Source organism: Rutidosis leptorrhynchoides, chromosome 3 (assembly GCF_046630445.1).
Source record: "Rutidosis leptorrhynchoides isolate AG116_Rl617_1_P2 chromosome 3, CSIRO_AGI_Rlap_v1, whole genome shotgun sequence".
In the NCBI taxonomy this organism is placed as follows: Eukaryota; Viridiplantae; Streptophyta; class Magnoliopsida; order Asterales; family Asteraceae; genus Rutidosis; species Rutidosis leptorrhynchoides.
Genome location: NC_092335.1, coordinates 55,497,214 through 55,569,302, shown reverse-complemented (window position 1 = coordinate 55,569,302; position 72,089 = coordinate 55,497,214). Strand labels below are relative to the sequence as shown.

The following is a 72,089-nucleotide window of genomic DNA, read 5'->3' as shown; positions in this document are numbered from 1 at the left end:
CACGTGCTCTTATGGTACTTTTGCTTACAAACGCATGCCATTTGGACTTTGCAACGCCCCTGCAACCTTTCAAAGGTGCATGATGGCAATTTTTCACGACATGATAGAAGAATGCATGGAAGTTTTCATGGATGACTTTTTAGTCTTCGGTAATACATTTGAATCATGTTTGGTTAATCTTGAACGAATGCTTATTAGATGCGAACAATCAAATCTAGTTCTTAATTGGGAGAAATGCCATTTCATGGTTAAAGAAGGCATCGTTCTTGGACATAAAATCTCAAAGGAAGGAATTGAAGTGGATAGAACTAAAGTAGATGTAATTGTTAAACTTCCACATCCCACCAATGTTAGAGGAGTTAGGAGTTTTCTAGGGCATGCCGGTTTTTACCGACGCTTCATAAAAGATTTTTCTAAAATTGCCACTCCTATGAATAAACTCCTAGAAAAGGATGCTCCATTCATCTTTTCAGATGAATGCATTAAATCTTTTAATATTCTTAAAGAGAAACTCACTAATGCGCCGATCATGATAACACCAAATTGGAATCTACCGTTTGAGCTAATGTGCGATGCAAGTGATTTTGCAATGGGAGCCGTTTTAGGACAAAGGATTGAAAAACGATTTCAACCTATATATTATGCTAGTAAGACGTTACAAGGAGCACAAACGAATTACACAACTACTGAAAAAGAACTCCTTGCTATTGTCTTTGCTTTTGACAAATTTCGTTCATATCTCGTTCTAGCAAAAACGGTGGTCTATACCGACCATTCTGCTCTTAGATACCTATTTTTGAAACAAGATGCTAAACCAAGATTAATTCGTTGGATCTTACTCTTACAAGAGTTCGATATTGAAATCCGAGATAAAAAGGGAGCAGAAAATCTCGCCGCTGATCATCTTTCTCGTCTTCAAAATCCCGAATTAGAAGTTCTAAATGAATCGGCCATACAAGACAACTTTCCTGATGAATATCTATTGAAGATAGATTATAATTAAATTCCATGGTTTGCAGACTATGCAAACTACTTAGTATGTGGATTCGTTGAAAAAGGATTGTCGTACCAAAAACGAAAGAAATTCTTCAGTGATATAAAACACTATTTCTGGGAAGATCCACATCTGTTTAAAAGTTGTCCAGATAGAATAATACGCCGATGTGTATTCGGAGATGAAGCCAATCAAATCTTAAACCATTGTCACACAGGACCAACAGGAGGGCATTATGGGCCTCAACTAACAGCAAGAAAAGTTTATGATGCTGGATTCTATTGGCCTACAATTTACAAAGACACACACCTACTTTGCAAATCCTGTGATGCTTGTCAAAGGGCCGGAAAAATAAGTCAATGTGATGAAATGCCACAAAATGTCATTCAAGTATGTGAAGTATTTGACGTTTGGGGTATTGACTTTATGGGTCCATTTTCAAAATCTCATAATAATCTATATATTTTCGTAGCCATTGATTATTTATCTAAATGGGCGAAAGCGCAAGCTCTCCCAACTAACGATGCACGAGTTATAGTCAACTTTTTAAAACGTCTTTTTGCAAGGTTTGGAACACCGAAAGCTTTAATAAGTGATCGGGGTACTCATTTCTGTAATAATCAACTTGAGAAAGTTCTTAAAAGATATGGAGTAACTCATAAAATCTCCACCGCATATCATCCACAAACAAGTAGACAAGTTGAAAATACCAACCGAGCTTTAAAACGTATTCTAGAGAAAACCGTAGGATCAAATCCGAAGGAATGGTCCATAAAATTGGAGGATGCACTCTGGGCTTTTAGAACAGCCTACAAAACTCCAATTGGAACCACACCTTTTAGACTCGTTTACGGAAAAGCATGTCATCTTCCAGTAGAAATTGAACACAAAGCATTTTGGGCTTTGAAGACATGTAATCTTGATTTACATGAAGCTGGACGTCTACGGTTAAGTCAATTAAATGAATTAGAAGAATTAAGACATGAAGCATACGAAAATTCGTTAATCTATAAGGACAGAACGAAGAAATGGCATGATAAAAGAATCAGAAGTTCAAAAGAATTTAAAGAAGGAGACAGAGTTCTTCTTTTCAATGCACGATTCAAGCTATTTCCTGGAAAATTGAAATCAAGATGGTCTGGACCATTCATAGTCAAAAGAGTTTTCCCGTACGGAACAGTAGAATTGATAAATTCAAATGGGATTGAATTTAAAGTTAATGGTCACAGAGTTAAACACTACATAGATAGTCCGATGGAAGTCAACAACGAAGTTAATCACAATTTTAATACCACGGCTAACTAAGTGTGGGGAGAATCAAGTCTTTAAAGGATAATATGTATTTCTATTAGAGTTAGATTTTCTGTTTTCGTGTAGTTCTCGAAAATGAAACCCGAATGGTCTTTCCCTAGTAGACCCTAAAGAACTAGTCTTCTCCCCCCATTCTGAATTTTATTTTTTTTTAGGTTTTACGAAATGAAGACTTCCTGTGAACTAAACAATGGTCTAATGCTACACGCTTTGATTACTAAATGAAATAATGACACACTTCCGAGTGAACTGGTATCAGTAATCAGAGAAAAATTGGACGGAGTAAGAAAAGAATCCAGATGCGAAGATAATAAGTTACAATTTGGTAAAGGAAAATCAAAATCCGCAGCGAAAAGAAGAGCACGACACCTTGAAAAATGTCACAAATGCGAAAAATGGTCACACGAAGGTAAATGTTCAAATAATCAAACCTATTCAAATACCGAATTTGTTACTTTATGCAGAGATGGACCGTTTATATGTTTAGAAGAAAAAACATTAAATGCTCGAGGTTACGCCTATGTAGCCATGGAAAACCAATTAGTCCGACTATCTTATGGGTGGGCTAGAGCATATCACTAAGAAATATATTTCACAGGTAAGTTTGTACAGTTTTCATTTTTATTTTTATTTATATTTATATTTTTATTTTTAACCTTTTGATAATAAACGATAATTTGTTCGCTATAAAGTATTAAATTGGTATTCGATGAAATTAGGTCTTGCGACCGAAATTATTGATATCATACAAAAATTTATTACATCACTGCGAAATTTAATGTTTATTCTTAAGGTATAAATATCTTTAGTCAATCAACCCAAAATATTTCAAAAATTCATCATGAGTTAAATTAGGTCATGGAACCGAAATTACTTTACCGAAAAGAGGGGCGCATATTTTTGATAATATTTGATTGATTAAAGTGGGATAAAAGCCAAAAAAAAAATTTTATTTTATTTTTACCATATTTTAAAATTAATATATAAAAATTAAAATAATATTGTAAACTTTTTAAATTAATATATTTAAAATTGTAAATATTTGAAAAATTGATATTTTTAATATAATTTTGTATGTATAAAAACAAAAATATAATATAAGTTTGGTGTGAATTTATAATATGAATTTTTAATTAAGTTTGGTGTGAATTTTTAATTTTATGCATATTAAATTTAAGTTTGGTGTGAATTTAAAAACAAAAATTTACTTTATTTCGCTAAGTTAAAAATATGATTTTTAAAATTCGTCGTGAGTTGAAGACTAGGTCGTTGAACCGAAATTGCTTTACCCGAGGGAGGGACGAGAACTTTTATTATCATTATTTTTAATCTTATTGAATTAAAGTATGCCAAAAATATTAAAAAACCCAAAAATCTTTGCTTTTAAAACCGCGCTTTAAATTGACAAATTTTAAAATTTTGTCGAGGGACGGACTAGGACATCGTTCCGAAACGACCTCGTCCTAAATAACAAGGGAAACAAAATTTTAAAATTAATTAATTAATTGTTTTATAAGTAAAGTTTTTTATATTAAAAACAAAAGGGACTCTGCGAGTCGCGGAGTTTGTAATGGGTAAAAACCGCAAGTCGCGGAGAATCAAAAATCCAGAAAAAAATAAAAAGGACGAACAGATCAGACAGTCCCCAACACCCACAAAACTGCGAAAAACACACACAAAAACACTCTCAAATTCGTAATTTTTGGCCGTTTTTCATCAAATCTTTCACAAAATCATGTTGAGAAGGATGCTATCAAGGAATTACTCAAAGAAAACGACTGAAAGGGGTGAATCTTCATCCCAAGCTCGCATTGCTCCTCCTGAGAATGCGGAACAACAGGATGTTGATAACTATTACAAACAAGATATACCTCATCCAGTTATGACATTTTCAGATATGCACGTGGAAGATTTGCACCCGAACTTGAGATTAGACAGACGTTGGATAGATTATTCAAAATACCAAAGGAGCTTGCACACTCTTCATTCTAAAGCTATTGAAGTACCTAGGGTAATAGAATGGGAACCGTTAGAAGCCGTAGGATTGGCCGAACAGATTAGAGAATTACTTACACAGAGGTATGGTAATTCTACTTTTAACGATTGGGTACGATTATTCAACATGTGTAGACCTGTATATAAAGTATGGTGTGAAGAATTATTGTGTAGTATAGAAATAAATGATCGGGTAGCTAGTTTAACCGATCGAACTTTTATTAGATTTTTGTTAGGAGGTTCGATGCGCCACATGTCTCTACTAGACATGGCTCAGGCTTTACGTATATATACGCCTGAGGAGCTAGCATCTGCCGATTGTCAAGGGTTGATATTAAATGGTAGGAAGATTGATGAAAATTTTGATACGCATGGTGTATGGAGTCAAATGACTAGCCATCACCGATTTAAAGGGGGAAATTACTCTTATCTTAATATTGATAGAGCTGAATTAAGAGTAATCCATAGGTTTCTAGCGAACTCGATTACACAGCGAGGTAAAAATAAGGAAAAGGTAAATGAGCAAGATTTATTTTACCACATGTGTATTCGAGACCCACAAAGCGCTGTAAGTATACCTTATTGTGTGGGTTATTATTTATCAGCTATGGTTAGGCGGATGAGACCACACAGTATAATAGGAGGTGGTATATTTATTACATTAACTGCTGAGTATCTCGATGTGGATATAAGTCGGGGGGGATTATTAATCGAAGATCCAGAACCCCACGATACAATTGGTTTAAATGTATATCATGGTGCTAAGGTTTTGAAGAGGCGAAATAACGCCGCAGTACAATATAATGGAAGACATCCATAGGTTGAGAGAAATCAACAGCAAGGTAATGTGGGAGGGGGAAATGAAATGACAGAAATGCAAAGGTTTATAGCTTCACAAGAATATGAAAATGCTAGACATCGAGCATTTGAAGATTGGCAAGTTCATCAAAACCACATCATAGCTCATTGCCAACATATAGGTAGAAACTATATTCCTACTCCAAAGCCCGTATTTCCTCCCTGGTCTATAGAGATCCAACCACCGTATCCTACTTATAACCCAGCTGAAGCATTCTATAACACATACGGTTATGCATGGAACCCCTACTGGTATCAGTATCAACCCTAGTTTATTTAGTTTTATTTATTTTATTTTTGTAATGTTACTACATTTAACACTTATGTGGATATTGTAATAGTTTTTATAATTTTCTAACTTTTATTATTAGATTTTAATAATTTTTGAATGTGGGGTAATATACCAAACTTCAAAAATATGTATATATGTTTGCAGTTTATCTTATGTACACAACAGGGTAAAACAACGCATTTTCAAAGACTGGCATTAAGTTCAGCAAAAGCAACTAATTTTGACGACAAGATACAAAATATATGTGAAATAACAACAAGACGGAATGAACAAATGATGTGCACCATTTATCATTCAACAAACAAACGGCAATATGTTTGGAAACTTTGGTAAAATTTAATCATTTTTCTACGCTAATCACCCTCAAAAATTTAAATTGTTACTGATTTCTTGCAAATGAGGGCATTGCAAGATCTTAAGTGTGGGAAGGGGTTAAATTCTTTCGGATTTTAAAAATTTTTTTTATTTAAACACTTGGTTACCATTAAAAATACTAGTAACGCAGTAGTTGTATTAGAATCTAGTGCTCTCTGATAACAAAGAACAGCCCTAGTCTTATATACTGACTACCCAATTCTAGTAAAAATTTTCAAAATTTTCAATTAAATGAACTCAAAATCATGTTTATACATATTTATGAACGATAAAACTAGGTGTTAACACCGAAATTATTGTTACCTCGGAAAGAACATAAATTGAGAAACAAACCAAAATGTTAGAATTCATTTAAAATGGAATAGAGGACAATAAAAAGGCAAATAAAAGAAAATAAAAGCCAAGTGTGGGAAATTTACCAAGTTATTTTAAACATATGTCACATATTTTTGTACAAATAATTGAAAATACTTTTGTTTTAGACGATAATTAACTGTTTTACCCAATGAGAGAAAAGAAGGGATGGATCTACACGATGAATCAATTCCATCATTAAAAGAAAGTAAAGTCTTCCGAAAAAGAAACGCGCTTCTTGATTTAGGTCATGAAGTTGTCGTCCAGACCAGCTGTAGGTTGACGAAAAACTTAGAAAAGTCATCACTAAAATCAGCAGGAAATCCACAGACCTCAGCATCAAACAGGGTCGCCAAGTGGTCAGACTTATCCTAACCATGAGAGGATCTGTCTTGTAAAATGGGGAGGACGCCGTGCAAATTAACTTGATAAGACTAATGAAATGGATCCCCAGAAAGGATAATCTCCTTAAAGATCAAAAATCAGCTTTTAAGACTGATATTACTCAATCCTAGAGATTGACCTTAAAGATTGAGAATTACAAACTCATGGAATTCAATGATATCTAAACTCGAGCTTGAACGAGAAAATATTTTGGTCAAAATTACAAACCGATTTGTTTTCTAAAAACCCATTTTCAATGCGTTCATTACCTTTGAACGTAAAATCCTAGGAATTCACCTGGAATTCATTAGGTCACCTGAACCAAATCTGGTGTCAACAGTAAGAACGGTGGTTGCATAGTATGGTCAAAGACAGGACCTTGTGCCAGACCAAAAAATTATAAGGGTGAGCTTTACTATTGCTCCTACAAAGGATAGTAATTGCGTCCGACACTTTATAGACCATAATTAAAAGTATGTCAGGGGACATTGCCTTAACAGTTGCTTGTTCAACGCTTTCCTTTACAACCGGACGGTAGTTTATCGAAAAGTAATATACGGAGCAAGTATACTGGACGTGTTGCTTTCCTAATACAAGGTTAGCAAGTGGGTGACACAAAACCATAAGTTTTGAGCTAAAATTTTCAAATCTGAAACCCACCAAACCCACAAAAAGAATTTGCAAACACCGGTGAAGGGTTATTCCAGAAAACTTATCTAGGGTAAAAACTAGATTTAATTTTCAAAAGATCAAATGTTTTCATAAAGATCCAATTTCCTTAATGGATTTAAATTTTTATAGTCATGTGGGACTGTAAACCACATCGTTATTACCATTGTTTATACCGCCGTAAAGAAATCACTGATGTACAAAGTGTGAAGAATAAAGAAGTGATTCTAGTGTATTTCAAGACTATATTGCTTGAGGACAAGCAACGCTCAAGTGTGGGAATATTTGATAATGCTAAAAACGAACATATATTTCATAGCATTATCCCTCAAGAAAGACAAGCTTTTAGTTGCAATTGTTCTATTTACAAGTGATATTCGTTTAAATAATAAAAGGTGAAGACAAAAGACAGATTCGACGAATTGAAGACGCAAACGACCAAAAAGCTCAAAAGTACAAAATACAATCAAAGAGGTTCCAATTATTGATAAGAAACGTCTCGAAATTACAAGAGTACAAGATTCAAAACGCAAAGTACAAGATATTAAATTGTACGCAAGGACGTTCGAAAATCCGGAACCGGGACCAGAGTCAACTCTCAACGCTCGACGCAACGGACTAAAAATTACAAGTTAACTATGTATATAAATATAATATAATATATAATTAATTATATAAATTATATATATATTATATTTATATATTAAAACCATCGGCAAGAAAGGTTCCAAAATGAGATGAGCTGTAGAAACAAACTCCGCGAGTTGCGGAGTTTGAAGGCCAAAAAGGCCGCGACTCGCGGAGCCTCCCTGGACAAAAATGCCTATAAAAGCCAGCACAATTCGACGTTTTAAATATCCATATATATCAATCTCTCTATCATATACGTAAATATATATATATAATTTATATTTTAATTTTAATTTTAATTTTAATTAATAATAATAAGGGTATGTTAGCGAATGTTGTAAGGGTGTAAGTCGAAATTCTGTCCGTGTAACGCTACGCTATTTTTAATCATTCTAAGTTATGTTCAACCTTTTTACATTAATGTCTCGTAGCTAAGTTATTATTATGCTTATTTAATCCGAAGTAATCATGATGTTGGGCTAATTACTAAAATTGGGTAATTGGGTTTTGTACCATAATTGGGGTTTGGACAAAAGAACGACACTTGTGGAAATTAGACTATGGGCTATTAATGGGCTTTATATTTGTTTAACTAAATGATAGTTGTCAATTTTAATATAAAGATTTACAATTGGACGTCCCTATAAATAACCATATACACTCGATCGGACACGATGGTCGGGGTATTTATATGTACGAATAATCGTTCATTTAACCGGACACGGGAATGGATTAATAGCCACTAGAATTATTAAAACAGGGGTGAAATTATGTACAAGGACACTTGGCATAATTGATAACAAAGTATTAAAACCTTGGGTTACACGCAGTCGATATCCCGGTGTAATTATTAAACAAAGTATTAAAATATTGTTACAGTTTAAGTCCCCAATTAGTTGGAATATTTGACTTCAGGTATAAGGATAATTTGACGAGGACACTCGCACTTTATATTTATGACTGATGGACTGTTATGGACAAAAACCAGACGGGCATATTGAATAATCCAGGACAAAGGACAATTAACCCATGGGCATAAAACTAAAATCAACACGTCAAACATCATGATTACGGAAGTTTAAATAAGCATAATTCTTTTATTTCATATTTAATTTCCTTTATTTTATATTTAATTGCACTTTAATTATCGCACTTTTATTTATTGTTATTGTATTTAATTGCACTTTTAATTATCGTACTTTTTAACTATCGCAAGTTTATTTTATCGCAATTTTATTTATCGCAATTTCATTATCGTTATTTACTTTACGCTTTAAATTAAGTCTTTTATTTATTTTACATTAGGTTTTAACTGCGACTAAGTTTTAAAATCGACAAACCGGTCATTAAACGGTAAAAAACCCCCTTTATAATAATAATATTACTTATATATATATATTTGTATTTTTATAAAATAAAACTAATATATCGTTAAGCTTTGTTTAAAAGATTCCCTGTAGAACGAACCGGACATACTAAAAACTACACTACTGTACGATTAGGTACACTGCCTATAAGTGTTTTTAGCAAGGTTTAAGTATATCCATTCTATAAATAAATAAATATCTTGTGTAAAATTGTATCGTATTTAATAGTTTTTCCTAGTAAAATATAAGCTATTTCATATACACCTCGCATAACAATCAAGAACTCTGTAGTTAAGCGTGCTCAGGCGAGAGCACTACCAGGATGGGTGACCTCCTGGGAAAGTGCTCGTCGTGTGTGATTGCCAAAAAAAATCCGTGCGCCTACGGGCAAAGCGGACAATATCATGCTACGGGGAACGTTTACCTGGGATGTTACAGATGGTATCAGAGACAGGCCCCGGACCAAACGTACACAGCGAGGACGCTGTGTCCCATTAGGGGGAGGATTGTGATAATGCTAAAAACGAACATATATTTCATAGCATTATTCCTCAAGAAAGACAAGCTTTTAGTTGCAATTGTTCTATTTACAAGTGATATTCGTTTGTATAATAAAAGGTGAAGACAAAAGACAGATTCGACGAATTTTAGACGCAAACGACCAAAAAGCTCAAAAGTACAAAAGACAATCAAAAAGGTTCCAATTATTGATAAGAAACGTCTCGAAATTACAAAAGTACAAGATTCAAAACGCAAAGTACAAGATATTAAATTGTACGCGAGGACGTTCGAAAATCCGGAACCGGGACCAGAGTCAACTCTTAACGCTCGACGCAACGGACTAAAAATTACAAGTTAACTATGTATATAAATATAATATAATATATAATTAATTATATTAATTATATATATATTATATTTATAAATAAAAAACCGTCGGCAGAGAAAAACTCCAAGGACTGAGCTGTAAAAGTAACCTCCGCGACTCGCGGAGTTTGAAGAGGTTTTCACCGCGAGTCGCGGAGCCCTAAAATTGAAAACTGCCTATAAAGTCAACCGAATTCTGATCAAAATCATCATCTTTTTCTTCCTCATTCATACGTAAAATTTATATTTATATTTATAATTTATATTTTAATTTTAATTATAATTCTAATAATAAGGGTATGTTAGCGAATATTGTAAGGGTGTAAGTCGAAATTCTGTCCGTGTAACGCTACGCTATTTTTAATCATTGTAAGTTATGTTCAACCTTTTTATATTAATGTCTCGTAGCTAAGTTATTATTATGCTTATTTAAAACGAAGTAATCATGATGTTGGGCTAATTACTAAAATTGGGTAATTGGGCTTTGTACCATAATTGGGGTTTGGACAAAAGAACGACACTTGTGGAAATTAGACTATGGGCTATTAATGGGCTTTATATTTATTTAACTAAATGAAAGTTTGTTAATGTTAATATAAAGATTTACAATTGGGCGTCCCTATAAATTACCATATACACTCGATCGGACACGATGGGCGGGGTATTTATATGTACGAATAATCGTTCATTTAACCGGACACGGGAATGGATTAATAGCCACTAGAATAATTAAAACAGGGGTGAAATTACATTCAAGGGAAATTGGTGTAATTGTTAACAAAGTAGTAAAACCTTGGTTTACACGCAGTCGATAACCTGGTGTATTCATTAAACAAAGTATTAAAACCTTGTTACAATTCGAATCCCCAATTAGTTGGAATATTTAACTTCGGGTATAAGAATAATTTGATGAGGACACTCGCACTTTATATTTATGACTGATGGACTGTTATGGACAAAAACCAGACGGACATATTAAATAATCCAGGACAAAGGACAATTAACCCATGAGCATAAAACTAAAATCAACACGTCAAACATCATGATTACGGAAGTTTAAATAAGCATAATTCTTTTATTTCATATTTAATTTCCTTTATTTTATATTTAATTGCACTTCTAATTATCGCACTTTTATTTATTGTTGTTTAATCGCACTTTTAATTATCGCACTTTTATTATTCGCAATTTCATTATCGTTATTTACTTTAAGTTTTAATTTAAGTCTTTTATTTATTTAATATTTTACATTAGGTTTTAACTGCGACTAAAGTTTTAAAATCGACAAACCGGTCATTAAACGGTAAAAACCCCCCTTTATAATAATAATATTACTTATATATATGTTTGTATTTTTATAAAAGTAAACTAATATAGCGTTGAGCTTTGTTTAAAGATTTCCCTGTGGAACAAACCGGACTTACTAAAAACTACACTACTGTACGATTAGGTACACTACCTATAAGTGTTGTAGCAATGTTTAAGTATATCCATTCTATAAATAAATAAATATCTTGTGTAAAATTGTATCGTATTTAATAGTGTTTTCTGCTAAAATTAATAACTATTTTATATACACCTCGCATAACATCAAGTAATTTTGGCGCCGCTGCCGGGGACTATCTTAAAAGCCGGAAGCGCAACGCTAATATAAAAAAAAAAAAAGAAGATTTTTTGTTTACTTTTATTAAAATTCGTTTTGTAAAAATACGTTTTAAATATTCGAAAAATATAAAAAGAAAAACAAAAATATAAGTATTTTTAAGATTTTGTTAAATATTTAAGTTTTATAAGTTTCTTTATTTTTAGTTTAGTTTATAAAAATATAAGTTTTATTAAATATCTTTTATTTATAAAAAAAAAACAGAAAACAGAAAATAAAATAAAAAAAAATAAATAAAGAAAAACGCGTTGAAATTATAAGCTGTCATCTGAATTTTTGAACCCCGCGACTCGCGGGGTTTTCTTTATAAATTACCGCGACTCGCGGAGCTTCTCTGACACGCGAACAAGAAGCCCTAATTCAGCATTAATTACGGTAATTATTAATTAATTATTATTAAACCCTAATTATGTATTATTATTATAATTAGTTTTATTTTTACTTTTACTTTTTATTTAATTTATGTATTTAGTATTAATTACTTTTAATTAAATTGTAAAATTAGTAGTTTTATTAAATAAATAATATAAAAATAATATTTTTATAAAAATTGTACTTTTTACAACTTTTTATATATTTTTATATTTTGTCCCTTTTTAATCATTGTAGCGTAATATTTGTATTTTTAGCTCATAATTAATTTTAAACTTAGTTTTTGCTATAGTGATTTTTACTCCTAGATTTTTAGGCTTTGCCGTAGAATTCCTTAAGTGCTTTTTCTTTAGACTAAGATTTAGGTGCTTTAGAATTTTGCGACGCCTTTTTAAGTTTTAGTTTCTTTTTAAGTTATTTCCATTTGGTATTTAGTTTTTCTTGTAAGCTTTAATATTTTTAGACACCTTTTTACTATGTATCAATTATCATTCCAATTAGTAATTTCAATTTGCGATTATAATTTTAAGTTAGTTGTAGTAATAAGGTTATGTTAGTTAAGTATTTTTAAGTTTTGATAAGTTTCTTTTATTTTTTTCGTCACTTTTTTTTCCAACCATTTTTTTTCTTTTTCAACCTTTTTCCGACGAACTCTTTTTCTTTCTTATTTCTCGCTATTCTAGTTTCAGGACATAGATTTTTATTCTACTTCTTATCTAAATTTCTTAAAACTACGAAAATTTATTTTAAGTGGTTAAATTGATAGACATCAAAATTTTCTGGTTCGTAGTAATAGTTGGATTTGTACGTGGACCGGGTTATTGGAGCCAAACAGTCCTCAATTATATTGAGACCAAACGAATCCTGCCCCTCTGCTGCATCTTTTGGCTATTCGAAACGTGGGCAAAATCAGAAAAGTCTATTGATTGGATAACTTATTATAATTTTTCTTTCCTTTTAAAAACTAATAGGATATTCAGTGAATGCACCGAGCAAGACGTTCATCACCTTTTTTACGTTCACCACCTGTAACTAGATCAAGACATTTAGCAAATATAACCGCCGTTGATTTTTCTTTAGAATCGTCATCCAGTCGACCAAGTACTTCAGTTCAAATTTCCGATAATCCATTTTTTGAACCCAACCTCACAATTGAGAATCCGGAGAATATTCAGGAACGGTTCGTAGATCCTGAACCACTAAACTTTCCTCCGGAACCACCAATCATTCAAACAGAGATTGTTGAGGAACGAACCATTAAATCAGAATCATCTAGTGATACCGATTCAACAAATTCAATTATGGAGAATCTGGAACCTTTAAGTATGGAAGACCGAATGAGAGCTAAACGCACTGGCCAAGGTCACGCAATTACTCATCCAGACATTAATGCGCCAGATTATGAAATCAAAGGACAAATTCTACACATGGTGACTAATCAATGCCAATTTAGTGGTGCGCCGAAGGAAGATCCAAATGAACATCTACGTACCTTTAATAGGATCTGCACACTATTTAAAATCCGAGAAGTGGAGGATGAACAGATATATCTCATGTTATTTCCCTGGACTTTAAAGGGAGAAGCCAAAGATTGGTTGGAATCGTTACCTGAAGGGGCGATTGATACATGGGATGTTTTAATTGACAAATTTCTTAAACAATTCTTTCCTGCATCTAAAGCCGTAAGACTTCAAGCAGAAATTGTTACGTTCACACAGAAACCAAATGAAACTCTATATGAGGCGTGGACAAGATATGGAAAGTTATTAAGAGGATGTCCGCAACATGGTTTAGACACCTGTCAAATAGTACAAATATTCTACCAAGGATGCGACATCACTACAAGGAAAGATATAGATATAGCAGCTGGTGGTTCTATTATGAAGAAAACCGAAACTGATGCTTACAAAATTATTGATAATACTGCTTCCCACTCACATGAGTGGCACCAAGAAAAAGATATCATTAGATCATCTAAAGCAGCTAGAGCCGATTCTAGCCATGACTTAGATTCCATTTCCGCAAAGATAGATGCTGTAGAGAGACGAATGGAAAAGATGACTAAGGATATTCACTCAATACGAATTAGTTGTGAGCAGTGTGGAGGACCACATTTGACAAAAGATTGTCTCAGTATTGAATTAACAATGGAACAAAGAGAGAATATTTCATACATAAACCAAAGGCCTGGAAATAATTATCAGAATAATTATCAACCGCCAAGACCAATTTACAATCAAAACCAGAATTATAACCGAAATATTCCATACAACAACCAACAAAGTCCTAGCAATCAACAAGTATCCAATAATACTTACAACCAGCAAAGACCGAATTTTCAAAACAAACCACCACAACAAACCGATGATAAAAAGCCGAATTTAGAAGATATGATGACGAAGCTAGTTGAAACTCAAACACAGTTTTTCACATCTCAAAAACAAACCAATGAACAAAATGCTCAAGCATTTAGAAATCAACAAGCTTCTATTCAAAATCTGGAACAAGAAGTAAGTAACCTAGCAAGGTTAATAGGTGAAAGAAAACCGGGAAGTCTACCTAGTGATACAAACGCTAACCCCCGGAATGAAACAGCTAAAGCCATTACCACAAGAAGTGGTACAACACTTAAACCACCTGAAATACCTGTAACTTCTGATGAAACTATTCCTACTCCACAAGAACCACAACCTGATCAAGATAAGGAAAAAGAACCGGTAGTTGAAAAGGTTAATGAAGATAACACAGTTAAGGATAAACCTTATGTTAAACCATACCAACCACCACTTCCTTACCCGAGTAAAATGAAGAAAGAAAAACTTGAAGCCGAGCAATCCAAATTCTTGGATATGTTTAAACAGATAAATGTAAATCTTCCTTTCATTGATGTGATTTCAGGAATGCCAAGATATGCTAAATTCTTGAAAGATCTAATCTCAAATAGAAAGAAAATGGAAGAACTCTCGGCTGTTACTATGAATGCTAATTGTTCAGCAGTGCTGTTGAATAAGATACCAGAAAAACTATCTGATCCAGGAAGTTTCACAATTCCATGTTTTCTGGGTAGTCTTAGTTCAATAGAAGCATTGGCAGACTTAGGTGCTAGTATAAATCTAATGCCGTATTCACTATACGCTAAACTAGACCTTGGAGAATTAAAACCAACCAGAATAAGCATACAACTAGCCGATAGATCAATAAAATATCCTAGAGGGATAATGGAGAACATGCTAGTTAAAGTTGGTACTTTAGTATTTCCAGTAGATTTTGTTGTTTTGGACATGGAAGAAGATTCTCAAGTTCCTCTCATATTAGGAAGACCATTCTTAAACACGGCTAAAGCAATGATAGACGTGTTCGGTAAGAAACTGACCCTAAGTATAGAGGATGAGAGTGTTACCTTTTCAGTTGATAGAGCAATGCAACAACCACAATCTGCAGATGATACATGTTATTATATTCAAACTATAGATGCACATGCAGAATTATTAGAAGAATTTCCAGAATTACAAGGAACAGGAGAATGTTCTTTAGGAGAAGGTAATGAACCAATTGATGAAGCTGAAATGTTAGCTACACTTATAGCTAATGGATATGAACCAACAACAGAAGAAATTCAAATGCTAAAAGAAGAAGACAGATATCGATATAAATCATCGATAGAAGAACCTCCGAAATTAGAGTTAAAGCCACTTCCAAACCATTTAGAATACGCTTATTTACATGGTGAATCTGAATTACCTGTAATAATATCGTCTTCTCTTACTGAAAATGAGAAATCACAACTCATTTCTGTGTTGAAAGCTCATAAACCAGCCATTGCATGGAAGATTCATGATATTAAAGGAATAAGTCCTTCGTATTGCACACATAAAATCCTTATGGAAGAAGGTCATAAAACGTATGTGCAACGCCAACGAAGACTAAATCCTAATATGCAAGATGTAGTAAAGAAAGAGATTATTAAACTGCTAGATGCAGGTTTGATATATCCAATCTCTGATAGTCCATGGGTAAGCCCAGTTCAATGCGTACCTAAGAAGGGTGGCATGACTGTCATTACAAATGAGAAAAATGAGCTTATTCCTACTAGGACTGTAACAGGATGGCGTGTATGTATTGATTATAGAAAATTAAATGACGCCACCAGAAAAGATCACTTTCCCTTACCTTTCATAGATCAAATGTTGGAAAGATTAGCCAAAAATAGTTACTATTGTTTTCTAGATGGATTTTTCGGATATTTTCAAATTCCAATAGCACCCGAAGATCAAGAGAAAACCACATTCACGTGCCCTTATGGTACTTTTGCTTACAAACGCATGCCATTTGGACTTTGTAACGCCCCTGCAACCTTTCAAAGGTGTATGATGGTGATTTTTCACGACATGATAGAAGAATGCATGGAAGTATTCTTGGATGACTTTTCAGTCTTCGGTGATACATTTAAATCATGTCTAGTTAATCTGGAACGAATGCTAATTAGATGCGAAAAATCAAATCTAGTACTTAATTGGGAGAAATGCCATTTCATGGTTAAAGAAGGCATCGTTCTTGGACATAAAATTTCAAAAGAAGGAATTGAAGTGGATAGAGCTAAAGTAGATGTAATTGCTAAACTTCCACATCCCACCAATGTTAGAGGAGTTAGGAGTTTTCTAGGGCATGCCGGTTTTTACCGACGTTTTATAAAAGATTTTTCTAAAATTGCCACTCCTATGAATAAACTCCTAGAAAAGGATGCTCCATTCATCTTTTCAGATGAGTGTATCAAATCTTTTAATATTCTTAAAGAAAAACTCACTAATGCACCGATCATGATAACACCAAATTGGAATCTACCATTTGAACTAATGTGCGATGCAAGTGATTTTGCAATGGGAGCCGTTTTAGGACAAAGGATTGAAAAACGATTTCAACCTATATATTATGCTAGTAAGACATTACAAGGAGCACAAACGAACTATACAACTACTGAAAAAGAACACCTTGCTATTGTCTTTGCTTTTGACAAATTTCGATCATATCTTGTTCTAGCAAAAACGGTGGTCTATACCGACCATTCTGCTCTTAGATACCTATTTTCAAAACAAGATGCTAAACCAAGATTAATCCGTTGGATCTTACTCTTACAAGAGTTTGATATTGAAATCCGAGATAAAAGAGGAGCAGAAAATCTCGCCGCTGATCATCTTTCTCGTCTTGAAAATCCCGAATTAGAAGTTCTAAATGAATCAGCCATACAAGACAACTTTCCTGATGAATATCTATTGAAGATAGATTATAAAGAAATCCCATGGTTTGCAGACTATGCAAACTACTTAGTTTGTGGATTCCTTGAAAAAGGATTATCGTACCAAAGACGAAAGAAATTCTTCAGTGATATAAAACACTATTTCTGGGAAGATCCACATCTGTTTAAAAGTTGTCCCGATGGAATAATACGCCGATGTGTATTTGGAGATGAAGCTAGTAAAATTTTAAACCATTGTCACACAGGACCAACAGGAGGGCATTATGGGCCTCAACTAACAGCAAGAAAAGTTTATGAAGCTGGATTCTATTGGCTTACAATTTACAAAGACGCACACCTTCTTTGCAAATCCTGTGATGCATGTCAAAGGGCCGGAAAAATAAGTCAACGTGATGAAATGCCACAAAATGTCATCCAAGTATGTGAAGTATTTGACATTTGGGGTATTGACTTTATGGGTCCATTTCCAAAATCTCATAATAATCTATATATACTCGTAGCCATTGATTATGTATCTAAATGGGCGGAAGCACAAGCTCTCCCAACTAACGATGCACGAGTTGTAGTCAACTTTTTAAAATGTCTTTTTGCAAGGTTTGGAACACCGAAAGCTTTAATAAGTGATCGGGGTACTCATTTCTGTAATAATCAACTTGAGAAAGTTCTTAAAAGATATGGAGTAACTCATAAAATCTCCACCGCATATCATCCACAAACAAGTGGACAAGTTGAAAATACCAACCGAGCTTTAAAACGTATTCTAGAGAAAACTGTAGGATCAAATCCGAAGGAATGGTCCATTAAATTGGAGGATGCACTCTGGGCTTTTAGAACAGTCTACAAAACTCCAATTGGAACCACACCTTTTAGACTTGTTTATGGAAAAGCATGTCATCTTCCAGTAGAAATTGAACACAAAGCATTTTGGGCTTTGAAGACATGTAATCTTGATTTACATGAAGCCGGACGTCTACGATTAAGTCAACTAAATGAATTAGAAGAATTAAGACATGAAGCATACGAAAATTCGTTAATCTATAAAGAAAGAACGAAGAAATGGCATGATAAAAGAATCAGAAGTTCAAAAGAATTTAAAGAAGGAGACAGAGTTCTTCTTTTCAATTCACGATTCAAGCTATTTCCTGGAAAATTGAAATCAAGATGGTCTGGACCATTCATAGTCAAAAGAGTTTTCCCATACGGAATGATAGAATTAATAAATTCAAATGGGTTTGAATTTAAAGTTAATGGTCACAGAGTTAAACATTACATACATGGTCCGATGGAAGTCGACAACGAAGTTAATCACAATTTCGACACCACGGCTAACTAAGTGTGGGGAGAATCAAGTCTTTAAAGGATAATATGTATTTATGTTAGAGTTAGATTGTCTGTTTTCGTGTAGTTCTCGAAAATGGAACCCGAATGGTCTTTCCCTAGCAGACCCTAAAGAACTAGTCTTCTCCCCCCATTCTGAATTTTTATTTTTTTTAGGTTTTTACAAAATGAAGACTGCCTGTGAACTAAACCATGGTCTAATGCTACACGCTTTGATCACTAAACGTAATAATGACATACTACCGAGTGAGATAGTATCAGTAATCAGAGAAAGAATGGACGGAGTTAGAAAAGAATCCAGATGCGAAGATAAAAAGTTACAATTTGGTAAAGGAAAATCAAAATCCGCAGCGAAAAGAAGAGCACGACACCTAGAAAGATGTCACAAATGCGGAAAATGGTCACATGGAGGTAAATGTTCAAATAATCAAACCTATTCAAATACCGAATTTGTTACTTTATGCAGAGACGGACCGTTCATATGTTTAGAAGAAAAGACACTGAATGCTCGAGGTTACGCCTATGTAGCCATGGAAAATCAATTAAACCGACTATCTTATGAATGGGATAGATCATATAACTAAGAAATCTATTCCACAGGTATGTCTGTACAGTTTTTATTTTTATTTTTATTTTTAACCTTTTGATAATAAATGCTAATTTGTTCGCTAAAAAATATTAAATTGATATTGAATAAAATTAGGTTTGGCGACCGAAATTATTGATATCATTCAAAAATTTATTACATCACTGCGAAATTTAACGTTTATTATAAGGTATAAATATCTTTAAACAATCAACCCAAAATATTTCAAAAATTCGTCATGAGTTAAATTAGGTCTTGGAACCGAAATTACTTTACCGAAAAGAGGGGCGCATATTTTTGATAATATTTGATTGATTAAAGTGGGATAAAAAGACAAAAAGATTTTTAAATTTATTTTTACCATGTTTTTAAAATTAATATTTAAATCTTAAATTAATATTGTAAACTTTGTAAAAACAATATATTTAAAATATTTGAAAAATTAATATAAGTTTGATATGAATTTATGAATTTTTAAATTAAGTTTGGTGTGAATTTTTAAAATATAAATTTTTAATTTTATGCATTTCAAATTTTAAGTTTGGTGTGAATTTTTAATTTTTAAAATATAAAATTTTAATTTTATGCATTTTAAATTTTGAGTTTGGTGTGAATTTTTAATATTAATTTTGAATTTTATATTTAAGTTGTGTGAATTTAAAAACAAAAATTTACTTTATCTCATTAAGTTAAGAATATGATTTTTAAAATTCGTCGTAAGTTGAAGACTAGGTCTTTGAACCGAAATTGCTTTACCCAAGGGAGGGACGAGAACTTTTATTATCATTATTTTTAATCTTATTAATTTAAAGTATGCCAAAAACATTAAAAAAACCCAAAAATCTTAGCTTTTAAAACAATCGCTACAAAAAGACAAATTTTAAAATTTTGTCGAGAGACGGACTAGGACATCGATCCGAAACGACCTCGTCCTAAATAACAAGGGAAACAAAATTTTAAAATTAATTTCTTAATTGTTTTCAAAAGTTAAAAAAAAAAAAAAAAAAAACTCCGCTAGTCGCGGAGTTTGAAGTGCATTTCGCCGCGACTCGCGGAGGGGCCGGATTACAGAAAAAAAATAAAAAGAGCTGCACGATCAGTTTCAGTCCCCAACCCAAAAACTCAAAAACTGCTGCGAAAATAGACCCGAAAATCCCGAAAAACACCCCCAAAAATCCCAATTTTTAACCGTTAATCACCAAATTTTTTGCTAAAATCATGTTGAGAAGGATGCTATCTAAGAATTACTCAAGAAAAACGGTAAATTTCTACACCTAAACACCATTTAATTCGAAATTTGATGTTCTTGAGCAATTTTTTCCCCAATTTGATTTTGATGCTTTTTAGTGTAATTAGACTAAAATTGTTTATGTATTATGCTTGTATAACCTAGATTGATGCTGTTTAACATGATTAGAAGCCTTAAACTTCAAATTTTGAGTAATCTAGGGTTTGTGTTCTTGAGCAAATTTGGGGCTTTTTGATATAAACAGGTTATGGCCGATTTTTGTCATGAATTGTTGCTAAATTAAGTAGTGTAACATGTTTAGGTAGTTAAATAATCCAAACTTTGAGCCTAAACATGATTTTGAGAATTAAAGTGGACTTTTTCAAGTCTAAAATTCATGAACTTGATTTTTGAAAGATAATGCCATTTGAGACTTGTTTAATTGCTAGTAATGATTATTTTGACATGTTATTTGAGTTGAATGCTTATGAACTTGGCGAACATTTTCGTATATGCTTATTTGAAAAAGTGTAGATTTGATAAAAATGTGAAAATAAGCTTAAGTTTGATTTAAATTGATAATGTCATTGTAATTATTTTGATTGATGATTTTGCTGACACTAATGCATATTTGGATGCACAAAAATTGTGTTTGATGTGTTTTGCAGAATGAAAGGGGTGAATCTTCATCCCAAGCCCGCAATGCTCCTGCTGAGAATTTGGAACAACAGGAGGTGGATAACTACTACAAGCAGGATGTACCTCATCCAGTCATGACCTTTTCCGATATGCACTTGGAAGAGTTGCACCCGAACCTGAGATTTGACAGACTTTGGATAGATTATCCAAAATATCAAAGGGGTTTGCATACTCTTCATTCTAAGGTTGTTGAGGTACCAAGGGTCATAGAATGGGGACCCTTAGAAGCTGTAGAATTGGCCGGGCCAATTAGGGAATTACTTGTACAGAGGTATGGTAATTCTTCTTTTAATGACTGGATATGTTTATTCACCATACGTAGACCTGTATATAAAGTATGGTGTGAAGAATTGTTATGTAGTATAGAGTTGAATGATCGGGTAGCTAGTTTAACCGATCGTTCTTTTATTAGATTTTTGTTAGGCGGTTCGATGCGCCACATGTCTTTACTGGACATGGCTCAGGCTTTACGTATATATACGCCTGAGGAGTTAGCGTCTGCCGATTGTAGAGGATTGATACTAAACGGTAGAAAGATAGATGAGAATTTTGATACACACGGTGTGTGGAGTCAAATGACAAGCCATCACCGTTTCAAAGGGGGAAATTACTCTTATTTGGATATAGATAGAGCCGAATTAAGAGTGATACATAGGTTTTTAGCTAATTCGATTACACAAAGGGGTAAAAACAAGGAAAAAGTAAATGAACAGGATTTGTTTTACCATATGTGTATTCGAGACCCACAAAGCGCTGTAAGTATACCATATTGTGTGGGTTATTATTTATCAGCTATGGTTCGGGGGATGCGACCACATAGCATAATAGGAGGTGGTATTTTTATTACTTTGATTGGTGAATATCTCGGTGTGGATATAAGTCGGGGGGGATTATTACTAGAAGAGCCGGAACCCCGCGATACTATAGGTTTAAATGTATACCATGGTGCGAAAGTTTTGAAGAGGCGAAATAACGCCGCAGTACGATACCATGGTAGACATCCACAGGTGGAGAGAAACCAGCAGCAAGGTAATGTAGGAGGGGGGAATGAGATGCAAGAAATGCATAGGTTTATAGCTTCTCAGGAATACGAAAATGCTAGACAGAGAGCATTTGAAGATTGGCATGTTCATCAGAACCAAATCATAGCTCATTGCCAACATATAGGTAGAAACTATATTCCTACACCGAAACCCATCTTCCCTCCTTGGTCTATAGAGATGCAGCCACCATATCATACGTATGACCCTGCCGAAGCATTCTATACCACTTATGGTTATGCCTGGAACCCCTATTGGTACCAATATCATCCTTAGTATACTTTTTATTTTTTATTTATTTATTTATTTTGTAATTTGTAATTATTGATAAATTTAATACTGTTGTTAATATTGTAATCATTTTTTATAATTATCTAACTTTTATTCTTAGATTTTAATAATTTTTGAATGTGGGGTAATATACCAAACTTCAAAAATATGTATATATGTTTGCAGTTTATCTTATGTACACAACAGGGTAAAACAACGCATTTTCAAAGACTGGCATTAAGTTCAGCAAAAGCAACTAATTTTGACGACAAGATGCAAAATATATGTGAAATAACAACAAGACGGAATGAACAAATGATGTGCACCATTTATCATTCAGCAAACAAACGCCAATATATTTGGAAACTTTGGTAAAATTTAATCATTTTCACACAAATCACCCTCAATAATTTAAATTGTTACTGATTTCTTGCAAATGAGGGCATTGCAAGATCTTAAGTGTGGGAAGGGGTTAAATTCTTTCGGATTTTAAAATTTTTATATTAAACACTTGGTTACCATTAAAAATACTAGTAAAGCAGTAGTTGTATTAGAATCTAGTGCTCTCTGATAAAAAAAAGAACAGCCCTAGTCTTATATACTGACTACCCAATTCTAGTAAAATTTTTCAAAATTTTCAATTAAATGAATTCAAAATCATGTTTATACATATTTATGAACGATAAAACTAGGTTTTAACACCGAAATTATTGTTACCTCGGAAAGGACATAAATTAAGAAACAAACTAAAATGTTAAAATTCATTTAAAATGGAATAGAGGACGATAAAAAGGAAAATAAAAGCCAAGTGTGGGAAAATTTACCAAGTTATTTTAAACATATGTCACATATATCTGTAACAAATAACTGAAAATACTTTTGCTTTGGACTAAACTAAACTGTTTTACCCGATGAAAGAAAAGAAGAGATGGATCTACACGATGAATCAATTCCATCATTAAAAGGAAGTAAAGTCTTCCGAAAAAGACACGCGCTTCTTGATTTAGGTCATGAAGTTGTCGTCCAGACCACCTGTAGGTTGACGAAAAATCTAGAAAAGTCATCACTAAAATCAGCAGGAAATCCACGGACCTCAGCATTAAACAGGGTCGCCAAGTGGTCAGATTTATCCTAACCATGAGAAGGATTTATCTCGTACAATGGGGGGGCACCATGCAAATTAGCTGGATAAGACTAATGAATCAGATCCCCAGAAAGGATAATCTCCTTAAAGATTAAAAATCAGCTTTTAAGACTGATATTACTCAATCCTAGAGATTGACCTTAAAGATTGAGAATTACAAACTCATGGAATTCGATGATATCTAAACTCGAGCTTAAACGAGAAAATATTTTGATCAAAATTATAAACCGATTTGTTTTCTGAAAACCCTATTTTCAATGCGTTCATTACCATTGAACGTAAAATCCTAGGAATTCACCTGGAATTCATTAGGTCACCTGAACTAAATCGGGTGTCAACCGTAAGAACGGTGGTTGCATAGCATGGTCAAAGACAGGACCTTGTGCCAGGCCGAAAAATTATAAGGGTGAGCTTTACTATTGCTCCTACCAAGGATAGTAATTGCGTCCGACACGTTATAGACCATAATCAAAAGCATGTCACGGGACATTGCCTTAACAGTTGCTTGTTCAACGCTTTCCTTTCAACCGGACGGTAGTTTACCGAAAGGTAATATACGGGACAAGTAAACTGGACGTGTTGCTTTCCAAATACAAGGTTAGCAAGTGGGTGACACAAAACCGCAAGTTTTGAGCTAAAATTTTCAAATCTGAAACCCACCAAACCCACAAAAATATTTTGCAAACACCGGTAAAGGGTTATTCCGGAAAACTTATCTAGGGTAAAAACTAGATTTTAAAAAATCAAATGTTTTCATAAAGATCCAATTTCCTTAATGGATCTAAATTTTTATAGTCATGTGGGACTGTAAACCATATCGTTACTACCATTGTTTATACCGCCGTATAGAAATCACTGATGTACAAAGTGTGAAGAATAAAGAAGTGATTCTAGTATTTCAAGACAATATTGCTTGAGGACAAGCAACGCTCAAGTGTGGGAATATTTGATAATGCTAAAAACGAACATATATTTCATAGCATTATTCCTCAAGAAAGACAAGCTTTTAGTTGCAATTGTTCTATTTACAAGTGATATTCGTTTGTATAATAAAAGGTGAAGACAAAAGACAGATTCGACGAATTTTAGACGCAAACGACCAAAAAGCTCAAAAGTACAAAAGACAATCAAAAAGGTTCCAATTATTGATAAGAAACGTCTCGAAATTACAAAAGTACAAGATTCAAAACGCAAAGTACAAGATATTAAATTGTACACGAGGACGTTCGAAAATCCGGAACCGGGACCAGAGTCAACTCTTAACGCTCGACGCAACGGACTAAAAATTACAAGTTAACTATGTATATAAATATAATATAATATATAATTAATTATATTAATTATATATATATTATATTTATAAATAAAAAACCGTCGGCAGAGAAAAACTCCAAGGACTGAGCTGTAAAAGTAACCTCCGCGACTCGCGGAGTTTGAAGAGGTTTTCACCGCGAGTCGCGGAGCCCCAAAATTGAAAACTGCCTATAAAGCCAACCGAATTCTGATCAAAATCATCATCTTTTTCTTCCTCATTCATACGTAAAATTTATATTTATATTTATAATTTATATTTTAATTTTAATTATAATTCTAATAATAAGGGTATGTTAGCGAATATTGTAAGGGTGTAAGTCGAAATTCTGTCCGTGTAACGCTACGCTATTTTTAATCATTGTAAGTTATGTTCAACCTTTTTATATTAATGTCTCGTAGCTAAGTTATTATTATGCTTATTTAAAACGAAGTAATCATGATGTTGGGCTAATTACTAAAATTGGGTAATTGGGCTTTGTACCATAATTGGGGTTTGGACAAAAGAACGACACTTGTGGAAATTAGACTATGGGCTATTAATGGGCTTTATATTTGTTTAACTAAATGAAAGTTTGTTAATATTAATATAAAGATTTACAATTGGGCGTCCCTATAAATTACCATATACACTCGATCGGACATGATGGGCGGGGTATTTATATGTACGAATAATCGTTCATTTAACCGGACACGGGAATGGATTAATAGCCACTAGAATAATTAAAACAGGGGTGAAATTACATTCAAGGGTAATTGGTGTAATTGTTAACAAAGTAGTAAAACCTTGGTTTACACGCAGTCGATAACCTGGTGTATTCATTAAACAAAGTATTAAAACCTTGTTACAATTCGAATTCCCAATTAGTTGGAATATTTAACTTCGGGTATAAGAATAATTTGATGAGGACACTCGCACTTTATATTTATGACTGATGGACTGTTATGGACAAAAACCAGACAGACATATTAAATAATCCAGGACAAAGGACAATTAACCCATGGGCATAAAACTAAAATCAACACGTCAAACATCATGATTACGGAAGTTTAAATAAGCATAATTCTTTTATTTCATATTTAATTTCCTTTATTTTATATTTAATTGCACTTCTAATTATCGTACTTTTATTTATTGTTGTTTAATCGCACTTTTAATTATCGTACTTTTTAATTATCGCAAGTTTATCGCACTTTTATTATTCGCAATTTCATTATCGTTATTTACTTTAAGTTTTAATTTAAGTCTTTTATTTATTTAATATTTTACATTAGGTTTTAACTGCGACTAAAGTTTTAAAATCGACAAACCGGTCATTAAACGGTAAAAACCCCCCTTTATAATAATAATATTACTTATATATATGTTTGTATTTTTATAAAAGTAAACTAATATAGCGTTGAGCTTTGTTTAAAGATTTCCCTGTGGAACGAACCGGACTTACTAAAAACTACACTACTGTACGATTAGGTACACTGCCTATAAGTGTTGTAGCAAGGTTTAAGTATATCCATTCTATAAATAAATAAATATCTTGTGTAAAATTGTATCGTATTTAATAGTGTTTTCTGCTAAAATTAATAACTATTTTATATACACCTCGCATAACATCAGATTGTAACATTCGTGTTACATCCGTCCCACATCGGTTAGAGAGGGGAATGAAGCATGCCTGATAAGGGTGCGGAGACCTTTCCTTGCATGATGCGTTTTGGGACCACAAGCGCAGCAGATCTCATGAGAACTCTGCAGTTAAGCGTGCTCAGGCGAGAGCACTACCAGAATGGGTGACCTCTTGGGAAAGTGCTCGTCGTGTGTGATTGCCAAGAAAAATTCGTGCGCCTACGGGCAAAGCGGACAATATCATGCTACGGGGAACGTTTACCTGGGATGTTACAGTAAAGGTCCAAAAACGTTCCAAATTCAAAATCAGTATTTTCGTGTTCTTCAAAATTTTCGAACAGCATTCGCTGTTATAACTTCTTTTTTTTATTTCTTTTCGCGTTTGTTAATTTAACATCTCACTCATTAAACGTGTAGGAATTAATTTCATATCATAAATCAATTCTGTATTCGAGTTTGGGTTAATGGAGTGATTGTGGTTGTTTATGTTCTTGAGAGGAAAAGGAAGAAATAGAACAGAAATATTATGGGGTAAATACTTTTAGGATATAGATTTAATCAGAAAAATGGAACTGGAGCATTGGTTTAAGGAGTTGTCGGGTGTGCAAGAGGTCGGCGGTTCGAGCCCGGTCTTGGGCCATTCTTTTTACAAAAACTTGTAGAGGGTATAACCACTTATTTCTAATTTTATTATTATTATTATTATTATTATTATTATTATTATTATTATTATTATTATTATTATTATTTTTATTATTGTTAATAAGTTTTGTTATTAGTGTTAGGTTAATTGTTATTAATACTATCGTTAATATGATTTATGTTATTATTATTTTTAGGATTATTATGAACATAAGTATTATTATTAATGTTATTATTATCACTATCACTATCATTATTATTAATATTAGTATTATCATTAAGAATGTTATTAGTATTATTATTAAGAATGTTATAAAGTACTATCATTATTATTAAAATTAAAATTACAATTATTATCATTATTATTATTATTATTGATTATTGTTACTATTATGATCATTGTTATTATTTCCTAAGTATTAGAAGTAATAAATATTATTATCGTTTATCTAAGTAATAGTATTATCATTATAGTTATTACTAATATTATCATTAAGTATTATTATTATAGTTATTATTATTATTATCACTAGCATTAGTATTATCATTATTATTATTTTAAAAACATCATTTTGGTAAAAATTATTATTATTGCTAAAGTTATCATATTAATACTATTATTATCATTATCATTCTTATCATTATTAGTATCATTACGAATAAATATTTTTATATAAATACATTTCAATTATACCAATATTACATATCACTATATTTTATTATAAAAATGATATTAATTAAGTTACATATAAAATATATCAATTAATATATAAATATATATATTCATCATATATAAACCTTAAAATAAATTATTATTATTATTAATATATTATAATGATAAATTTGGTATATAGAATATATGAAGTAAATATATTAAATTTATCTAAATAAAACATAATATAACAAGTATAATAGTATTAATAAAAATATATATATAAACTAGTTCGATTATGATTATATGTTTTAATATAAATAAATGATATAGGTTCGTGAATCCGAGGCCAACCCTGCATTGTTCAGTTGTTCAATATCGTCATATGTATTTTTACTACAAAATACAGTATTGTGAGTTTCATTTGCTCCCTTTTTAAATGCTTTTGCAATATATATTTTTGGGACTGAGAATACATGCGCTGCTTTTATAAATGTTTTATGAAATAGACACAAGTAATCGAAACTACATTCTATGGTTGGATTATCGAATCGAATATGCCCCTTTTTATCTTGGTAGCCTAAGAATTAGGGAAATGGCCCCTAATTGACGCGAATCCTAAAGATAGATCTATGGACTTTGACACGTCCCATTCGGGTTACGAATGCTTTAGTACTTCGATTATCATGTCCGATGAGAGTCCCAGAATGATGGAGATATTCTATATGCATCCTGTTAGTTTGGTTATCAAGCGTTCACCATATGAATGATTTTTATCTCTATGCAGTTTGAGAAATGCCTGATATGAGAATGATGTTTATGAAATATGAAAATCTTGTGGTCTATTAAAATGATGGAAATGATTATTTATGTTAAACTAATGAACTCACCAAACTTTTGGTTGACACTTTAAAGCATGTTTATTCTCAGGTATGAAAGAAATCTTTCGATGTGCATTTGCTCATTTTAGAGATATTACTTGGAGTCATTCATGACATATTTCAAAAGATGTTGCATTCGAGTCATTGAGTTCATCAAGATTATTATTAAGTCAATTATAGTTGGATATATTATGAAATGATATGCATGCCGTCAACTTTCGATGTAAAGCAAGTTTGTCTTTTAAAAATGAATGCAATGTTTGTAAAATGTATCATATAGAGGTCAAGTACCTCGCGATGTAATCAACTATTACGAATCGTTTATAATCAATATGGACTTCGTCCGGATGGATTAGGACGGGTTATGAAAAATAGTGACTTTTAAAATCTATACTATAGTTTGAATGATCATGGCAATAAAAAATAGTTTAACATTTCACATGGTTTCCCAATACTTGTATAATTAGACTGTAGTTTTATAAAGCTTTAAAATATGCTAAAACAATCAATTTTGACAATTGTTCAACAAATCGAGACGTGCCTTATATAAGGATTCATTTACTCGGCTAGTAGTATTCAAAATCCACTTTATCCATCTCATATACATGTTGTTTAATTATTAATTGCAGATTCAAAAGCAATTTCAATTACAGTCAATCATAATTCAGTTGATCATATCTTTTAATTCGTTCATCGAAATTATGCGATTTCTAAATGAAAAGTTATTGATTTTTGGCAGCTTTCCAAAAACACGCATAACATATACCTTTTATCAATAACATATGTATCAAATTCGTGATTCATCGTAAACTATCTAACGACAAAATTAAAGCATACAAGCATGCATAAATATATATACTCGAGCACTAGTCATGGATACACTATTAATATTTTAAAAGACAAGATATTAATGCTCACGTATCAATATTGTGATTCAATATTGCAGGAAAGTACGTAGACGCAACGGAGATGATAAACACTAGGTTTGACTTGTGAACAATACCCATGAACATCCATAGCTATAACCCATAATTTCCTTAGCTCTATCCCACTCAAAAAGTTTGTTTTGAAATCGTGCGAGCAGAACCTCGTCGTAGTATTTTATGTATAAATAATAATAATACTAATACTACTAATAATAATATTATTAATCTTAATAATAATAATAATATAAATAATAATTATAATACAGAGAAAGAAGAGAGAAAGAAGAGGAACGAATGATGCACAAACTGAAACAATTTGCTCGATTTATAATTGTGGCCAGATGCACACTGCCATGCGATCGCATGGTTTTTGTATGTAATGGCCATGCGATCGCATGGCCTAGGATACCAGCTCATATTCGTTTAACGTTTTGCTTGTCGACATAATATTTAATTATATATAATATATTTAATTTATATATTTAATTATATATTATATTATATTCACGTGCATAGTTGACTTGTAATTTTTGGTCCGTTGACTCGTACTTTGTTACTCGACTTATGTCCCGGTTCCGGTTTCTCGAACGCATTTTTGTACGCTTAGAAAACTAGTACTTTACCTTTCGCGACTTGTACCTTTATTAATAATTAGGCTAAATTCATCAATAATTATACTAATTGAAATGTAACTTATTCATTTGAGTGTTGTGGTCATTTTATTCTATAAATCAACGTCTCGTTATTTATTAATATATATTTAATAATATTTTTTTAAATCAAATCATTTTAAGATTAAGTTAATATTTTATTTTATCACCTTATAAAATATATATATACATTTTCATTTTGAAATAGTATTTTACTGTAGCAAAGTTACTGTAGCAAATAGTGATTTCCAAAAACACTGTAGCTTTTTGGGTACTGTAGCAATTCAAAAATACTGTAGCAAATTAGTGTTTTACTTGTTCGTCTTAAACGTTTTAGTTCACTTATCTAAATATCAATAGAATCAACAAATGAATGTTACTATCATTTACTAAATAACTTGAAATTATATATATGTATATATCTTTATTTAATATACATAAATCAGTTTTTAAATACACATTGCAAGTTATTTATAATTAATTTTAATAATTAATATTCCAACTTATTGTATATATATATATATATATATATATATATATATATATATATATATATATATATGTTCGTGAATCGTCTGTCAATAGTCAAAGGTTAACTGAATATATAACATTAGTTCAAAAAAATTTTGAGAATCAATATTACAGACTTTGCTTATCGTGTCGGAAACATTAACTCATTTAAAGATAAAGTTTAAATTTGGTCAAAAATTTCCGGGTTGTCACACTGACCTAATAACCACAACAAAAAAGGATAGTCAGAGAAATTAAATCCCAGATATAAAGTTTTTTGGATAGTCATCCGCCTGCAGAATATTTCATAATATTCTAAAAATACGCAGTAACAAATAACAAAAAAAAATGAAAGATTGTACATATGAACCTAAGACAAAAGATGGTCAACATAAACAATGACTGTTTCTTCCAGGCAGGACTCAACAAATCGCCGAAATGATCTTTCTTCGATATACCTGACAAATTTTTTTTAAATCATAACAGATTAATCCCTAATTTTAAAGACAGAAATATTACAAAACTATAAACATATTAAAAATTAATATTAATGTCCAAACTTCATAAAATTACATTAATTCAAAGAAATATTAAACAAAAAACAGCTACAGAGATGAAATAAAATCATAAAAAAAGATTAATAATAAAAATGCAGGTGATAATAAACCTTTATGATAAAGCTTGACCAATAATTCCTGCACTCCTGGATCATCAAAAATGACATTCACGGTTTGATGTACAGCTTCCTATATCCCCATTACATAAGATCAAAATCACACAACAATAAAATATAGGCTAACATAATACTACTGAATTGCTGATAACACACATACATACCTTTACAACCTCCAGAAAGCCTTTGCAGGTGCCTTCAAAATTAACCTGTTGGGTGAAAGGTCAAAGTTGTAAATTCAAATAAGGGTTAAAGCTATAAATAGGTCATATACTTTCATTTTTGTCCCAATGTAGGCTATATACCCCGAAAAATACCAATGTAGGCTATATACTTTCATAAAGTGTACTAATATGAACAAATAAAACTTATTAACCGGATAAACAACTAAACGATGATGTGGCATCCTACGTGGAGAATGACGTTGGTGATACATCGGAACAAAACTAAAAGTATATAGCCTACGTTGGAACAAAACTGAAAGTATATAGCCTACATCGGAACAAAACTGAAAGTATATGACCTATTTGTAGCCATATAAAATGCAAAAAAATGTTAAATAATTAAGTTTACCAGTTCAGCAGGTAACTTGTTAAATTTGTGTACATCGATACAACTTTCAAGAGTATATAACCTACATTGGTATTTTGGGGGTATATAGCCTACATTGGGACAAAACTGAAAGTATATAGCCTATTTATGACTTTAACCCTTCAAATAATTACACAACATGATGATAAATTGGTCTTCTTTATAATGTCAGGCATGGGAGGTAGAATCGGATTATTACCTGCTCAGCATAATTTTCTGGAAGGGCTTCAACTGACTGACTGACATACATACTATACTATACTATACTAAAGTGCCTAATTCAAATGATCATAATCAATGTTCAAGTTGAACCCTAACCAAAAAATAATAAATTGAATAAATTACTGTACCAATAAGCATCAAATTAAAAGCTAAAATTACCTGGTAAAAACAAAAAACGGTGATGGTCGGCAGAAACCTAAACATGAAGGAAAAAGATATCAGCGAATTAAACTAACAAATAATTAATATCCAATTTCATCATCACCAATCACAATATCAGGTCATTGGTAACTTCCAGATCGTTGTAAGTAAATTGCATAAATTCTAATCGTTCCTAAATTAAAAAGTGCAGTAGAAAATACCAGAAAAAATGTACAATTGAAGAAGAAAGCGGCTGAAATCTGCAATTCAGAGTGGAAAGATGAGAATACGTGTTCATCCGCCATTGATTATAAACCCTAAATCCGTCAACATCAGTGATAAACACAATTGATACAATGAGAATTACATCCATCAAAACCCTTTGTTTTTGCTCCTCGCCGAGCTCTGAGCAATTAATTTTTTGTATCTGCATATGATTTAAAAATATGGAGAATGGGGTATGAGATAAAAAATCAAGAAATGAGGTGAGGGAGGTGAGGTAGAAGGTACGGGAGAAGTTATGGGAGAAGAGGAGAACATGCAGGAGCTGTCCGGTAGAGTTGAATTTTATGATTTTTTATATTTTTTATCACACATTGTTGTTGGGCCAAGCATACAGTTGTTGGGCCAGCACTCCTGTAATTCCATTTGAGCAACTTAGCCCTTTTAAAGGGTTTTTGCTGGAAAGCAGCCCACATAGGCCAAAATAATTATAAAAAAAAAACACATTAAACCTATTATAAATCAGCAGAAAAGAAAAAAAAATAAAAAAAAAGGGGGACAAAAATCGTGAATAGTGAAATTTGGACCAATGGGGAGAGGGCAATTTGACCCACAAATAGAAAGATGTATAATTTTTTTTGGGTAAAGGTTTTACCAAGTAATTATATGATATACAAATACAATTCTACGTTAAACTCATTAAAGTTAATATTATCTTAAAACAATTAATTACCTTTATATTTTTAATATGTTCATCAAATTAATTACTATTACTATACTATATATTAGACAAAAATTATGAATAGTATCAGGGGCTTTTTCATCTTTTCACCTTATTTTTTCCTTTCTTTTAACTCACACCACAAACGCCCCCCACACTTTGTTCAAAAATTAAAATCGGCCCCCAAAATAGGGGGTTAAAGTATCAAATCGGAATTTTCATAAAATATCTTAAATAAACTCCACTCAAATATTCAACGGGTCATATCTTCTCGCTCGCAACGAGCTAAATTTTTCTGACACCATCGTTAAACTCGAAATAATTTTACGAACACAATGTCACTAACTATACGCAGAGAGGACACTTTTTAAAAAATGTTAAATATTTAAGGTACTTTTCATATACGTTGATTTTTCACTCGCAGGCTTCATAACTAAACACAATAAAATAATTAAAAACCAAACCCCCGGTGCGAAGCGAGGGTTCGAAAACTAGTTATGGTTCAATGGGAGGGGTCATGATAACCTTACAAAAAGTCTTATATTCGAATCTTTTAGTAGTCAGGGATTGATATTATATCTTAAAAAAAAAATTAATGCTTCTACTTGCTCATTTAATTAAATCACATATCATAAAACAGTAAAGCAAACTCATCTGTGATACTTGACTGTATCCCAGATACTAGTCACCAAGAACAAATGTCTTAAATTAGGATATGTAAATGTTTCATCGCACTATATTAATATTGAGGAATCTTTCTTAGGATTCTTAAAGTTGATGATACACTTGGTCACGGACTTTTTGATGGTATTTTTGATGAGTTGAAGTCTCTTGATGTTGTTTTGAGTACTCTTATTAATAATGCCAATTGTTCGGTAGTATTATCTTTTCATATGTGTCAAAAAATTAAACGTTTGCAATGCTCGTTTTTAAGTCTTGCACATAGCGTTATTATAAATTAATAAGACGGCCCTATTATAATCCATACATATAATACATCAAATACAATTTGTGTTTTAGTGTTTCACATGCACTCACCATGCACCTAAATAGATAAACAAATAAAGTTCTCTCTTCTTCAAACGAGTTAGGGAAAGGGAAGTCTTTTTACTCAGATGTATGCGACGGCATAACCGAGTTATCCCGTATTTGTTTCCCATATATTCATTTTTCTGTCCACCAGAAGATATATTATTAATGAGGTTTGAGACAGATACCTATTCTGACAATATCATAACCCAATCACTAAAATATCTTGAGATGTTTAAACATTTTCCTACTCGGGTTAATTTATCGGCTAGAACTATAGAAATCAATGACATTTGTTGTCCACTTTGTCAGTGTCGAGTGGAATCAGTGTCTTACGTTTTGTTCACTTGTGATGTTGCCGAGGAAGTTTGGAGAAAAGTTAGGATATGAATTGATAATCATATACCGATTTTTGAAGAGCGGTCCTAGTGGTTCGTCTGGTATCAAGGTTGGCAGCAGTCGTTGGGCACTAAGAAGCGAGTTTACACGATTATTGCAACTACAATGTGGTGAATTTGGAAGTATCGTAATGCAGTTCTGTTTGATGCTTCTAAGATCAAGAAAATATTTATTTGATTTAATTCGTTTGTTTTCTTTTAATTGGATTACCGATAGAGGTAAACAAAATATTAGTTGGACTAGTTGGCTAATAAATCCGTTGTAATGTTGTGGTTGCTCCCCTCCCTAGTGTCTTATTAGAGAGGTAGAAGCTTAATAAAATTTCGTCGTTCTAAAGAAAAAATTAAAACAACATGCAAACTACAAAAGTGTTCGAACACGCCTGATTAAATCTTTCACTTTCAAATTATTTGGTTTCACTACTAAAATAAACCAATTTATGTAAGTGAAATGAACTATTTTGATATAAATTGCTACAATTACATTGGATTAAACTTAAAATAATGTTTAAAGCATAATAGTTGTCTACTGATTTTGTAATAATCTAATATGCTCTGTTACAATGAGACCTTCTCACAACCTACGTAGTCCTTTTAAGACATAATCAAACATTGTAACACATATTACATCTTTGAATCGATCACAATGTCGTTGACACTGACTTCTAACTATATGTTCGCATTGATAGATCTCCGTTCTTGTTCATATGTCCAAGATAATTATCGATTGTTGAAGGTACATGCGACATTCTCATGCCTTCTAACTCTAAGGCTACTTCCTTCATAGTTGGCTTATGTTTACCATTTGAATTTAGCATCTCATCGCCAAGTTAGCTATATCCAACAACACGCCATTTGACTCCTCGTTAACCACCGCAGTGTCAAATATAGACATGATACAATCTTCTTCAATTGCCAGCATAAAATGCGCTGCTAAGCTTCTATGCTCATCAAACTTGGTCAAAATTGGCTTTTCTTTCGTTAGGAGTTCGAGCAAAACAACTCCAAAACTATATACATCACTTTTTTTAGTAAACTGACTAGATTGAAAATACTCTGGATCAAAGTAACCGAATGTACCTTTGACTAAGGTAGTTTAATGAGTTTTATCGTTTGATACGAATCTTGAAGTTCCAAAGTCAGAAACTTTAGCTCGATACTTTTCATCCAAAAGTATGTTAGTCGTTTTAATGTCCTTATGATATATTGGACTGAAGTTGCTGAATGTAAGTAACAAAGTGCGCTTGCAACTTCTGCGGCGATTTGTAATCTTATTTCCAAGGAAAATGGAAACTCTCCACTATCATTTTGAACAAAATCATATAATGTGCCATTTGGAACGAATTTAGAGACAAGTAGAGGAACCTCGGTTTCTAGGCAACATCCCAATAGTTTGACCACGTTTTTATGATTGACTTGTGAAAGAATGACAACTTCATTGATGAACTGCTCTAGTTGACTTTGGTCAATGATGATGTAGCGTGAGGATACGAAATAGTATTATTTTTAATACAAAATACTACAAAATATGACAAGTTTTATTAATTTACGGATGGGATATACCTAAACCTTGCTACAACACTATAGGCAGTGTACCTAATCGTAGAGTAGTGTAGTTTTTAGTAAGTCCGGTTCGTTCCACAGGGAGCGGGTGATACTTACTATATTTTTAACTATATTTATACAAAATATATATAATTATATAAGTAGTAATATTATTATAAAAGGGGGGTTTTACCGTTTAATGACCGGTTTGTCGATTCTATATTTTAAGCGTAAAGATAAATGACGATAATTAAAGTGCGTAAAATAATGACAATAAATAAAATGACAGTAAATAAAATTGCGAGTAATAAAATGACAGTAAATAAAGATACGATGAGAAATATAATAAAAGAATTATGCTTATTTAAACTTCCGTAATCATGATGTTTGACGTGTTGATTTTAATTTATTACCATGGGTTAATTGTTCTTTGTCCTGGTTTATTTGATACGTCTATCTGGTTTTTGTCCATAATAGTCCATCGGTCATAAATATAAAGTGTAAGTGTCCTTGTCAAATTATTATTATACCCGAAGATAAATATTCCAACTAATTGGGGATTCGAATTGTAACAAGGTTTTAATACTTTGTTTAATGAATACACCAGGTTATCGACTGCGTGTAAACCAAGGTTTTACTACTTTGTTAACAATTACACCAATTACCCTTGAATGTAATTTCACCCCTGTTTTAATTATTCTAGTGGCTTATTAATCCATTCCCGTGTCCGGTTAAATGAACGATTATTCGTACATATAAATACCCCGTCCATCGTGTCCGATCGAGTGTATATGGTAATTTATAGGGACGCCCAATTGTAAATCTTTATATTAACATTAACAAACTTTCATTTAGTTAAACAAATATAAAGCCCATTAACAGCCCATAGTCTAATTTCCACAAGTGTCGTTCTTTTGTCCAAACCCCAATTATGGTACAAAGCCCAATTACCCAATTTTAGTAATTAACCCAACATCATGATTACTTCGTTTTAAATAAGCATAATAATAACTTAGCTACGAGACATTAATGTAAAAAGGTTGAACATAACTTACAATGATTAAAAATAGCGTAGCGTTACACGGACAGAATTTCAACTTACACCCTTACAACATTCGCTAACATACCCTTATTATTAGAATTAAAATTAAAATTAAAATATAAATTATATATATATATATATATATATATCGTATATATTGAGAGATGAGAGAAATAAGATATGAAATTTGATCAGAATTCGGTTTGCTTTATAGCCAGAGTTGAATTTTGGGGCTCCGCGACTCGCGGCAAAATCCCCTTCAAACTCCGCGAGTCGCGGAGATAGTATTTACAGCTCAGTCCTTGGAGTTTTCTCTGCCGACGGTTATATATATATAAATATAATATATATATAATTAATATAATTAATTATATATTATATTATATTTATATACATAGTTAACTTGTAATTTTTAGTCCGTTGCATCGAGCGTTAAGAGTTGACTCTGGTCCCGGTTCCGGATTTTCGAACGTCCTTGCGTACAATTTTATATTTTGTACTTTGCGTTTTGAATCTTGTACTCTTGTAATTTCGAGACGTTTCTTATCAATAATTGGAACCTTTTTGATTGTCTTTTGTACTTTTGAGCTTTTTGGTCGTTTGCGTCTTCAATTCGTCGAATCTGTCTTTTATCTTCACCTTTTATTATTTAAACGAATATCACTTGTAAATAGAACAATTGCAACTAAAAGCTTGTCTTTGTTGAGGAATAATGCTATGAAATATATGTTCGTTTTTAGCATTATCAAATATTCCCACACTTGAGCGTTGCTTGTCCTCAAGCAATATTGTCTTGAAATACTAGAATCACTTCTTTATTCTTCACACTTTGTACATCAGTGATTTCTATACGGCGGTATAAACAATGGTAGTAACGATATGGTTTACAGTCCCACATGACTATAAAAATTTAGATCCATTAAGTAAATTGGATCTTTATGAAAACATTTGATCTTTTGAAATCTAGTTTTTACCCTAGATAAGTTTTCCGGAATAACCCTTTACCGGTGTTTGCAAAATATTTTTGTGGGGTTGGTGGGTTTCAGATTTGAAAATTTTAGCTCAAAACTTGCGGTTTTGTGTCACCCACTTGCTAACCTTGTATTAGGAAAGCAACACGTCCAGTTTACTTGTTCCGTATATTACCTTTCGGCAAACTACCGTCCGGTTGAAAGGAAAGCGTTGAACAAGCAACTGTTAAGGCAATGTCCCGTGACATGCTTTTGATTATGGTCTATAACGTGTCGGACGCAATTACTATCCTTGGTAGGAGCAATAGTAAAGCTCACCCTTATAATTTGTCGGTTTGGCACAAGGTCCTGTCTTTGACCACTATGCAACCACCGTTCTTACGGTTGACACCCGATTTAGTTCAGGTGACCTAATGAATTCCAGGTGAATTCCTAGGATTTTACGTTCAATGGTAATGAACGCATTGAAAATAGGGTTTTCAGAAAACAAATCGGTTTGTAATTTTGATCAAAATATTTTCTCGTTTAAGCTCGAGTTTAGATATCATCGAATTCCATGAGTTTGTAATTCTCAATCTTTAAGGTCAATCTCTAGGATTGAGTAATATCAGTCTTAAAAGCTGATTTTTAATCTTTAAGGAGATTATCCTTTCTGGGGATCTGATTCATTAGTCTTATCCAGCTAATTTGCATGGTGCCCCCCCATTGTACGAGATAAATCCTTCTCATGGTTAGGATAAATCTGACCACTTGGCGACCCTGTTTAATGCTGAGGTCCGTGGATTTCCTGCTGATTTTAGTGATGACTTTTCTAGATTTTTCGTCAACCTACAGCTGGTCTGGACGACAACTTCATGACCTAAATCAAGAAGCGCGTGTCTTTTTCGGAAGACTTTACTTCCTTTTAATGATGGAATTGATTCATCGTGTAGATCCATCTCTTCTTTTCTTTCATCGGGTAAAACAGTTTAGTTTAGTTCAAAGCAAAAGTATTTTCAGTTATTTGTTACAGATATATGTGACATATGTTTAAAATAACTTGGTAAATTTTCCCACACTTGGCTTTTTATTTTTCTTTTTATCGTCCTCTATTCCATTTTAAATGAATTTTGACATTTTAGTTTGTTTCTTAATTTATGTTCTTTCTGAGATAACAATAATTTCGGTGTTAAAACCTAGTTTTATCGTTCATAAATATGTATAAACATGATTTGAATTCATTTAATTGAAAAAGTTTACTAGAATTGGGTAGTCAGTATATAAGACTAGGGCTGTTCTTTTTTTATCAGAGAGCACTAGATTCTAATACAACTACTGCTTTACTAGTATTTTTAATGGTAACCAAGTGTATAAAGTAAAAAATTTAAAATCCGAAAGAATTTAACCCCTTCCCACACTTAAGATCTTGCAATGCCCTCATTTGCAAGAAATCAGTAACAATTTAAATTATTGAGGGTGATTAGTGTGAAAATGATTAAATTTTACCAAAGTTTCCAAATATATTGGCGTTTGTTTGCTGAATGATAAATGGTGCACATCATTTGTTCATTCCGTCTTGTTGTTATTTCACATATATTTTGCATCTTGTCGTCAAAATTAGTTGCTTTTGCTGAACTTAATGCCAGTCTTTGAAAATGCGTTGTTTTACCCTGTTGTGTACATAAGATAAACTGCAAACATATATACATATTTTTGAAGTTTGGTATATTACCCCACATTCAAAAATTATTAAAATCTAAGAATAAAAGTTAGATAATTATAAAAATGATTACAATATTAACAAAAATATTAAATGTATCAATAATTACAAATTACAAAATAAAAAAAAAATAATAAGTAAACTAAGGATGATATTGGTACCAATAGGGGTTCCAGGCATAACCATAAGTGGTATAGAATGCTTCGGCAGGGTCATACGTAGGATATGGTGGCTGCATCTCTATCGACCAAGGAGGGAAGACGGGTTTCGGTGTAGGAATATAGTTTCTACCTATGTGTTGGTAATGAGCTATGATCTGGTTCTGATGAACTTGCCAATCTTCAAATGCTCTCTGTCTAGCATTTTCGTATTCCTGAGAAGCTATAAACCTATGCATCTCTTGCATCTCATTCCCCCCTCCTACATTACCTTGTTGCTGGTTTCTCTCCACCTGTGGATGTCTACCATGGTATCGTACTGCGGCGTTATTTCGCCTCTTCAAAACTTTCGCACCATGGTATACATTTAAACCTATAGTATCGCGGGGTTCCGGCTCTTCTACTAATAATCCCCCCGACTTATATCCACACCGAGATATTCACCAATCAAAGTAATAAAAATACCACCTCCTATTATGCTATGTGGTCGCATCCCCCGAACCATAGCTGATAAATAATAACCCACACAATATGGTATACTTACAGTGCTTTGTGGGTCTCGAATACACATATGGTAAAACAAATCTTGTTCATTTACTTTTTCTTTGTTCTTACCCCTTTGTGTAATCGAATTAGCTAAAAACCTATGTATCACTCTTAATTCGGCTCTATCTATATCCAAATAAGAGTAGTTTCCCCCTTTGAAACGGTGATGGCTTGTCATTTGACTCCACACACCGTGTGTATCAAAATTCTCATCTATCTTTCTACCGTTTAGTATCAATCCTCTACAATCGGCAGACGCTAACTCCTCAGGCGTATATATACGTAAAGCCTGAGCCATGTCCAGTAAAGACATGTGGCGCATCGAACCGCCTAACAAAAATCTAATAAAATAACGATCGGTTAAACTAGCTACCCGATCATTCAACTCTATACTACATAACAACTCTTCACACCATACTTTATATACAGGTATGCGTATGGTGAATAAACATATCCAGTCATTAAAAGAAGAATTACCATACCTCTGTACAAGTAATTCCCTAATTGGCCCGGCCAATTCTACAGCTTCTAAGGGTCCCCATTCTATGACCCTCGGTACCTCAACAACCTTGGAATGAAGAGTATGCAAACCCCGTTGATATTTTGGATAATCTATCCAAAGTCTGTCAAATCTCAGGTTCGGGTGCAACTCTTCCAAATGCATATCGGAAAAGGTCATGACTGGATGAGGTACATCCTGCTTGTAGTAGTTATCTACCTCCTGTTGTTCCAAATTCTCAGCAGGAGCATTGCGGGCTTGGAATGAAGATTCACCCCTTTCATTCTGCAAAACACATCAAACACAAATTTTGTGCATCCAAATATGCATTAGTGTCAGCAAAATCATCAATCAAAATAATTACAATGACATTATCAATTTATATCAAACTTAAGCTTATTTTCACATTTTTATCAAATCTACACTTTTTCAAATAAGCATATACGAAAATTTTCGCCAAGTTCATAAGCATTCAACTCAAATAACATGTCAAAATAATCATTACTAGCAATCAAACAAGTCTCAAATGGCATTATCTTTCAAAAATCAAGTTCATGAATTTTAGACTTGAAAAAGTCCACTTTAATTCTCAAAATCATGTTTAGGCTCAAAGTTTGGATCATTTAACTACCTAGACATGTTACACTACTCAATTTAGCAACAATTCATGACAAAAATCGGCCATAACCTGTTTATATCAAAAAGCCCCAAATTGCTCGAGAACACAAACCCTAGATTACTCAAAATTTGAAGTTTAAGGCTTCTAATCATGTTAAACAGCATCAATCTAGGTTATACAAGCATAATACATAAACAATTTAAGTCTAATTACACTAAAAAGCATCAAAATCAAATTGGGGAAAAAATAGCTCAAGAACACCAAAATTCGGATTAAATGGTGTTTAGGTGTAGAAATTTACCGTTTTTCTTGAGTAATTCTTAGATAGCATCCTTCTCAACATGATTTTAGCAAAAAATTTGGTGATTAACGGTTAAAAATTGGGATTTTTGGGGTGTTTTTGGGTGTATTTTCGGGGTTTTTAGCGTGAAGAATTCGAGTGTTTATGTGTGGGGAGTGAAACTGATCTGTTGTTCAGTTATATTTTTTTTTCCGGTTTTTAGTCTCTCCGCGAGTCGCGGAGGTTTTGCACTTCAAACTCCGCGAGTCGCGGAGTTTGCTCTTTTTTTTTTTTTTTTTTTTTATAATCATTAACTTATTAAAACAATTAAGTAATTAATTTTAAAATTTTGTTTCCCTTGTTATTTAGGACGAGGTCGTTTCGGATCGATGTCCTAGTCCGTCCTTCGACAAAATTTTAAAATTTGTCTTTTTGTAGCGATTGTTTTAAAAGCTAAGATTTTTGGGTTTTTTTAATGTTTTTGGCATACTTTAAATTAATAAGATTAAAAATAATGATAATAAAAGTTCTCGTCCCTCCCTTGAGTAAAGCAATTTCGGTTCAAAGACCTAGTCTTCAACTTACGACGAATTTTAAAAATCATATTCTTAACTTAATGAGATAAAGTAAATTTTTGTTTTTAAATTCACACAACTTAAATATAAAATTCAAAATTAATATTAAAAATTCACACCAAACTTAAAATTTGAAATGCATAAAATTAAAAATTAATATTTTAAAAATTAAAAATTCATACCAAACTTAATTTAAAAATTTATAAATTCATATCAAACTTATATTATTTTTTTTCAAATATTTACAATTTTAAATATATTGTTTTTATAAAGTTTACAATATTAATTTAAGATTTAAATATTAAGATTAAAAACATGGTAAAAATAAAATTAAAAATCTTTTTGTCTTTTTATCCCACTTTAATCAATCAAATATTATCAAAAATATGCGCCCCTCTTTTCGGTAAAGTAATTTCGGTTCCAAGACCTAATTTAACTCATGACGAATTTTTGAAATATTTTGGGTTGATTGATTAAAGATATTTATACCTTAAGAATAAACGTTAAATTTCGCAGTGATGTAATAAATTTTTGAATGATATCAATAATTTCGGTCGCCAAACCTAATTTTATTCAATACCAATTTAATACTTTTTAGCGAACAAATTAGCGTTTATTATCAAAAGGTTAAAAATAAAAAAAAAATAAAAACTGTACAGACATACCTGTGAAATAGATCTTAGTTATATGATCTATTCCATTCATAAGATAGTCGGTTTAATTGGTTTTCCATGGCTCCAAAGGCGTAACCTCGAGCATTCAGTGTCTTTTCTTCTAAACATATGAACGGTCCGTCTCTGCATAAAGTAACAAATTCGGTATTTGAATAGGTTTGATTATTTGAACATTTACCTCCATGTGACCATTTTCCGCATTTGTGACATCGTTCTAGGTGTCGTGCTCTTCTTTTCGCTGCGGATTTTGATTTTTCTTTACCAAATTGTAACTTATTATCTTCGCATCTGGATTCTTTTCTAACTCCATCCATTCTTTCTCTGATTACTGATACTAATTCACTCGGTAGTATGTCATTATTACGTTTAGTGATCAAAGCGTGTAGCATTAGACCATGGTTTAGTTCACAGGCAGTCTTCATTTCGTAAAAACCTAAAAAAATAAAAATTCAGAATGGGGGGAGAAGACTAGTTCTTTAGGGTCTGCTAGGGAAAGACCATACGTGTTCCATTTTCGAGAACTACACGAAAACAGACAATCTAACTCTAACAGAAATATATATTATCCTTTAAAGACTTGATTCTCCCCACACTTAGTTAGCTGTGGTGTCGAAATTGTGATTAACTTCGTTGTCGACTTCCATCGGACCATGTATGTAATGTTTAACTCTGTGACCATTGACTTTAAATTCAATCCCATTTGAATTTATTAATTCTATCGTTCCGTATGGGAAAACTCTTTTGACTATGAATGGTCCAGACCATCTTGATTTCAATTTTCCAGGAAATAGCTTGAATCGTGAATTGAAAAGAAGAACTCTGTCTCCTTCTTTAAATTCTTTTGAACTTCTGATTCTTTTATCATGCCATTTCTTCGTTCTTTCTTTATAGATTAACGAATTTTCGTATGCTTCATGTCTTAATTCTTCTAATTCGTTTAGTTGACTTAATCGTAGACGTCCAGCTTCATGTAAATCAAGATTACATGTCTTCAAAGCCCAAAATGCTTTGTGTTCAATTTCTATTGGAAGATGACATGCTTTTCCATAAACAAGTCTAAAAGGTGTGGTTCCAATTGGAGTTTTGTAGGCTGTTCTAAAAGCCCAGAGTGCATCCTCCAATTTAATGGACCATTCCTTCGGATTTGATCCTACGGTTTTCTCTAGAATACGTTTTAAAGCTCGGTTGGTATTTTCAACTTGTCCACTTGTTTGTGGATGATATGCGGTGGAGATTTTATGAGTTACTCCATATCTTTTAAGAACTTTCTCAAGTTGATTATTACAGAAATGAGTACCCCGATCACTTATTAAAGCTTTCGGTGTTCCAAACCTTGCAAAAAGACGTTTTAAAAAGTTGACTACAACTCGTGCATCGTTAGTTGGGAGAGCTTGTGCTTCCGCCCATTTAGATACATAGTCAATGGCTACGAGTATATATAGATTATTATGAGATTTTGGAAATGGACCCATAAAGTCAATACCCCAAATGTCAAATACTTCACATACTTGGATGACATTTTGTGGCATTTCATCGCGTTGACTTATTTTTCCGGCCCTTTGACATGCATCACAGGATTTGCAAAGAAGGTGTGCGTCTTTGTAAATTGTAGGCCAATAGAATCCAGCTTCATAAACTTTTCTTGCTGTTAGTTGAGGCCCATAATGCCCTCCTGTTGGTCCTGTGTGACAATGGTTTAAAATTTTACTAGCTTCATCTCCAAATACACATCGGCGTATTATTCCATCGGGACAACTTTTAAACAGATGTGGATCTTCCCAGAAATAGTGTTTTATATCACTGAAGAATTTCTTTCGTCTTTGGTACGATAATCCTTTTTCAAGGAATCCACAAACTAAGTAGTTTGCATAGTCTGCAAACCATGGGATTTCTTTATAATCTATCTTCAATAGATATTCATCAGAAAAGTTGTCTTGTATGGCTGATTCATTTGGAACTTCTAATTCGGGATTTTCAAGACGAGAAAGATGATCAGCGGCGAGATTTTCTGCTCCTCTTTTATCTCGGATTTCAATATCAAACTCTTGTAAGAGTAAGATCCAACGGATTAATCTTGGTTTAGCATCTTGTTTTGAAAATAGGTATCTAAGAGCAGAATGGTCGGTATAGACCACCGTTTTTGCTAGAACGAGATATGATCGAAATTTGTCAAAAGCAAAGACAATAGCAAGGAGTTCTTTTTCAGTAGTTGTATAGTTTGTTTGTGCTCCTTGTAACGTCTTACTAGCATAATATATAGGTTGAAATCGTTTTTCAATCCTTTGTCCTAAAACGGCTCCCATTGCAAAATCACTTGCATCGCACATTAGTTCAAATGGTAGATTCCAATTTGGTGTTATCATGATCGGTGCATTAGTGAGTTTTTCTTTAAGAATATTAAAAGATTTGATACATTCATCTGAAAAGATGAATGGCGCATCCTTTTCTAGGAGTTTATTCATAGGAGTGGCAATTTTAGAAAAATCTTTTATGAAACGTCGGTAAAAACCGGCATGCCCTAGAAAACTCCTAACTCCTCTAACATTTGTGGGATGTGGAAGTTTAGCAATTACATCTACTTTAGCTCTATCCACTTCAATTCCTTCTTTTGAAATTTTATGTCCAAGAACGATGCCTTCTTTAACCATGAAATGGCATTTCTCCCAATTAAGTACTAGATTTGATTTTTCGCATCTAATTAGCATTCGTTCCAGATTAACCAGACATGATTTAAATGTATCACCGAAGACTGAAAAGTCATCCATGAAAACTTCCATGCATTCTTCTATCATGTCGTGAAAAATTGCCATCATACACCTTTGAAAGGTTGCAGGGGCGTTACAAAGTCCAAATGGCATTCTTTTGTAAGCAAAAGTACCATAAGGGCACGTGAATGTGGTTTTCTCTTGGTCCTCGGGTGCTATTGGAATTTGAAAATATCCGGAAAATCCATCTAGAAAACAATAGTAACTATTTCCGGCTAATCTTTCCAACATTTGATCTATGAAAGGTAAGGGAAAGTGATCTTTTCTGGTGGCGTCATTTAATTTTCTATAATCAATACATACACGCCATCCTGTTACAGTCCTAGTAGGAATAAGCTCATTTTTCTCATTTGTAATGACAGTCATGCCACCCTTCTTAGGTACGCATTGAACTGGGCTTACCCATGGACTATCAGAGATTGGATATATTAAACCTGCATCTAGCAGTTTAATAATCTCTTTCTTAACTACATCTTGCATATTAGGATTTAGTCTTCATTGGCGTTGCACATACGTTTTATGACCTTCTTCCATAAGGATTTTATGTGTGCAATACGAAGGACTTATTCCTTTAATATCATGAATCTTCCATGCAATGGCTGGTTTATGAGCTTTCAACACAGAAATGAGTTGTGATTTCTCATTTTCAGTAAGAGAAGACGATATTATTACAGGTAATTCAGATTCACCATGTAAATAAGCGTATTCCAAATGGTTTGGAAGTGGCTTTAACTCTAATTTCGGAGGTTCTTCTATCGATGATTTATATCGATATCTGTCTTCTTCTTTTAGCATTTGAATTTCTTCTGTTGTTGGTTCATATCCATTAGCTATAAGTGTAGCTAACATTTCAGCTTCATCAATTGGTTCATTACCTTCTCCTAAAGAACATTCTCCTGTTCCTTGTAATTCTGGAAATTCTTCTAATAATTCTGCATGTGCATCTATAGTTTGAATATAATAACATGTATCATCTGCAGATTGTGGTTGTTGCATTGCTCTATCAACTGAAAAGGTAACACTCTCATCCTCTATACTTAGGGTCAGTTTCTTACCGAACACGTCTATCATTGCTTTAGCCGTGTTTAAGAATGGTCTTCCTAATATGAGAGGAACTTGAGAATCTTCTTCCATGTCCAAAACAACAAAATCTACTGGAAATACTAAAGTACCAACTTTAACTAGCATGTTCTCCATTATCCCTCTAGGATATTTTATTGATCTATCGGCTAGTTGTATGCTTATTCTGGTTGGTTTCAATTCTCCAAGGTTTAGTTTAGCGTATAGTGAATACGGCATTAGATTTATACTAGCACCTAAGTCTGCCAATGCTTCTATTGAACTAAGACTACCCAGAAAACATGGAATTGTGAAACTTCCTGGATCAGATAGTTTTTCTGGTATCTTATTCAACAGCACTGCTGAACAATTAGCATTCATAGTGACAGCCGAGAGTTCTTCCATTTTCTTTCTATTTGAGATTAGATCTTTCAAGAATTTAGCATATCTAGGCATTCCTGAAATCACATTAATGAAAGGAAGATTTACATTTATCTGTTTAAACATATCCAAGAATTTGGATTGCTCGGCTTCAAGTTTTTCTTTCTTCATTTTACTCGGATAAGGAAGTGGTGGTTGGTATGGTTTAACATAAGGTTTATCCTTAACTGTGTTATCTTCATTAACCTTTTCAACTACCGGTTCTTTTTCCTTATCTTGATCAGGTTGTGGTTCTTGTGGAGTAGGAATAGTTTCATCAGAAGTTACAGGTATTTCAGGTGGTTTAAGTGTTGTACCACTTCTTGTGGTAATGGCTTTAGCTGTTTCATTCCGGGGGTTAGCATTTGTATCACTAGGTAGACTTCCCGGTTTTCTTTCACCTATCAACCTTGCTAGGTTACTCACTTCTTGTTCCAGATTTTGAATAGAAGCTTGTTGATTTCTAAATGCTTGAGCATTTTGTTCATTGGTTTGTTTTTGAGATGTGAAAAACTGCGTTTGAGTTTCAACTAGCTTCGTCATCATATCTTCTAAATTCGGCTTTTTATCATCGGTTTGTTGTGGTGGTTTGTTTTGAAAATTCGGTCTTTGCTGATTGTAAGTATTATTGGATACTTGTTGATTGCTAGGACCTTGTTGGTTGTTGTATGGAATATTTCGGTTATAATTCTGGTTTTGATTGTAAATCGGTCTTGGCGGTTGATAATTATTCTGATAATTATTTTCAGGCCTTTGGTTTATGTATGAAATATTCTCTCTTTGTTCCATTGTTAATTCAATACTGAGACAATCTTTTGTCAAATGTGGTCCTCCACACTGCTCACAACTAATTCGTATTGAGTGAATATCTTTAGTCATCTTTTCCATTCGTCTCTCGAAAGCATCTATCTTTGCGGAAATGGAATCTAAGTCATGGCTAGAATCGGCTCTAGCTGCTTTAGATGATCTAACGATGTCTTTTTCTTGGTGCCACTCATGTGAGTGGGAAGCAGTGTTATCAATAATTTTGTAAGCATCAGTTTCGGTTTTCTTCATAATAGAACCACCAGCTGCTATATCTATGTCTTTTCTTGTAGTGATGTCGCATCCTCGGTAGAATATTTGTACTATTTGACAGGTGTCTAAACCATGTTGCGGACATCCTCTTAACAACTTTCCATATCTTGTCCACGCCTCATATAGAGTTTCATTTGGTTTCTGTGTGAACGTAACAATTTCTGCTTGAAGTCTTACGGCTTTAGATGCAGGAAAGAATTGTTTAAGAAATTTGTCAATTAAAACATCCCATGTATCAATCGCCCCTTCAGGTAACGATTCCAACCAATCTTTGGCTTCTCCCTTTAAAGTCCAGGGAAATAACATGAGATATATCTGTTCATCCTCCACTTCTCGGATTTTAAATAGTGTGCAGATCCTATTAAAGGTACGTAGATGTTCATTTGGATCTTCCTTCGGCGCACCACTAAATTGGCATTGATTAGTCACCATGTGTAAAATTTGTCCTTTGATTTCATAATCTGGCGCATTAATGTCTGGATGAGTAATTGCGTGACCTTGGCCAGTGCGTTTAGCTCTCATTCGGTCTTCCATACTTAAAGGTTCCAGATTCTCCATAATTGAATTTGTTGAATCGGTATCACTAGATGATTCTGATTTAATAGTTCGTTCCTCAACAATCTCTGTTTGAATGATTGGTGGCTCCGGAGGAAAGTTTAATGGTTCAGGATCTATGAACCGTTCCTGAATATTCTCTGGATTCTCAATTGTGAGGTTGGGTTCAAAAAATGGATTATCGGAAATTTGAACTGAAGTACTTGGTCGACTGGATGACGATTCTAAAGAAAAATCAACGGCGGTTATATTTGCTAAATGTCTTGATCTAGTTACAGGTGGTGAACGTACAAAAGGTGATGAACGTCTTGCTCGGTGCATTCACTGAATATCTTATTAGTTTTAAAAAGGAAAGAAAAATTATAATAAGTTATCCAATCAATAGACTTTTCTGATTTTGCCCACGTTTCGAATAGCCAAAAGATGGAGCAGAGGGGCAGGATTCGTTTGGTCTCAATATAATTGAGGACTGTTTGGCTCCAATAACCCGGTCCACGTACAAATCCAACTATTACTACGAACCAGAAAATTTTGATGTCTATCAATTTAACCACTCAAAATAAATTTTCGTAATTTTAAGAAATTTAGATAAGAAGTAGAATAAAAATCTATGTCCTAAAACTAGAATAGCGAGAAATAAGAGAGAAAAAGAGTTCGTCGCAAAAGGTCGAAAAAGAAAAAAAATGGTTGAAAAATAAAAGGTGACGGAAAAATAAAAGAAACTTAAAAATACTTAACTACCCTAACCTTATTACTACAACTAACTTAAAATTATAATCGCAAATTGAAATTACTAATTGGAATGATAATTGATACATAGTAAAAGGTCTAAAAATATTAAAGCTTACAGGAAAAACTAAATCCCAAATGGAAATAACTTAAAAAGAAACTAAAACTTAAAAAGGCGTCGCAAAATTCTAAAGCACCTAAATCTTAGTCTAAAGAAAAAGCACTTAAGGAATTCTACGGCAAAGCCTAAAAATCTAGGAGTAAAAATAACTATGGCAAAAACTAAGTTTAAAATTAAATATGAGCGAAAAAATACAAATATTACGCTACAGCGATTAAAAAGGTACAAAATATAAAAATATACAAAAAGTTGTAAAAAGTACAATTTTTATAAAAATATTATTTTTATATTAATTTTTTAATAAAACTACTAATTTTACAAATTAATAAAACTAATTAATACTAAATAAAACAAATTAAATAAAAAGTAAAAATAAAAATAAAACTAATAATAATAATAATACATAATTAGGTTTAAATAATAATAATAATAATTAATAACCCGTAATTAATGCAGTTTTAGGGCTTCTGTTCGCGTGTCAGAGTGGCTCCGCGAGTTGCGGCAATTAAAGAAGAAAACCCCGCGAGTCGCGGGGTTCAGAAATTCAGCTGACAGGTTGTAATTTTTACGCGTTTTTCTTTATTTTTTTTTTATTTTTTTTCTGTTTTCTGTTTTTTAATAAATAAAAGATTTTAAAATAAAACTTATATTTTTATAAACTAAAATAAAAATAAAGAAACTTATAAAACTTAAATATTTAACAAAATCTTAAAAATACATATATTTTTGTTTTTCTTTTTATATTTTTCGAATATTTAAAACGTATTTTTACAAAACGAATTTTAATAAAAGTAAACTAAAATTTTTTTTTTTTTTTATATTAGCGTTGCGCTTCCGGCTTTTAAGATGATTCCCCGGCAGCGGCGCCAAAAACTTGATGATGTAGCGTGAGGATACGAAATAGTATTATTTTTAATACAAAATACTACAAAATATGACAAGTTTTATTAATTTACGGATGGGATATACCTAAACCTTGCTACAACACTATAGGCAGTGTACCTAATCGTAGAGTAGTGTAGTTTTTAGTAAGTCCGGTTCGTTCCACAGGGAGCTGGTGATACTTACTATATTTTTAACTATATTTATACAAAATATATATAATTATATAAGTAGTAATATTATTATAAAAGGGGGGTTTTACCGTTTAATGACCGGTTTGTCGAATCTATATTTTAAGCGTAAAGATAAATGACGATAATTAAAGTGCGTAAAATAATGACAATAAATAAAATGACAGTAAATAAAATTGCGAGTAATAAAATGACAGTAAATAAAGATACGATGAGAAATATAATAAAAGAATTATGCTTATTTAAACTTCCGTAATCATGATGTTTGACGTGTTGATTTTAATTTATTACCATGGGTTAATTGTCCTTTGTCCTGGTTTATTTGATACGTCTATCTGGTTTTTGTCCATAATAGTCCATCGGTCATAAATATAAAGTGCAAGTGTCCTTGTCAAATTATTATTATACCCGAAGATAAATATTCCAACTAATTGGGGATTCGAATTGTAACAAGGTTTTAATACTTTGTTTAATGAATACACCAGGTTATCGACTGCGTGTAAACCAAGGTTTTACTACTTTGTTAACAATTACACCAATTACCCTTGAATGTAATTTCACCCCTGTTTTAATTATTCTAGTGGCTTATTAATCCATTCCCGTGTCCGGTTAAATGAACGATTATTCGTACATATAAATACCCCGCCCATCGTGTCCGATCGAGTGTATATGGTAATTTATAGGGACGCCCAATTGTAAATCTTTATATTAACATTAACAAACTTTCATTTAGTTAAACAAATATAAAGGCCATTAACAGCCCATAGTCTAATTTCCACAAGTGTCGTTCTTTTGTCCAAACCCCAATTATGGTACAAAGCCCAATTACCCAATTTTAGTAATTAGCCCAACATCATGATTACTTCGTTTTAAATAAGCATAATAATAACTTAGCTACGAGACATTAATGTAAAAAGGTTGAACATAACTTACAATGATTAAAAATAGCGTAGCGTTACACGGACAGAATTTCGACTTACACCCTTACAACATTCGCTAACATACCCTTATTATTAGAATTAAAATTAAAATTAAAATATAAATTATATATATATATATATATATCGTATATATTGAGAGATGAGAGAAATAAGATATGAAATTTGATCAGAATTCGGTTTGCTTTATAGCCAGAGTTGAATTTTGGGGCTCCGCGACTCGCGGCAAAATCCCCTTCAAACTCCGCGAGTCGCGGAGATAGTATTTACAGCTCAGTCCTTGGAGTTTTCTCTGCCGACGGTTTTATATATATAAATATAATATATATATAATTAATATAATTAATTATATATTATATTATATTTATATACATAGTTAACTTGTAATTTTTAGTCCGTTGCGTCGAGCGTTAAGAGTTGACTCTGGTCCCGGTTCCGGATTTTCGAACGTCCTTGCGTACAATTTTATATTTTGTACTTTGCGTTTTGAATCTTGTACTCTTGTAATTTCGAGACGTTTCTTATCAATAATTGGAACCTTTTTGATTGTCTTTTGTACTTTTGAGCTTTTTGGTCGTTTGCGTCTTCAATTCGTCGAATCTGTCTTTTGTCTTCACCTTTTATTATTTAAACGAATATCACTTGTAAATAGAACAATTGCAACTAAAAGCTTGTCTTTGTTGAGGAATAATGCTATGAAATATATGTTCGTTTTTAGCATTATCAGTCAACTTTCTTTGACATCTTGACTGCTACAATCCTTCCATCAGCTAACATGCCTTTATACACCGTACCTCGTCCTCCACGACCAAGACATCTGTTTTCGTTAAAACAGTCGGTGGCTGTCATTAACTCTTTAGAGGTAAAAAGTATGGTTTTATTGACTAAATCCATATGAGTTGCTTCTTGTTGTTTAAGAAGTAGTCCACCATTATGTTTAAAAAACTTTTCTTTTCGCCTGTTCGATATAGTTCTCTTGATGAATTTCTTCAATTCAAAGATGAACTTTGATAGAAAAAGCAGCTCCATGCTTATGCTAACACCTGAAAAATAGGCAAATACAATATAGTTCAAACTATCAAATTTAGATAGATGACATGATTACAATTTGCGTACCTAGAATAATTCCTAGTGGTGATTTGGTCCTTTCGAATTCAGGCTAAGTATGATAGATCTTAGTTTCACAATCGAACTGAAGATAAGATTTAGTTTCGCTATAGTGACAGATTCCTCCAACATCACGACACATTCTGCAAAGTTTAGATTTTAAAAACCACACAATATATAACAAATAAGTTACCTTCGTGTATGTAAAACACAAGGTAGAAAGAAAGAATACAAGATTGAATATCATACCTGTTAAACATAACAACATCAACTCATCATGATCATTATCAATTGTCTAAGTCATGATTAGCTATCTGTTTATTGCTTTTACTTTTTAATAAGTTAATGTTAGTGGAACAAATCATGGATCCACTAATCATGATATTGGTGTTGGTGTGGTTCATTTGCTTTTCAATAAGTTAATAGTAGTGGAGTAAAGTAGGTGTGATTTTCTTTTACAATGTAACTCTATTTATATGTCATTTTCCAGCATGTTAATATATCCCAGAAAAAGCACATCTCTTAGTGCAAATCGTGTCTTCTTCTTAAAGCATTATATCTAAGTATTTTGCAGTGTTTGTTTAACTTGATTCAACATTTGGTATCAAGAGCCAGACCACAGACAACATGTCTGATCTACAAGTTGTTGGTGGTATTAAGAAGTTAAACAATCAAAACTACAATTCATGGTCAACTTGCATTATGTCATATATGCAGGGACAATACTTGTGGGAGGTTGTCAATGGAAATGACATTCAACAACCTGCTGAAGAAGACAACAACGGAGTGCTAAGAAAATGGAGGGTGAAAGCTGGAAAGGCCATGTTTGTTTTAAAAACAACGGTCGAAGAAGATGTGTTAGAACACATAAGAGATGCAGCAACACCAAAGGAAGCATGGGATACATTCACTAAGTTATTCTCAAAGAAGAACGACCCCAAGCTTCAATTTTTGGAGAGTGAACTGTTATCAGTAACACAAAAATAGATGACAATTGCGCAATATTTCTACAAGGTGAAATTAGTGTGTCGAGAAATCTCAGAATTGGATCCGGAGGCTCGAATAGGAGAAGCTAGGATGAAACATATAATCATCCATGGCTTGAAGTCTGAATTTCGAAGCTTCGTAGTTGCTGTACAAGGATGGAAAACACAACCATCACTAGTAGAGTTCGAAAACATATTAGCTGCCCAGGAAGCATTGACAAAGCATATGGGAGGCGTCTCATTAAAGAATGAAGAAGAAGCCCTCTATGTCAATAAATACAAGTGGAATTCGAAGCAGCAGAATAGTGGTGGATCTAAGAAGACTGATGAAAAAGTGAATCATCATGATGGGAGTAAAATTACTCGCTCAGAAGAGGGATCAGAGAATCGTTTTAATGGCAAAAAGTATAAACCAACTTGCTATAATTGTGGTAAGAAGGGTAATTTTGCAAGGGACTGTCGTTCAAAGAGGGTTGAAGAAAGCAACACTGCTCAATCTAAAAGTGAAGATGAGTGGGATGTCGAAGCATTGATGGTAACTGATAAAGAAGAGTTATCACTTGCAGCTGTAAAACCAACACAGCTTGATCACAATCGTGATTGGATAGTCGGTTCTGGTTGCTCAAACCATATGGCAGGAGATAAAGAAAAGCTCCAAAATATGGTGAAATACAAGGGCAGTAGAGTTGTGGTGACAGCAAACAATTCCAAGCTTCCAATAGCTCATATTGGCAACACTATTGTTTCATCTTCACAAGGTGAAACTGAAATACCTTTGAATAATGTCTATCATGTGCCTGGAGTTAAGAAGAACCTCTTTTCTGTACCACAAGTCACCTCATCAGGTCAGTTTGTTTTTTTGGTCCTGAAGATGTAATGGTTTATGAGAAAATACAAGTTATAGGTGAACCAGTCATGATAGGAAAAAGAAAGGATTCTGTTTATGTTATGTCAACTGAAGTAACATACGTGGACAAGACAAAGAAGAGTGAAACTGTTGACTTATGGCACATGCGTCTTAGCCACGTTGGCTATGATAAGTTAGATATGATGATGAAGAAGTCGATGGTAAAGGGACTTCCTAATCTTGAAGTCAGAAAAGATGTTGTATGTGCATGTTGCCAATTTGGAAAGGCACATCAACTTCCATATGATGATGCCAAATTCAAGGCAAAGAAAGCACTCGAGTTAGTACACTCTGATCTGTTCGGCCCAGTTAAACATGCATCTATAAGTGGTACAAAATATATGCTGACATTTATAGACGACTTCTCAAGGTGTGTATGGGTTTATTTTATGAAAAATAAGTCTAAGACACTAATGAAGTTTAAGCTATTTAAGGAAGAGGTTGAAGCAAAATTGGGTGAGAGTATTCTATGTCTTCGCATAGATAATGGTGGAGAATATGTCTCAACCGAGTTTTCATGCTATCTTAGAGAATGTAAGATACGTCACCATCTTACATGTCCAAATACTCCACAACAGAACGGGGTATCTGAAAGGAAGAATAGGCACTTAGCTGAAGTGTGTCGTAGCATGATGCATGCGAAAAATGTACCCGGTCGCTTCTGGGCAGAAGCTATGCAAACTGCAGCCTATGTTGTTAATCGAATACCTCGGCAAAGGTTAGGGTATCTGTCACCCTTTGAGAAACTATGGAAAACAAAGCCTTCTGTTGGCTATTTTCGTGTTTTCGGATTTGTCTGTTATGTATTTGTTCCTGACCATTTACGCAACAAAATGGAGAAGAAAGCAATTCGATGTATTTTTGTAGGATATGAAGACAATCGAAAAGGGTGGAGATGTTGTGATCCAACTACTGGAAAGTGTCATACATCACGAAATGTGGTGTTTGATGAAGCTTCATCTTGGTGGTCATCTAATAATGAAGAGATACCACATACTGATGTAACTGGTGAAGAACGAGCTGGTTCAAATATTCAACTTGTTTCAGAAGATTCACAGATTATTGATGATGGTCAAGAGACTGGAGTAAATGATTCATGGAGAACTGGTGTACATCAATAATTTGAAGAATAAACAACACCAAGAAGATCAACAAGGAATCGAAAGCCAAACCCCAAATATGCAAACGCTGCAATTGTTACCGATGAAGTAATTGAACCAGAATCATTTGAAGAAGCATCTCAAAATTCTGAATGGGTTAAAGCCATGGTAGAGGAAATCGATGCTTTGAAGCAAAATCAAACTTGGAATCTCGTACCTAAGCCAAGTGACGTGAAACCCATTTCATGTAAATGGGTATACAAGGTTAAAAGACGTACTGATGGTTCAATAGAAAGGTACAAGGCACGGTTGGTAGCTCGTGGTTTCTCACAACAATACGGGCTAGATTATGATGAGGCGTTCAGCCTCGTTGCAAAGTTAACCACTGTACGTGTTCTACTCGCACTAGCAGCAAACAAGGAGTGGAACTTGTGGTAAATGGATGTGAAGAATGCATTTTTGCATGGCGAGTTAGATTGGAAAATTTACATGAATCAACCGATGGGCTTTCAAGATCCACAACATCCAGAGTATGTATGTAAGCTTCGAAAGGCACTCTACGGGCAGCACCGAGAGCGTGGTATGGAAAAATCTCTGAATTTCTTACACATAATGGTTATATTACAACAGCGGCAGACTCTAGTTTATTTGTTAAAGCAGTTAAAAATAAACTGGCCGTAGTACTTGTATATGTAGACGATTTGATTATCACAAGTGACTGTAAGGAAGAAATCCTTCGTATTAAGGAAAATTTGAGCATTCGTTTTCAAATGAAGGATCTTGGACAGTTAAAGCATTTTCTCGGGTTGGAGCTTGATTATACTAGTGATGGAATAACTCTCCATCAAACTAAATACTCCACTGATATGTTAAAGAAGTTTGGAATGGTTGACTGCAAGCCCATCTCAACACCTTTGGAATCAAATTTCAAGATTTGTGCTCATCAAGGAAAGGATCTTGAAGATGCTACAATGTATCGACAGTTAGTAGGTAGCTTAATTTACCTAACTCTAACCCGACCCGACATTTCTTTTGCTGTTAGTGTGATGAGTCGCTATATGCAAAATCCCAAGAAGCCTCACTTAGAAGCTGTTCGTCGCATTCTAAGGTATGTAAAAGGTACACTTGGTCAAGGTGTTACATTCAAGAAAGGCGAAGAGTAAAATTTGGTTGGGTATTGTGACGCGGATTATGCTGGAGATCATGATACGCGAAGGTCTGCTACTGGATATGTATTTATGCTTGGGTCAGGGGTAGTTTCATGGTGTAGCAAACGACAACTGTCTTTATCAACAACAGAGGCGGAATATAGAGCAACTGCAATGGCAGCCCAGGAGTGCACATGGTTGTCACAGTTGCTTTCTGAATTACATCAAGAAATTTCAGAGGGAGTTATGTAATACTGTGATAACATGTCCTCAATTCGCCTTGCTGAAAATCCTATATTTCATGCAAGGACGAAACATGTTGAAGTGCATTATCACTTCATACGTGAAAAGGTTTTGAACGAGGAGATTCGATTGGAACATATTGGTACGAATGATCAGATAGCTGATATGTTCACAAAAAGTTTAGCCGGGAATAAATTTGAATACTTTCGTGGCGAACTAGGAATGAAGAGCGTTGATTGTAACATCCCGCATTTTTCCGTTAAATTATTTTAACGCTCGTCTTTTTATTTTAAATAATATCCTTCGTGACTAGATTCGTATCCTCCGTTAGCTAACATTCTTAATAATTTTCGTTATTGGATTATAACATCTCCCGTTAATGCGCGTATCTAAAATATCTCGTTTAGGTAATTCACGCACCCGCTTATAAACTAGAGGCACTAGACTTGCCAAAAGACCAAACCTTTGACTAGGTCAAAGTGGTCAACACCCACCTCCTTCTTTCATTTTCCATTTCATTTCCTTTTTCTTAAATACTTTCACCATTTTTCTCTCAATCTTCAAACAAGAATTCATCATCTAAATTCGGATTAGGAGGCTAGCAACAAAACAAATTACATATTTGGAATCCTCTCTTCATCCTCTACAACTTGATACCAATTTCATCTCATTTGGGTAACTTTCTAAAATCACAAGATTTTGTGTTCTTGATGTTTTTGAATTATAAAGTTGTTAATTAGTGTCTATGGCTCAAGTCTAACATGAATATATGATTTGTTTGCTCGATTTGTTGTTTTGGAGTAACTAACAAGAACTTGAAAATGGGTGTGCTTAATCTTTGATTTTGGATGAGTTAATGTTGTTAAATTGTTAAAGTTCATGTTTTAATTGTGTTACTAGTATCACTAGCTTCGTTTTGATGCGTAGGTTGATTAAGAAAACTTCATAAACTTGATTATTGATTTTGGTGAATTTGGATTAGGGTTTGATGGACTTGAAATGAACTTTTGATGATTCGAATGCTATGAAATGTTGTTAGTAAGTGTTTAGTCACATTGTATGTTTAATTATCTTCGAAACGGCATATCATATGTGTGGATTGGATTCCCGAATCTTAAAACGCATTTTTGTGAACTTGAAACTTTGAAAATAAACCTTTAATGATCACTTGACGAGATTTCGGTTATTATAAACGAATGTTTTGATTGATGATATGTTCTTAGTTGTATTCCTTGTCAAAAGAGCTTTCCAACGATATAAGATACGAGTCCTAAGTGTTTACGGTTTGCGAGTAGTGTTTAATTGAATTTTGATTTGGGACTTGAACAAATTCAGCAGACCAGGTACCAGCCCCCGTTGTTTGTCGCGGCGCGACACCTGGGGCCGCGGCGCGGCATTTGCCGTGGTCCAGGTTCTGTTTCCCTTGTCCGTTTCACGTAAAATGTTTGCCATGCTATGGACCTTCAATTCACATGTAACTTGTTCTAACATGCTTATATATGATTAATAACCTCAGAAAAATAGTTCGGGACCCGGTCCGAACGTGTTGACTTTTTCGTTGACTTTGACCCGACCAAAGTTTGACTTTTTGCCAAACTTAACCAAACGTTCATGCGATCTTTCTAACTTGTTTCTATACTTGTATCTTGCATGAAACTTGACAAATTGATTCACATGCTATATAATCGAGTCGTAACGAGCCATAGGACTAATTGAACATCTTTGACCAATCGTGTTTACCGTTATTGATACAACGTACTTGTTTAGGTCAAGACTATCATTTGTTCTTTACACACGTTTACTTGTCGAAGTATTTTTACTCGTGCACTCAAGGTGAGATCATAGTCCCACTTTTACTCTTTTAAACTTACATTTGGGATGAGAAAACATAAACATTTCTTTTTAACTAAGTGAACACAAGCAGAGGAAAACAAACATTCTACATACGAGTTTAGAACAAAATCCTCAATTCGATTATCATTAGTTACTCTTGCAGTGTGTAAGTGTAGGCGTGAACTTATGTTGTATGGCCATATGGATTTGACAAACCCTCATCTCGGACGGTTCGCAACCGTCTACGGATGAAATATATTTTCGAGAAAGTGTGTTGTTCTAGCACTATTAATGGGGTTCAACGGACGGAATGTTAAGCCTTGATAATTGGGTGCTCGTGAATATTAACTTTTAGAATGTATTACTATTTTATCAATGTTGCAAATCTTGTGGTTCGACTTACTTTTACTCACTTACTTACTTAAACCTATGATTTCACCAACGTTTTCGTTGACAGATTTCTATGTTTTTCTCAGGTCTTTGAATGATATGTGAAACATGCTTCCGCTCATTATTTTGATACTTGCATTGGATGTCGAGTATATGTGCATACATGGAGCGTCTATTGACTTTATTTAAAACTGTGTCGCCTAGGTTTCATTTGTACTTATAACTTTGTAACGAAACTTTTGGTTGAACAATTTTTGTAAACTTGGGAACAATCTTTATTTAAGAAATGAAGGCGACATTTTTTGGTCAAACGTCATTTTAAAGACTTACGACCACGCAATGAGACCTAAGTAGTCGGCGCCGTCAATGACGATTTGGTCGGGTCGCTACATTGATGTTGAAGGGGAGTGTTAAACATAACAACATCAACTCATCATGATCATTATCAATTGTCTAAGTCATGATTAGCTATCTGTTTATTGTTTTTACTTTTTAATAAGTTAATGTTAGTGGAACAAATCATGGATCCACTAATCACGATATTGGTGTTGGTGTGGTTCATTTGCTTTTCAATAAGTTAATAGTAGTGGAGTAAAGTAGGTGTGGTTTTCTTTTACAATGTAACTCTATTTATATGTCATTTTCCAGCATGTTAATATATTCCAGAAAAAGCACATCTCTTAGTGCAAATCGTGTCTTCTTCTTAAAGCATTATATCTAACTTCTAAGTATTTTGCAGTGTTTGTTTAACTTGATTCAACAATACCTTCACATTGATAATGTAAATACGGGTTTCCTTCACGCCTAAACCACAAAAACACTTTGTAACTTCCAAACTACCAACGTTAACTGGGACCCGTCGTTTAGGCTCTTTTTCCCAACAATTTGGTATTTCTTTTAGGTCTTCATTTGTAAGGATCCACATAAGTGATATCGGGATAAAGGAGTTATTCCTCATACTAACTGTGTCCATTAACGTGGCACTACTATATTCGCTACTCATCAACAAGGCAGACACACAAGACCCATCTCCATCTATTTTTAAATGAGAAAGATCTACTGTGTACGACTTTAGATTATTACGAATTGTTGTTTCACAACAGAGGATGCCAAAACAATCACTACTTTCATTAATCATGACATTATTATTAGTGCAAGTCGTTGAACATCCACCAATCACTTTCCTATCTTTCAGGATAACAGCATTACCACACCCCTTAACGACAATGTAATTATGCGATTCAGAAATTACATAGGGACTTTTATTAAGGTCGATACCTGGGATATGATCATAACTATTTGAAACTGAATTTGAACAACGAGAGATTTGCGAGACATTAACGTCCACCGTATGCTCGTCCAAGTCTACATACAACAACTCCAGGTTGTTGAGTGCAGGCAAATACGATATCGATGAGTTGCAATCAACTCCAGGGTATGGAATATATACTCACTTTTCCACAAGTATCGTTGCATCCTGGCTTTGCCATATTAAAATCTAAAGCTTTTGATTTCCTCTGTGATGATAATATTACAATAATTAGCCATTGCAAGACTTGAAAATGCGTCATTTTTAGATGAATGAATAATGAAATGATCTAATATGGTGTGGTGTGGTGTGATTTTGTTTAATACAGTAATAATAATCAAAGAAAACTGCGTTTTTTGTACTTGTGATTTAATCAGTTTTGCCGGTTTTTATCCTTTAAAAAAAGTTTCTTTTTTTATCCTTGTGTTTGACCATGTTTGCTATTTCGTACTTTTCGCTCACTGACATTAATTCCTCTATTAACTCGTGTAAATGACCAATATACCCTCATCTTCTTTCTTTTCTTTTCTTTTCAAGCCCAAAATCATTAACTAACCCTAATTTTACCAGATTCTTTCTTCCACTCCATTTTCTTTTTCACCTGTCTATCCAGTTCCATCAAAGATGGTTAACTTAAATCTAAAATCAATAAATCACTAACACGTATATAAAACCCAAATCACAACATACAAATACATTTACAAATGTTGCTATACAATAAAAAGCCACTATCCACAAATCAGGTTCTTAAATCATTAACACCACCATTAGTTTTAAATTACCGACCCTATTGCGGTTTAAATCGGTGACCGGCGACTAGATTCGGTTTCAATTGTTGGTTTATTTTGACTAGTAGAAGATATGTTTATCCCACATTGGTGGGAGGAAGATGTGAGGGGTGAGTGACTTGGTTATATAAGAGGGGCTAAGTCTTCATTCCAAATCGCACCAATCAATACACTTTAAGTATTTGATTATTTCTTTCTTTCTTACTCTTGTTTGAGAGTTGTATTAGTTAAATATTTTGGAGAGTGTAGTTGGCTTAAGAGAGTCGTCTATATCATTGTAACAATTTGTGATATAGTGTATTTCTCTCTTTGGGAGCCGGTGGTTTTTCTCCTGTTTTGGAGTTTCCACGTTAAATCTTGTGTTGTGTATTGTTTTTATTTCTTTACTATTATTGTTGGGCTGGGTGGTGGGAATTAGTGAGACCGTAATTTCCCAACAACTGGTATCAGAGCGTCAGGTTTAACGGGGGTCTCGGTTATAGGAGTCGGAGTATGCTCTGTGGTTGCCACGGGAGTGGATCGTTCACATCAGAAACGAGTTCTATTGATCGTATAGGGTATCTGGTTAGACAATATTTTTCTGATTCGTAGTAATAGTTGGATTTGTCAGTGGCAAGTTGTGGATTTCCGATTTAAAGGGTCCTGGCTACCTGCTACATTTTTTGGCTATTCGAAACGTGAGCAAAATCAGAGAAAGTGTTGTTTATAGGATACGGATACGATGTCGAAGTTCAGTCCAATGAGGTTTGATGTAGAGAAATTTGATAGGATGATCAATTTTGGCTTATGGCAGGTTCAAGTCAAGGATGTGTTGATTCAGTCCGGTTTACACAAGGCTTTGAAGGGTAAACCCACCCTTGTTCCTGGCAGTGATTCTAGCAGTAAGTTCGATGAAGAAGAATGGGATGATATGGATTTGAGGGCAGCAAGTGCGATTCGTTTGTGTCTTGCAAAGAACGTGCTTGCAAATGTGCACGGGTTATCAACGGCAAAGGAGCTTTGGGTTAAACTAGAGCAGTTGTACCAGGGCAAGGGCATCTCAAATCGGTTGTGTCTTAAAGAACAATTTCATACTCTGCGTATGGATGGGGGTTCAAAGATTTCAGATCATCTAAGTATTCTTAACGGTATTGTTTCAGAACTGGAGGCTATTGGAGTTAAAACGGATGATGAAGATAAAGCTTTGAGGTTGATATTATCTTTATCATCGTCTTATGAACACATGAAACCTATTTTGATGTATGGGAAGAAAACTCTGAAGTTTGAAGACGTTACTAGCAAGCTCCTATCCGAGGAGAAAAGACTGGAAGGTAACGGGGTCTCGTCATCAGGAGATACGATAGTGTTGTGTTCGGATAGGCAGAAGAGAAACTCTAGAAAGAATCTGACATGCTGGAAGTGCGGGAAGACTGGACATGTAAGGGTTAATTGTCCCTGTGGAGCTAATCCGGCAAATGGCTCCAAAGGCGCTAACATTGTCTCCGTTGTTACGGAGAGTGACGAATTCCTCTGAAGTCACGTCATCCTCATGGTGTGTCCGCTCCACCGTGGAAAGGGATGTTCGTTAGCGGTTCCACAATTACACATGGGCATTGGTTTGGCGTTGATGCAGGTTGTGTGGTGGAAACTGATGTTGTAGCTGATGGGACTTTCGGGAAAGCCAAACAAGGAAGTTGCACCATAAAGTTCAGCTGGTTGTTCAACAACATGTGCCGAGGTGAAATGCTTGGAATGTGATATTCTAAGTGCTATACTCTTAATGGTGGAGTATGATAATTCTTGTTAAGAGTTATGATTGTCTGTGATGACAATGATTGTCGGTTTAGACAATGTTCGATGAAGATGCAAGTTTTGTCTCTTGGGAGATAATGTCAACGGCATGAAGATGAGGATCTTGAAGTTGTCGTCGAGGAAGCGTCTACATCGGTTATCCTTGCAATGTGGAAGCATGGTTATCTTCTTCTATCCAAAAGGTGAAGATTTGTTGATTTATTTTGGCTAGTAGAAGATATGTTTATCCCACATTGGTGGGAGGAAGATGTGAGGGGTGAGTGACTTGGTTATATAAGAGGGGCTAAGTCTTCATTCCAAATCGCACCAATCAATACACTTTAAGTATTTGATTATTTCTTTCTTTCTTACTCTTGTTTGAGAGTTGTATTAGTTAAATATTTTGGAGAGTGTAGTTGGCTTAAGAGAGTCGTCTATATCATTGTAACAATTTGTGATATAGTGTATTTCTCTCTTTGGGAGCCGGTGGTTTTTCTCCTGTTTTGGAGTTTCCACGTTAAATCTTGTGCTGTGTATTATTCTTATTTCTTTACTATTATTGTTGGCTTGGGTGGTGGGAATTAGTGAGACCGTAATTTCTCAACATCAATATCCTTATGGTTACCGGTGAGTATGCTGAAAATTTTGGAGCGGAAGAAACACGTGAAATCAGCCTGAACGGAGAAGACGAAACGAATCGACCAGAATCGTGAGTTAGTCGCCGGAATTGCAGTAAGGTCACCTTGATCTCCGCCGCCGCCATTGGACCTGCTTTTACCATTACCTACTCGGAAAAACGCTTAGATCTAGTACTATTCAGCGGAAAATGCAATTGATTCCGATCTCCTTACAAATTCGTGGTAGGAAAAACAGAGGTTTGGTTTCTGGTTTTGATTGAAATTTGTCATTACTGTTTTTGTTTTGATTGGACTACTGAATGGGAGGTGACACCGTGTTTTTTGGCAATAATAATGTAGTGTAATTATATGGAAAGGTGGGGTAATTTGGTCATTATAATGTTATTTAACAAGGAAATTTAACGATAGTTAGTGAAAAGGACGAAAATTGCAAAGTTGGTCTTGTTACAAGGATATAAAAGTTGGAAAAGAAATTTTAGGAATAACCGGCAAAAGTGGTACGAAAAATACAGTTTTCTCTAATAATTTTAACTAGAAAAAAATTCGACCGCGCGTTGCTGCAGTTGTATTCGACGCGCGGTCGAATTTGGATATACGTTGTTTGATACCTAATATATCCGGTAAGTTGAGTTGTTTGTTAGACGTGTATGTATATGTATGTAATATAGGCCGAAATATTTAGTGTTTTTTTAACGATGTCCGTTTCGCGTATAGTTAGTCGCGCTGTGTTCGTAAAATTATTTCGAGTTAAACGGTGGTCTCGGAAAAATTTAACTCGCACCGAGCGAGACTATAGGGCCCGTTATCTAGTGTTTTTTTAACGATGTCCGTTTCGCGTATAGTTAGTCCCGTTGACTTCGCCTGATTTTTTCGAGTTGAACGGTGGTGTCAGAAAAATTTAACTCGCACCGAGCGAAAAGATAGGGCGCGTTAAAAATTCGGGTAGAATTAGTTTCTTTTATTTAATAAAATTATATATTTACGCTTTATACTCCTGAAAAAGTGTAAATTTGAGGGGGCGTTTTGTAAATTGAGCCAAACTTGAGAGACCGTTTGTAGTGTGAACGCAAATTCAAAACGACAATCTGGTAAAACTGAAACTACGATTTTTTAGGGGACTTTTAGTAGGTACTAGAAAAAATTCGACAGCGTGTTGCTGCGGTTGTATTCGGCGCGCGGTCGAATTTGGATATTATATCTAATAGGTTGGGTTGTTTGTTGGACGTGTATGTATATGTATGTAATTTAGCCCGAAATATTTAATTTTTTTAACGATATCCGTTTCTCGTATAGTTAGTCGCGTTGTGTTCGTAAAATTAATTCGAGTTGAAAGGTGGTCTCGGAAAAATTTAACTCGCACCGAGCGTGAATATAGGGCCCGTTATTTAGTATTTTTTTAACGATGTCCGTTTCGCATATAGTTAGTCCCGTTGGGTTCGTGAGATTTTTTCGAGTTGAACGGTGGCCTCGGAAAAATTTAACTCGCACCGAGCAAGAAGATGGGGCCCGTTATAAATTCGGGTGGAGTAAGTTTTTTTTATTTTAATAAAATTATATATTTACACTTTTTACCCCTGAAAAAGTGTAAAGTTGAGGGGGCGGTGTGTAATTTGTGCGAAATTTGAGGAGTCCTTTGTAGTGTGAACGCAAATTCAAAGCGACAACGCGTTATAACTGAAACGACCAAAATGTGCGTAACGACCAAAATGTGCGTGGCATTTAGTATGTAGGGGTAATAATAAAATAATAATAAAATAAAATAATAATAAAATAAAATAATAATAATAATAATAATAATAATAATAATAATAATAATAATAATAATAAATAAATAATAATAATAATAAATAATAATGATAATGATAATGATAATGATAATGATAATAATATAATATAATATAATATATAATATAATATAATATAATGAAGAAAATTGTATCACGTTGACTCTGAACTGTATTGCCATCGTGTTTTTGGGGTAAAACTATCTTGGTTTTACTGAACAACCAAATAATGTTTTAAGCTTATGAGATTATATAATGTTAATTTTCCAATAAAATGGTTAAAAAGTTTTACTACAAATTAATGCAAAAAATTTTTCCACTGCAATACTACTAAATCATGACACTAAATTGCTTGATATATTTAGCCTAATCAAAGACATACAAAATAATAATGTAGCTGAGAACATTACATCCTTTGGCTATAACATTAGATCGGCACCAGAAGGCAACCTTCGAAAGAAATTTGCAGGCAACGAAGGTAGTTTAGTCCGAAACCTCGGATGTCGTAAATAATAAAACACTATAAGAAGTGCAACAACTTGAAACGGTGTCACGTACAAAACAACCGCAGTGATCAAACAAAATGTAACGAACAAAGCCGATGCTCTTGGGTCCCGCCAGTTCAACAGCGAGTGGAATCGTTCCCCTTGAGTTGCTAGGTCACCCGCGACTGTCTGTATCCGACCTCCAATACTTCTTAAACGATCATATCTCATTCGAACCAAATCTGATCCTTTAGAAGTTGGGAACGTGTCAAACTCCTCATCTAACTCATCAAAATTCGCCGCATCCGCGTACGATATTTTGATATCCATATGAGGAGGGTGCCTCGGTTTCCATCTGTATCTCCATATCCCGACAACAAAGAGGTACAGGAAAATCGTAGGCAATATTAACTCGGGGGTTAATATTAGGATCACGAACAATATGTGAATTAAAAGTGTTGTTATAGGATTTTTCCAATGGCATATTAGGTCCAACCATTTTATCAACCCCGTGAAACCGCTAGCAACATTTACTAGTCGAAAGAAATTCGCTTTGCTCTTTCGTATGCTCCATATGTGTGCATTTGTGTCTAGCATGTAATCGACCACCTCTTTCTTCAACGGTGGTTCCATACGAGCTAACCTGGACGAGACTATAAGAGTCGCATGATGTCTTAACCATTCTGTTTCACTAATTGATAATGGATGCACATAATGCATTTTAGGTAAAATTGGTTGTGAGTATTTGTACAACATGTTAATATACGATGTGCACGAAAATCTCACAGCCAAATGTACCTCGCCCATTTTCTTTACACCCGAAGGGTGTAAAACAATGAGCGGATACGAGTGTGTATACACTCGTTCTGTTTCAAGTGTCGATAACCTAATCCTTACCTTCCCGATTCTCAAATCTTTATTCGACCCATTTATAATCCCATTATCAAATGCACCAATGGTTATCACTGTACACGGATCGTGGACCTCCCATGTGTATTGCTCATTCCAACTAGGCGAAAAAGTATCAATTATAGTTCGCGTTCGAACCCATTTGTTTCCATATTTTGCAACACAATAAGCATCTGTTGTCGCTCGGCCATCTTTTGTTTTCATCGGCGACAACCCTTTCGCGCCAATAATTCCTAACTCCAAAATGCCAATGGCCGCCTTTCGTAACTGCTTCGCAGTCGGTGTTAGATCACTACTATAATTCGTCGACTCGTCCAAAACATGATAACCCCCATCCAAACACACCCTTAGATGAATCTTACTAGCAAACAGGCTGTCTTTCTTCGCGCCCTCAACCAAGACATGTTTCTCGAGATTATGCCACTTTGACGGGACCGCCTTGTTGTCCCACCGTCGTTGTACTCCGTTCAACGACAAAAGGCATTTCCCCAATACCTCATCTTTATGACATTCAACGGTTAATAACAATGCTTCTTCAAACGGCTCGGCCGCCACAAACACCAAATCTTCATTCCAAATCGGGTTAACCGTTTTCGTCTTTGAAACATGAGTCCTTTTCACTTGACCACCTAACACCACCTTCACCCATGTCTCCACCGGTTTATTCCTATCGCTTGGAACCAAATCCTGACACTCGATTACATTAACTCGAACATACCAAAGTTTAGGGGACAAATAAACTTTTCCCCTAATATTCGACACACCTTCTCGGCTCATTGATGCGGCGTCTGAATGCCACGCATCCGGGAAACACTCGTCGGCTTGAGTTCCTCGCCAAATCGCGAGCATAATTTCGCCATGTTTAAGTTTCTCGGCTTTTTTATCTTCTAATTTGTACCATTGTGGGGCCAATGGGCTATCAGGGGGGACTCTTCTCGGGACATCCAGAAGATCAAAGGAGATTTTCCCGATAAAATCATCTAAGAGAAAATTCTTATCTTTAACCACAATTTCGACATATGTAGATTGCATTTGTGAGAATGCGAAAACATGATCCCAAACCGGGTTCGATTTCTTTTCAAAGTGTCGCGTGGTTCCTTTGAAGTTACCTAGTTTAACTTCAACATAAGGATCACAACTTCCGGTGACATCTTTTGGTGGTAAATCTTTCGCCTTTACGACTCGAACGTAAAGATACTGCATTTGTTCAACGAGATCATAAGTGGTGGTGAGTTTGTCCCCGGCGTAGTTGCCTGATCCGGCGATTTTGGGGGCGGTTTCTTTCAGGGCAAATTCTTCCATCGGTGGACGTTGCATGCTGAATTTGTGATCAAAGATAAATAATTATCTGTTACTTAATTGTGAAAATTTATGCAAGTTTTTGTGGGATGTTTTTGAAGAAAGACAAATTATTGCAAGGAATAAGGAGGATTTTTTCTATAATGGAATATGCAAGTTAAGCTACTAGCAAACTTAAAATATTGAAATGCAATTTATTTTTACTTGTATGTGTATAAAATTGATGTTGTGTATATAAATGTTTCTTGTTTGACTTGGTAGTAAAACCGATTTTCTGCACACGTTATGTTCATGTGTATATATAATGAATATATGGTGATGTAATAATACTACCAAAGTAAGATTCTAATCTTCTATATCACTTATCAGTAAGTTATACGGAGTAGTTAATTAGCTATAAATTAAATTGGATGATGTAATAGTCGATGTCTTGATATGTTCACAGGATCCCTCGGATTTAATTAAACTTCACTAGCTAGCACACATGTACAAGCAAGGTTGCAAAATTCGCTATTTGGGGATTAATCGGTCGCGACTTTGGAAGGATTAATCGGCAATTCGGGATTAATCGGAGATTAATCGGATTGTACTGTATACATTTATATATTAAATTTTAAAAATTATATGTGTAACTATAGTAAAAAACCATAAATATAAAGATAATTTTTAACATAATTGTCTAAAATTGTTCATTTTGGTTCAAAACTATAAAATTTTAGTTTACATTTATGTTAAAATGTTAACCATTTTTGACTTTGACTGATTATGATTATCAAATTTGATTTTGATCCATCAATTGACGTTGACCGTTTAATTAAACGGATTTTTGAAAATCGGAACGGACTGCTCCTAAAAATGATTAATCGATGATTAATCGGCGAGTAATTGGGTTTTTTACAACACTGTGTACAAGCTTGAAAGTGCTTCTTCTAACTTGATCTTAAGTCTTATATATTAATTAAGCACTTGTTTCTCTCTCCATTTCAAGTTGGCTAGAAAAATATCAAATAAATATAGTCATAAGATAACTCGTTTATGCCTAATACATGTGAATAAAAAATATTCACTCTCTCCGAATAACATGAATAGAAAATTTTCTTTGTGTTAATTTTTTTTTTAGCTTTAGAAAGAAAAAAAAATGGAATGTACATAGGATATTTGGGTTGTTATGTTTCTCGTATTGAGTAGTAAAAATATGCATATGGAATACATGTTAGCTAGGTATTTTTCAATAACAACTTTTTGTATAAATATAACCAAAATCAAATATATAACCATTTTTAAATAAGACTACTAGTATTATGGTTGTTATAGCTAATTGTCCAACTGATTGTGAAACAAATACAAGTGATATATAAACTCAAAACATAAATAAGTAATTTCTAATTGTGACACACATGCTTCGATCAAAAGTGTACATATAAGTTGGTTTATTGTGTGTAAGAAATTGGAGAAGGTTGAACCACCCACCAACTCTTAAAGACTAGAAAATAATAACAAGTGTAACAATAAAAGTATACAAAAATGGTGGTTTTTATTATTCGAGATTGTTTTACTTAACGATGATTATGAAGCCTGACTCAATTCACATATGTTTTAGAAAGTGTTTGGGGTTGCATTTTTTAAGAATATTTTATATTTTTGAAAGAGTTAAAAAAAACATTTTTCAATCTGCACTTAAACTGTATTTTTTTTCTCCTAACAAAATGTATATGATCACTTTTCCTTCAAACACTTATTTCTGATTATTCACATTTACAAAATGCAATACTCATTATTATACATATATATCTAAAAGATATACAACAAATGAATAGGAAACTCTAGAGGTCTCACACCTCCACCACAAAAGTTTAACTTTTTTACAAATTGATCACACTTTTTACCACCCTTATCTTTATAGTTTTCACAAACTTACCAAACACTTCTCACTTCTTATAATTTAACCACAAAACTTCTCATCCACTATAAATCCGCCACATATTCTTTTCAATTTACTAACTCATCATCATTATTATTATTATTATTATTATTATTATTATTATTATTATTATTATTATTATTATTATTATTATACCTATACCTATGTATCTAAAAGATATACAACAAATGAATAGGAAACTCTAGAGGTCTCACACCTCCACCACAAAAGTTTAACTTTTTACAAATTGATCACACTTTTTACCACCCTTATCTTTATAGTTTTCACAAACTTACCAAACACTTCTCACTTCTTATAATTTAACCACAAAACTTCTCATCCACTATAAATCCGCCACATATTCTTTTCAATTTACTAACTCATCATCATCATCATTATTATTATTATTATTATTATTATTATTATTATTATTATTATTATTATTATTATTATTATTATTATTATTATAATAAACTTAAAAGTTTTAAAACGTACAAAAAATTAGTGGGAAGCCTAGAGACAATCTGGGCCCCCACACCTCTAGCAATAGCAAAACCTATCCTAGTAAAAATATGAGCAGCAGCACTGGCACCAATATCTTGCGCCATCGAACTCTTCTGAACCCGCTTTAGCAAAGAAACAGCCTCCTTCTCTAATTCCCCAAGGGAAGAAAATGAGAAAGGAATGAAACCATAACCAAACGCCAGACAACTAGATTCGTACTTGACCCGCTTCCGACGAGCCGCATCAATCACAGCACGTCCAGGGACAAAGTCAGAAAGCCCATACTGTGTCAAAGGAGAAGACTCTGTCAAGTCAACACAAACATCGCGACCACAATCCCATTATTATTATTATTATTATTATTATTATTATTATTATTATTATTATATTATTATTATTATTATTATTATTATTATTATTATTATTATTATTATTATTACCTACTACTACTACTCACTATACTAAAACAACTACCAAAGTGAACAGTAACCCACAAGTGCTTCGTCGGGTTGTACCTCACGCTTAAACAGGTGTACCCACAAGGGGCACTATTGTGCTACAGTAACTTTTTTTTCTTTGTCCCCAACAATAAAGTAGCAACTTTCATAAAGGGAACAATCCTATACATCAACTAACTTTTTTTTTGTTTATCCTCAACGATAAAAGAAGCAACTTTCATAAAAAGAACAACCTTTCAATGTTACCAAAAGATGTCGAATTTTTTATTTTTTTATTTTTAC

The 72,089-nt window shown here is 33.5% G+C and overlaps 1 protein-coding gene and 1 pseudogene across 1 annotated transcript; both read right to left on the bottom strand.

The window, feature by feature from the left end:
* Positions 1 to 35,548: 35,548 nt before the first annotated feature.
* Positions 35,549 to 53,595, bottom strand: LOC139899992 (wall-associated receptor kinase-like 2; annotated as a pseudogene).
* A 12,979-nt stretch (positions 53,596 to 66,574) lies between these two features.
* LOC139896138 (FT-interacting protein 3-like) lies at positions 66,575 to 68,942 on the bottom strand. The gene has a single exon (XM_071878726.1). The coding sequence runs from the start codon at positions 68,940 to 68,942 to the stop codon at positions 66,651 to 66,653; it is 2,292 nt and encodes a 763-aa protein (XP_071734827.1). The 3' UTR covers positions 66,575 to 66,650.
* Between the last annotated feature and the right edge of the window lie 3,147 nt (positions 68,943 to 72,089).

Coding starts and splice junctions, on each gene's coding strand:
- LOC139896138 (XM_071878726.1), bottom strand. CDS start 68,942: ATGCAACGTCCACCGATGGAAGAATTTGCCCTGAAAGAAACCGCCCCC.